Source organism: Pollicipes pollicipes, unplaced genomic scaffold, assembly GCF_011947565.3.
Source record: "Pollicipes pollicipes isolate AB1234 unplaced genomic scaffold, Ppol_2.1 Scaffold_6138;HRSCAF=7277_pilon_pilon_pilon, whole genome shotgun sequence".
Lineage (NCBI taxonomy): Eukaryota > Metazoa > Arthropoda > Thecostraca > Pollicipedomorpha > Pollicipedidae > Pollicipes > Pollicipes pollicipes.
Genome location: NW_023596818.1, coordinates 32,831,180 through 32,901,511, shown reverse-complemented (window position 1 = coordinate 32,901,511; position 70,332 = coordinate 32,831,180). Strand labels below are relative to the sequence as shown.

The 70,332-nt window shown below is 52.6% G+C and overlaps 4 protein-coding genes across 4 annotated transcripts; 3 read left to right on the top strand and 1 right to left on the bottom strand.

Moving 5' to 3' along the window:
* Positions 1-34,668: 34,668 nt before the first annotated feature.
* Positions 34,669-48,839, top strand: PIG-N (Phosphatidylinositol glycan anchor biosynthesis class N). Its single transcript, XM_037229052.1, has 17 exons — positions 34,669-34,723; positions 36,459-36,694; positions 37,320-37,540; positions 38,010-38,241; positions 39,144-39,271; positions 39,661-39,884; positions 40,620-40,847; positions 41,239-41,379; positions 42,078-42,180; positions 42,662-42,777; positions 43,347-43,501; positions 43,989-44,039; positions 44,298-44,482; positions 44,715-44,899; positions 45,331-45,420; positions 46,292-46,483; positions 47,196-48,839. The coding sequence occupies exons 1-17, from the start codon at positions 34,676-34,678 to the stop codon at positions 47,514-47,516; spliced, it is 2,856 nt and encodes a 951-aa protein (XP_037084947.1). The 5' UTR covers positions 34,669-34,675; the 3' UTR covers positions 47,517-48,839.
* A 4,386-nt stretch (positions 48,840-53,225) lies between these two features.
* Positions 53,226-55,846, top strand: LOC119105591 (uncharacterized). Its single transcript, XM_037229051.1, has 4 exons — positions 53,226-53,416; positions 54,308-54,594; positions 55,038-55,253; positions 55,823-55,846. The coding sequence occupies exons 2-4, from the start codon at positions 54,316-54,318 to the stop codon at positions 55,844-55,846; spliced, it is 519 nt and encodes a 172-aa protein (XP_037084946.1). The 5' UTR covers positions 53,226-53,416; positions 54,308-54,315.
* A 94-nt stretch (positions 55,847-55,940) lies between these two features.
* On the top strand, positions 55,941-58,706 carry LOC119105958 (uncharacterized). Its single transcript, XM_037229541.1, has 3 exons — positions 55,941-56,102; positions 57,136-57,295; positions 58,483-58,706. Exons 1-3 carry the CDS (start codon positions 55,966-55,968, stop codon positions 58,561-58,563), a joined length of 378 nt encoding a protein of 125 aa, XP_037085436.1. The 5' UTR covers positions 55,941-55,965; the 3' UTR covers positions 58,564-58,706.
* An 8,315-nt stretch (positions 58,707-67,021) lies between these two features.
* On the bottom strand, positions 67,022-69,979 carry LOC119105589 (sulfotransferase 1C4). Its single transcript, XM_037229050.1, has 3 exons — positions 69,971-69,979; positions 69,303-69,466; positions 67,022-68,564 (listed from the first exon to the last, which is right to left on the bottom strand). Exons 1-3 carry the CDS (start codon positions 69,977-69,979, stop codon positions 67,556-67,558), a joined length of 1,182 nt encoding a protein of 393 aa, XP_037084945.1. The 3' UTR covers positions 67,022-67,555.
* Positions 69,980-70,332: the final 353 nt, after the last annotated feature.

Genomic DNA, 70,332 nt, shown 5'->3' with positions numbered 1-70,332 from the left:
CCAGGGAAGATAGAGCGATTTCGCAGAAAAGGTCACATATTGCGCATCGCGTCGGGCATCGTCTGCCAAACAATAAGCAAGCTCAACGCTATATGACCATATGGCTCCAAGCTATGTGGTCATATAGCTCAACGCTATATGATCATACAGCTTAACGTTATATGATCATATAGCTTAACGCTATGTGGCCATATAGCTCAACGCTATATGACCATATAGCTCAACGCTATATGACCATATAGCTCAACGCGATATGATCATACAGTTAACGCTATATTATCATATAGCTCAACACTATTTGACCACATAGTTCAACGCTATATGACCGTATAGTTCAACGCTATATGCCCGTATAGCTCAACGCTTTATGACCGTGTAGCTTAACGCTATATGACTGTATAGCTCAGCACTATACGACCATATAGCTCAACGTTATATGACCATATAGCTCAACGCCATATGGCCATATAGCTCAGCGCTATATGACCGTATAGCTCAACGCTATATGCCTACTTAGCTCAACGCTGTATGATACCGACGCCAGCGGTCGACCGGCAAACGGCCAAAGTCGCCTTTTCAAGGTCCAGTCTCGAGCAGAACACCATGGGATCCACGTAACCTGAAAATATTGTATGAGAGTGATTGCGCGATAGCATTTCGCTGCATATAACACTCAGCCAAATTAGTCGCGTTTCGCAATAATTTGGTCACGTCACCGAACCTGTAAATGATTACGTAGTCACCTTTTTCGTCGGCTGCAACAGTTTCGTCGGCTGCGAATGCAAAATTAGATCGATTTATATGATGTCCCGTGAGTGATCATGGCTCCATTCGCTCCGGGCCGCGTTGGATTTTTTTGCAGAATGTTATGCAAAAATTTCAATCTAACAGCATGCCACGTCATGTCTTGAGCAGCAACTTGAACAAGACAGTACAATTGACTTTCCATTTGTTTTCTTTCACGTTTTCATATGCCTGTAATACTCGCGTACGTGAGAAAACTTCAGCAATTTACACAACGCCGGTGGCCTGCACCAATCTCAATCCAGATTCACCCAACGATTCTGCCTGATATATGAGATCTTCCAGGATCATCTTATGTTTAAAGATTATACTTACAAAACTGACAGAGTTCACTTCTAGATTGCACATAATGTGATGTTCTTTCCATTCAAACTCTTCTGTTCGCCTATTGTTTTGGATATTTGCCTGTTTGTATGGGTATACTTGATGGAGGCTTACATCCAGGTAAGACCTCCATTGGACAACAATAAGGACAAGTAACTGTGAAACCAATGCACTAAACGTATTTGATCTCTCGGTCAAATTTAGCAATCTGACAATTAGAAATAAACTGTCAATGCTCACCATTCCACATTTTCACCGCGGAGGATGTATTTGATTAAGCATGGCCGACACGTGTGACGTTTAGTGGTGGTCCCGTTTCCGACACGGGCTGGGTCCGTTTGTGCAGCTGATCACCACGTGCGTAAGCGCTCTTAAGTGCTGGTCAACAGATACGAGATGTTCCATTATCGTACCTCACAAAAGATAAGCACGGCCTCGACGGGCGTTCTGAGTGGACCTGTCACCGAGGCGCTGCCGGGCCGGGCATGGTGAGCGCGTAACTGGAAGGAGCGGAGCACGCCGCCTGGCCAGTGATTCCGCGCAGTGATCCAGACAGCAGATTGCCCAGCCATTTTTGTTTTGTCGGTCAATGTGCGAAGGCGAGGTGATGTTGCCGCCCAGGGGATTTCCGTGTAAAGCAGAACAGGATTTTCCCGTTCTGATGCCGCGTCGGCGTCGGAAGCTGTCTTTAGTAACGCTGAAAGAGGGCGGGTTGTCAGTGCCAGTAGCACCTCAGACACAGAAATTGCGGCATTGAGATGGTCAAATCCTTCAAAGAGAAAAAAGAGCAAATTCAAAGTATCGGCAAACGTTGGATAACGCATTAGTGTTGAAGCCTTTAAGAAGCTGATTGAGTCTGCGGTGGAAAAACTTCACTAAGCTATGTGGAAAGCTGGATAAGTTCGACACGCTGCACGACTGCGTTGAAAAACTAGATGGTGAGTTTCTCGAAAACAGCAGCCTGAGGTGCCCTGCAAGGAAGCGTGAACGAGCATCTAAAACATCTCCAGTGACTTGCATGAGGGGTTTGATAAATAGGGAGATACTCAATAAACAGTGATTCGACTTTCTGTAGCGCAAAGCTTGGAAAGAGAGAGCAAAATAACGTACATCAAAGCGATCTCGCTACATGTGAAGAATGCAAACTTTCAACGCGAAACACTGAAGAAAGCAGATACCACAAAGGATTGCCGTGTTCGGCGTCAAACAATACAATCTCATTGAACTGCAAAAGCATTCGAAACAGGATCTACCGTGACAAACTGAAGCTGAAATCGAAGGAAGAAGACCACAAGGACCGCCCTTTACTTGGATGACTGGACGTATACTCACAGCATACAGCTTTTTCTGTTTGTCCTTGCGTATCAATAATGTGCTGGTGACTTAAGCATATTAATTATGAGCTTTGCGATCGTCAATACTGCGGGTTTTTGTCATGTGCTATTGTTTTTTACTGACCGTCATTTGCTTGTTCACCAACCTGATCAGAATAAGTAAGTGAGCGTGGCTCGGGGCGGGGCCCGTCCAGTTGCGGTCGAGCTACGCATCTCTGGCGGTTGTTTGTCCGTATCAATTTTTGTCTTAACCTTTTGTTCTCGCCTGTTTAGCCACATGATTGACGTATTAAGATGCTGCATTGCCCTTGTGTCACACTGAGTTGTTCCGCGAAGCTATTTATAATAACTGAGAAACGCGAACTTTTGCGTGGGAAGATTATAGAGTGTCCATGAAAAGTATGACCGCAGTGTCGCACTCAGTGTTCCAGACAAGGGGTGTGAGCCGCACTCAGTGTTCCAGACAAGGGGTGTGAGCCGCACTCAATGTTCCAGACAAGCGGTGTGACCCGCACTCAGTGTCCCAGATAAGGGGTGTGAGCCGCACTTAGTGTTCCAGACAAAGGGTATGCGCATTCGCTCTGCAAGTTATGGAGCTCGGGATACTGTAGAAAGAGAGAGTATCGTCTCAGATTTAACCTACAATGGAGGAATCACCCTATAATGTTATAAGATATTCACTGTACACAAGAATATTAGCATACACTTAAGTAGTTGTGACTGTAACATATTTATAGTACTGTGCTCAAGCAGCGCGAGGGGTGCTGCTGCAAGTGTGTAGACGTCATATTTGATACAGCCAGTAGCGATATAAAGGTCAATTTTATTATTGCAGGCATGAAAATTGCTCATTCAGATAAGAAGGTAATGGCCAACATATATGTGTTCGATACAGATTCCCTGTTGTTATTTCCCGTGTGACGTGAAAAAAACAGATGAAGAATACGCAGCAGCACTACCTGCTTTGATTGCCAGAGACTAGAATGTTAAGTTAAATGTAAATAAGAGGTTTTTTAAATAACAGAAACATGAACAATCCTCAGGCTGAAACGAAATACAGAGAATAAAGGCGTGCTGCTGATCTAGCCTTTACCTGAAATTTTTTTAGGGAGAGGTATTTCAGACAGCACACTTTCAAAACCACTTTGCACATACGCACAGTTGGAGAACTAGAAACCCGGTCATGAATAATTACAAGATTGGACTGATTTTTAGCATTGGCAGATTTGTGCTCTGTGGTTGTTTGATGAGCAATGAGCAAGGTAATTTGCGCACGCGGCCGTGTATGCCACTAGTATTGATTCACGAAACCAATGCTCGCCGAGATGAGCCTTCACATTTACAATCATATCACATGATCACATATATCACATCACATATATCACATGTCACATGATGCTCACACCATGCTTCAGCCTGCGCCCTGCCGAAGCATCCTGACTACCTGGACTTACGCGGGGAGGGTCAAAATATCGGTCTCAGTCTCATGCAACTAAGCAACGCAGAAACCAACTTGCTGCTCACTATGGGAACTCTCCAGTGATATCCAGTTCCTTGTTGTTGTGAATGGATATCCTCCCGGGTCACGAAAGTGGCCAGAGGACGGGTGACCACGTGACAAATCACGGCTTCCCTAGCCACTGTGCCGGACCTGAGCCATGCATCGCTACGAAATGACGCCATAGCACTCCTTTGTGTCTTGGGCATAAAATCACGATTCGGTAGACTGTGTCAGGTCAACAGTGCCACCGTTTCAGGCGTCAGGTGTCAGGTGTCAGGTGTAACCTTGCAGAGCGCAGTCACTTTTTGCGTGGCGAATGCCAATAATTATTTTAGTGCGTGCTTCGGCAGAATATGCTAGATTTTGGTTTAAATGAAGCAAAAACATGGCGTCTCGAATCCGCTTAGCACAGAGACTGATAGGGTATCGAATGGCGGTCTCAAAATGCCATCTGAGGCTATTAACATGACTTGACCGCTGAGCCCTGGAGTTGACTTATTTGATCCCTCGGAACCCATCGGGGACCTCACTTGATCCATATATATATATATATATATATATATATATATATATATATATATATACATATATATATATATATATATATATATATATATATATACGGTGTGTGTGTATGTGTGTGTTGGTGATGATGTTCCGTTCGCATACTGTTATCCTTCTGATCCCATTTATCCCTGTTTTGTGCTACACGACCGTAACCTGGTACGACCTGATTGTAACTTTGGCACATTAAAAGCACCAAAGGCAAAAGAAATAGTTTTCAGTGACTACGGTCGAAGCATCGAATAACGTATAAATTCTCCAGGTGCATACTCGTAATGAACTGAGATAAAAGTCCGCGCGGTTTTCCTAGTCCTAAGCTTGAAATGGAACCCAAGTTAAGGCCCAGCATGTGACATTCTTGATCTGATCCAAACAAGCGACATCGGCGGCTTTCCGGTCGGTTTGCGCTGTCGCCATGTGCCGGACACCGTGGAGCTCAATCGGTGGTCTGTGGATGGCACACCTACCTTCGCCGCGTTGGTGGCTGTATGCCGTTGTCTTCCACGCCGTCGCCGACAACTGGCAACAGTTCCAAACAGCGACCAAAACTGACGGCTCAATAGTTTGCTGTCAGTGTGTGTGAACCGCTCGACTATTAACGCGCGCTCGGATGGGGGTCAAATAGACCTCCGCGAAGGTTTTTTTCCGGAATGGTTTCCGAACGACGCTGTGTATCCGCGCCAAATGTTGCATAGCTGTCGGGAATCAAATAGCGGATCGTCTGACATCAAAAATTTACACGTATCTTGCAAGGTCACTGACCTTGCGACTGACTGACCAAAGGTCACTGACCTTGACCTTTGACCTTGGCAGGTCAAAGCCAAACCATAGTTTCAGCGAAGGCAATCTCTAGGGACTCGTTCAATCTCATCCAACAACGGAGTGATAGACAAAGCCATACACTTTTGAGATAATTTATTAGGCGACACAACAAGTGAATGCACAAATTACACTGGCCTTAAGTCGGTGCGAAGGTAAGACCTGGGTACAAACCAACCTGTTATATTACTCAAGCGCTTGCTGTATGGGGTAGATCCTGGTGCTCATTTCGAATTTATTGATAACAGTAACTGCATTATACACCTTCCATGTACTTTTTAAAGGTCAGAATAGGCCACTTACCTATAATGACCCTGGTCAACATCTTGTTCTCGGGAACACACTGTCTAGCGTAATCTTTGTCGCTTATCCAAATGTAAAACTTAAAGCGGTTTGTATAATTTTGGTCACCATAGCCTTCAAAATGTCGAACAAGATCACTAACTTTAGATGAGTGTGACTGGAATTTGGTCTTGTTTGACCTTATTTGACCCCAAGGTCATGACCTAGGAACCTCAAACGTTGACCTAAAGGATTTCACGTACAGATCAATACACCCTATTAATTTAGTGTCTCTAGCTCTCTGAGTTCCTGAGATCTCAGAAGCGTCAAATTGACCCCCACCCGAAGGAAAGGCATCTAACCGGTCAGCCGGTCGCGTGTTAACTCACGTTCTTGTCAATACGTGTTTTCCTTTTCTCTCCCGTCATGGGTCGTTGGGGTTCGGTCGCTGTGATCACACAAATCGTGATCAGGTTTTTGCCCGTATCCTATAGCACATTCGAAAGTTGATCATGCCGCCTGTTACTGCAAACTTCATGCCGGTGCGGTGGGTAGTTGCCCGTCAAAAGTGCGCTGTGCTCCGAGCCCTTGAGTCCACCCTCTACAATCCACACCTGGCTGCTGCCGTTCAGACAGGCTGGATTTGCCTCTGTGCTCATAACACTTCCGTCAGATATGCACTGCGCACAAGCTACTGGCACCTCTGCAATACGTCTCATGCAAAAATATTGCCTGCTGATATAAGCAACACCGTCCGAGTGATAACAGGCAGTGCCCCAGGGCCGCATTAATGAGGAAGTAGCGGCAGGAGAAATATTGACAGTAGACCATGTGATTGCTCCATCTGGCTGTCGCGTAGGCAGCCCGATGGAACATTTATTTTCCTGGACATGCAGAAGAAAGACTTTGAAGCTATGGGCGGCGCACCATAGTCGATGCGAATGTGATGGCGCCATGCCAAGTCGCGTTGGTTACCACTATTTTACACATTTTTGGAAAACTTGAAGACTTCCGACCTCGGTGGCTCATGGTCAATGACTTTTTCCTCGACGTCAGGTTGGCGATCGTTTGCTCAAAGCGATAAATGGCGTATATTTATGGCAAACATACATTTCAAAGAGGTTTTTGGCCTCCCTTTTGCATTGATATAACTATAAAGCGCATATCTATCGTTCGCGTGGCTTTTGCAGGGACGCCTCATCCAATGTTTAAGCTAGACCTATCTCTTACATTTGTGGCCAAATTTCACCGTTTGAATGGCAAACGATTGAAGCCTTACTGGCCTCCATCTTACAGTTTTGAACGCGTTTCTGGCCCTGTTCTTACCATCTGCACTGATGTAGCTTGTGAGGTTTTTGATGAAGTCGGACGGGCCAATGAAGCAATAGCTTTCATCTCCTTGACCTGACATGGCATATGACAGGTGGCATGCATCGATGCCCACTAGCCCCTATCTGATAAAGCCTTCCAAGAGCTTTCCAGCGGCGCATTTCTGCGTTGCTGCAGTATGTCAGTATGTCTACTTCAGTACAGTATGTCTACAGTATGTCTACAGTATGTCTACGGTATGTCTACAGTATGTCTAGTTCCTGAGGAAACAGAAGGACCAGTAAAGCACAAGTTTGACGCCATAGTTTATTCGACTGTCCAAGGCCACATACACCATTGTTCATTAACGCCCAGGGGTGCAGGCAGGGAGTGGGGCAAGGAACACGTGCCTCCCTACCGTAAGTCAAAGACTGGCTGCGCCCCTGTTTGCACCCATCTGACGCACTTTGTCATGAGTTTTCCACTGTTGAGCTCTGTCCATTTCCTCCGAATGTGCCACATGGTTATGATGTCGATGTGGCCATCAGTTATATGTCTTGCTTATCTTTCTGAGTATTCACATATCACTACCGGCATGTCACAACAGCAGACATGCGCCTCCTTCTAAGATCGCTTCCCGGAAACCAGCTCCTCGTTCCTGATTCTGGACCAGGAAAAATTCGGAAACCAGTGTGGAATCAAGCCGGGGATTTATCAAAAGTCAGGATCCAGTGATGAGTTGTGCTGAGGGAATAAAAGCCGGTATCATGCGTGACACTAAGCCGAGAGATACAGTAATAGCCACTAAGCAACCTGGAATCAGGTCAGAGATCCGAATCCAGTCTGACATTATCAGCAATATCGCATTTGGATCTTACCTGAAATTCCTGTGAGAACAATAGTATTTCCGCACGCGGTGTGATACAGCTACGTCATGCATGTTGCACAAGCCAATAGCGCAGGACATATTCAACATTCTTTGCATATTTCATGCTAGATGTCTTCATTTGTTGATAATTTCCAATTGCACTTCGGGCTTGTTTTTATGGATGAGCAGAGGCATTAACAGGGTCTGAAGTTTCGTGGGCAAACCATTAAGAACCAGAAATCAAAGACTTATGTTTGTGAAGATGAGTTATTGTGAAAATAAAGAACCCAGAACCAGGCTCTGGTCGTTGTGAAGGAGCCGGTCAGAAACAGAAACCTTAGCCTGGTTTTTGGTGAAACAATCAATGGAGACCAGGAATCAAGGCATGGGTTTCGAAGAAAGTCAGTGAGAATCAGGAACTAAGGCATGGTGTTTGAGAACGAGCCAGTTGGATTCAGGAACTCGTATCTTGGGTTTGCTACAACAAAAAATCCGTAATCAGGGTCCGGCGTTTACAGAACAACTAAAGAGATTCAGAAACGAGGGGCAAATGTTTATAAACTAACTAAACGAAACTGCATTTTCATGAGGGAGAAATGGGAACCAGGAGGCTATATTGTCTGAACCAGGCAGTTGTTTGTGCACCAGGACAGCGATGAACTCAACCCCGTGTCAATTGCTTGCGATTGGTTACAGCGCGAACGCAAACAAATCCTCGATCGATGCCCATACTAAGCAGTGCTTTCTGCATGGGCGCTGGCACCACAATTCAGTCGTGAAATTTCAGGTCTACGGCAGAATTTAGCGGTGGAAGCTTAGCGAGCCGCAAAGCTTAGCACTATTCGTCCTGCCCTCTGACGTCACCCGATCTTTAGCGCGACCGTTGCCAACGTCCACAGGTGATCCCACTCAGGGAAAAATAGTGTTTAGAGTGACTCAGTCACTTTGCCATTTGGGGTGACTTGGAAGGCAGGTGCTCGAACCAGTTGAGCTATCGGGACGCACATGTGTTTGAACGTTTTGCCGTGCGTAAACCTTGCTCATTAGAAAGTGGATCTGGCAGTAACAGGGCGGTTCTAAAAATAGTGATAGCTCACACAGCAAAAGACGACAGTATGATAACACCTATAATATTATCACCTATATGATAATATTAGACACCTCCCAGCCGATCTATCCAGGTGATTCGTGTCGACCATCGTTGCACTTTAAAGAGGTCACACAGATTTTGTTCATGAAATACAGTACAGTCCCATGCATCTACACCATCTGCACATTTGCTGAAGCGCTATTCAAATGACGGCACTGCTCTTAAAATCCACTGTGTTGGCGATTGTGAACGTTGCAACGCATGCAGTTTTCAATACTTGTCGAGAAAATGAGTACCTTACCAAGCCTATTGTCCAATGCTATTGGCACCCCACATGACAATGCATTGTACGATTGTTGAGCCATAGGATTTTATCAACAATTTTAGCGCAAATCGTGTGTTCCCGCCCAAGACGACCTCGAGTAACAACAGCATTCCTCAGTGATAAGATAACCAAATGAGCCTTCCTTTTTAGGTCAAATGTTACGGATGAGCTATTTTTTCTTCACAAGGCTCCGGCAGCCGGCGAGACATTAAGCTGCGGTTAATCATTTTTGTAAGACATCTCAACAATTGGCAGCGTTGCGTCAGCTGATACTGCAAGGAAGTACGCGACGGTATGACGTACCTGTTTCTAAAAACAACCTTCTTACAAAAAAACGTGCAGTTCTTTCAAGGTCGTACTGCTGAATGCTGGTGATTTTCACAATGCACCATGCGTGGCGTTTCAGTGGCATGAGACTTTATATATCGGACGTGATACACTATGAAATTTGTTGTGGAAGTAGATTTGGCGCACATGAAATTTATGTGTTGCCTCACTGTGGCTTACCAGATTTATCACTCCAGCACCTCCTAAAAACGAGACATTTTTAAAATGTCAGTAACACCCTCATTCGTCAGATGCTAAGCTGTACTCATCACGCCAACAGCACACCAATAGGCAGAGGCTGAGACGTGGGCTTGAGTGGACAACATATTCGATTGGACGGCAAATCCATAAACTGTAACTCTTCCACAAACCTCTACCATGAACATCGCAATGACCCAAGTGTTGCCCGACTACATGCGATCCACATTACCCAACACTGAGTTGCGACTACATGCGACCCATACTATCATACTATCCTCACTGCGTGGAAATATGCTCGGGCAGATCATTCAGAAACGCGTGCACTCGTCTCTTCCCCACAATCGAACATCCTACTAAAGATTTTGCATTCCTAGCGTAGTACACCTTGAGAATAGGCGCCCAGAACGTAGTCGATCTCTCGCAAGGAACCAAAGAACAAAAAAATTGTTAGCAGCAGGGTCCCCTCGCTCAGCCTCATATTATCAGTTCGGTGCAATCTTTGCAGGGGATCTTTGTACACAGTGTTTGTGATGTAAAGTAGTATTTCAATGAGTGCGCGTCCTTTAGTTTACCACAAAATGCAAGGGCGTGTGGAACGCAACTTTTCATTTGATATTTCCATCGCACGGCAGACTGTCTACCAAAAACAAAGGCACGAAACCGCTTCTGTGCCACAGATTTCTTCGAAATTTTGACACAATGCATGTAAACGAACCTCATTCCAAATTTCAAAATGGCATGGGAAGAATGATGGAATGCATGAACAACGTAAACTAGACGGAATTTCATGGCATCTATGGTTTCCCCTCACTGCGCGCATGACACACGGCAAACATCCCCCAAAAAGTGTGTCGATGCTATTCTTCGTTCTCCGTTTAACGTTATCATTCGCACGCTCCTGTGACCACGGGGCTGGTTTTGTCACGCGTTAGACGGTTTTTCGCAGGTGGCTAACCTTGTACTGTACTTCGTGTCACGAACGAGGCACATTTCCATGCGCCACGTGCTCCTCATGGCCCGCACCGGCACGCAAATTTAGCATGGCTGATCGATGTACTCTTCTTAAGTCAAACAAAATGTTGGTACTGTATGACTCAAACGGTGCCGTCACAGCAGTCGCTACAAAGCGTTATGGGGAAGACGGCGGCAGCAGGGTCGCGTTTTCTGTATGTAAATATATAAATGGCTCAATTTCTAGCAGAGCACGTAAAAAATTTTAAGGTTATCCTTCCACAAAGTTGATCGTAAAAATTATCGTCCCATGCAACTCTGCAGTCATCAAACTACCGCATGGTACAGCCTGTCTTCGCATCTCAAACGACTATCAGTGCTATTTACGCCGTTCTGTGAATGTTGCGCATCACGCCGATTACGCGAACAAATAGCCCAGCCACACGACATCATCCACCTGTCATGCGGGGTGACGCTGTCTCTCACAGCCGGAATGTCCTCGAGCTGTGAAGGAACGCTCGCACGGTTGCAGCGGTCGGGCTCTGTTCGTCTTGTTCGGCCAGCTGGGGGGGGGGGGGGGGGGGGGGGGAACGCGTCGCGCGCTGCCCGGCCGGCGCCACGCGGCGTCTGGTCTGATCACGGCTCGACGCCCACGGCGGTTAGGCGGGCTCGATGCCCACGTAACCGCCGTGGAAGTCAAGCCCACGTAACCGCCGTGGGCGCCAAGCCCGCGTCCATGGGCCACCGCCCGGCGACCTCTCAACCCGATGACGTAAACCTTGTTCAATGAAAATGTCTGTCACCCGGTTCCAGTTCTTCATTAGCGAAGCACTTACCTGAGGTTGCTACTTACGACGCCACAGTTGATTACGTTACACACAAGCGACTGCGCTCCAAGGCGTAGGTACTGTTGGGACGCGCTTACCTAGGGTGTCATAGGTTGCAACTTGTGGACGACGTTTGGTGCTGCGCAGCGGGGTTTCGGCCGCACTCGGTGGGCCCTCTGCAGGATTTCCGACCCTCTGCGGCAGCACGCAGCGCCATGCGGGGTCCCACGTACACCACGCGGGATGACTTTCAAAGGAAACTGCACATGCTAACGATACAGGATTAGAACATGGTAAAAGTTCATACATAGCTGGGTCTGCCGCTGTACCACCATATTCAAACAGTTTACCGTTCTCGGCTCTTAACCAAGCTGTGCTCTGCTGCATTCCGCTCATTATGTATAGTTGCAACCATCGTTACTGGCCCTCATAATGCGTATTGTACGGGTCCGGGTGACCCAGATGGGCCTTCTCTTCTAACATCAGACAGTGTCGCACTGTTGGGCTACGCGGCATCCGGCGTACCGACTGGATCTTACTCGGACTTCAAAAGCTGCTGCGACATCCCTGGTCCGGCCCATTACCGCTAAACTGCTGCCGGTGTCTGACCCGCTCTTGTCTTCCAGCTGGATGAGTCGGCATTGCTGAACTGGGTTCTTCGACACTGGAGGACGTCGCAGCGCTCGCCTCAGGACAGGCCACAGGAGCTGGCACAGGGCGTGCCCCAGGATTTGGCACATGAGCTGCAGCAGGACCTACTACAGAGCGTGCCGCAGGAAATGCCACAAGACCTGTCGGAGAGCATGCCGGGGGACCTGCTGGTCCTGCCGTCTCCTCCTCACTTCGGCCCGCCGCTGAAGAAGAGACAAATCCGCTATCACCAGTGCTACTTCAACCCTATTGCGTGCTTTAGGAGGCGCAAATAACGTTCGCGGTGAGACTCGTGCCTGCCCTTCCTAGAGACCACAGGTCCGCGAACCCGCAGGTGTGTGAAGTAGCGGAGTGACGAGCCGCCATAGAGTTTGAATAGGCATATTGGTGCTGATGGAGCGGCTTCAACTGGCTGCCTACTCAGAAATGTGAGGATTGTTTGTGCTTTCCCCAGATGTAGCCTGCTTTTTATTGAGAAAGCGTCTTCGTTGTCGCTGCTCTCCTACCAAAAACCGAGTTGTTTTGAGGTTAGGCTTACTTGGCCGGGGTAAGTTATAATCAGCAGTTTTAGATGGCATTCCGAGCCGCAGCCGCCGACCCATTGCTCACCTGATTCAAGTTTGTTCCCCAACAGCACCCACGTACCTCGGGTTGGACGCGTCGTCTATAGCCATAAATGGTCATTGGGCCCGCTAAGACGACCCATCAAATCCTTGATGGACTGTACGTTCAAACCTCAAATTGTACTTAGACATCGGCATACAGCACACACTACTTCAAAGGCTGCTTACCAAGTCTTGCCCGTTTTGTGCAGGCCTCTGATGGTGGCATGAGGATGATGATGATGGCAGACCACGCTGATGACATGCTCGTGTGTCCTTTCGAAGGATAAAACTTGTGTGCGTTTAGAGTGCTCTGTCGGAGGACAAACCCTAAAAGAGGCTCTTTGCTAATTAGCCGGCCTATTGTTGTCTAAAGGATCCCGGGAAGCCTCACTTTCATGCGGAGAGAGCTGACCGCAATTCTCCGTTCAGCACGCGTAAGATATACCTTCCACAAAACACTTACAGAAACTTCATGGGGTCTTAGCTGTATTTAGCCTATATTGCAAAAAAACTGGCGCTCAGAGAGTTGTCACGGTCACCAGTGAATCACTTGCCCGAAAGAAATCAGTGCCAGAGAAAAGAAAAGGGAATCAGAATGCCCGAAAGAGCGCATAAGAACCCGAAAATGATCCCATCGTGTGCGGAATTTGCCAATCAAAAGATTCTGAAATAATTATTCATTCCAGCTTTCATATACCACCACTCGCTAAACGTTAATATGATAAGGGCTGGGTGCGATACAAAAGTCTAAGGAAACAGGTCTCGATTACCCTAACCGGGTATGAGCTCAGAGATATACTTCTCAGTGCCATCATCTGTATATCCGGCCTCAACCCGGCCTCAGCCCCTGATGTCCGACACATGCTACCGGAAGATATTTGTTGCAGTTCATTAGTGTTCAAGACAATAGCTAGGTCACTTTTAGACGTACCCTACCTGAAAAAGCACTGTTCATCGGCGTCTGAAGCCAACGTTTCCGCGTGTTCAGCTTCGGACGAGGATTACAGATGTGCAGCGGTTGCAATATTCTGAGTTCGGCGTTGTCTTGTGCCGTTCCTCACACTTCTGCCCAAATTGTTGTATCCGCTGCGCTACGCTCCATCGCAGCGTATCTACCCACTATGCAACCTGTGGTGGTTTGTACGGTCACTGTAAACGGGCGCTTCGCATTAAATGTTCATTTAACCCGTCTCAAAAGCTGAGTGTCGTTCCTCCCACCTATAATATCTCTGACCAAAGGTTGCAAGAGATCTTCCCAGCCGCGCTCTTCCGAGTGCACTTGCCTTTTAGTCCATAAACGCACGAAGTCAAATTTTACTCGCGGCTGAACGCACTGAACGCATGTTTTTTAGGTGGGTAAAATACAAATGAACTCTTAAATTGGATCTCTTAGTCCCGGCCACCCATAGGTCGCCCAAATTGCTGGATCGTTCGGCGACATTCACCTACATTGCATTGTTCGTCATCCGTCAAAGAGAGCTTCACATAGACGAAAAAATTTTATTTACTTTTTTACGACCTCTCTATGGACCTCATGTTACGAGGACGAGCAGCTCAAGTGACGGACTATACTCGATTTTCCTGTCACCCCTCCTCATGGAAAAGGAAGAGCGTTTGGCGGGACTATGCTCACACCATTGCAGATCAGAATTCAGAAGAAAAAACGTGCCGCCAACCATTTTTGCGACATATGGACCGTTTATATGTAGCCATAGGTTGTGCTGCACTGTTGCACAATATGACTGGGCGGCCATGAGATACTATGGGGTTTTATGGTATGCCTTTGTTTTGGGATATTTTATGCAGAAGAAACAAAGGTAGTATTCGAAAGCGATTTAACGAACGTCTTGAAAACGCACGCTTACGGAGAACGTGCACATCACTACAGTAAAGCATCGTAAAGAGCTACATATCAGCAAAGCATAGTGAAACAAACACCAACTTAAACACGATTTTTTCAAACAATGCCAGTCGGCAACACGGCTTTTCAAATATCATAATCGTGTCACATCCTGATACTCGTCCGACTTTAACACACAAACCTAGCCCTGGGATGTCGTTTTATGCGGTGATTTTCAGGCAAGAGACGTCTAAAAACAATGCTATAGTTATGAATTTGAACACCGCTGCCCTGTAACAAACCACGTTATAACTCTGCACTGGTGTGGTATGATGGATCGGTTGTAAGGATGTGGGAGTTTGGGTGACTGAAACATTCCTTACCTTTTCAATGCCTGAGGTTTTTTAGCACCGGTGTTTCTTTAACCTTCTTCGCGCATGACCACGACCATAATCGCGTGAAGTCAAGCTTTTCAGCATATGCGTATGTCATCGTTGGCTTAAAAACGCCTCGTAGCTAATGTCACATGATGCAGTGAAGGTCTGTCATTTACAACAGCCAATAGAACAAATAACAAGAACCAATAATGTCGGCACAATGCGCTGAAGGCCTTTCTTGCTCGTATCAAAGAGCTTATCAAAGCAGACAGCGATGTCATTGCAGTTTTAAGCATATTTTGGTTACACTGGCCGTAGGAAGGCATGATACGACATGATGGGGCTGGGCGTCGTTTTTCCAGGTCGTCTTTGCAGTGTCGGAGGTTATTATTTATGGTTAGGTCTGTCTGACTTTATTTTATTCCTGACGTAAAAGCAGACAAATGTTAGCGACAACTGACCGATGCGACATGTCGGGTCACTTGTGTGCCGTTCGTGCGAGTGCTGCTTTCGGCGCTTTTTGGCATTTCCCTTAACCCAGGCCCTTTTCGTCCACGCTTTCTATCAGCCTCGAATGTTGCGCCGGAGAGAACGATTATCAATTCTGGCCCTCCCTCTGATGGGGCGTCGATTTTGAGTTGAAGCCCTTTGGCAGCAGGCACCCAGCGACGCTCTCGTACTGCATGGAGAGGCTGAGCCATCTTACGAGGCAGAGGCACCGTTTGTGACCACGCACGAGCCGGCTCTGTTCCCACGTCCGGTCTCGGCGAACGTCCCTGAGCGTGCAGCCGTTGTCCACGATGATCCACTGTGACTGTGGGCTCCCGGTGGTCCACAGTGGTCGTGAGCATGCAGGTGGAGTAGCGACGCGCTCAGGCTCCGTGGAGGAGGTGAGGCCAGGTGGCGCCCTGTCGTGAGCGCGAAGGCGAGGTGTGTACTCACAGCTGGCGAAAGGTGTGTGCCGTGGTGCAGACACCCACTTCTCATCGGGATTGCTGGTGGGCAAGTGGTGACACAGCTGTCGCGCGGTGACTGTATAGAAGCTTCCTGTATCGTGATGTGACAATACATGGACTAAAGGGCACGGACTAAATGGTCCTTAGTTTAGCCAGCGTGTGTGGTGTGACTACGTGACGTCACTCGTTAAGACGTTTTATGCTGAGTGCAAATGGTGCCGGCACTGCAATGTACCCTTCCAAGTAATGAGATCAATGGGTTGTGGTCATTGTTTGCTAAGAAACGGAGGACGGAGGACGGAGGACGTTCGCTAAGAAACAGAGGTCGGAGGCCGTCAGGCGACGGTTTGACACGCTTGCAAGAGTGCGGAGAAGCAAGGGACGCAAACACTTAACTCATAAGTAGTCACACCAGCCTCTTTGATGTTCTGGCGTTCCCCCACCCCGCAAACATCGTCTGTGGTCAAATGCAGCTTGCAGTGCCCTCTCTAGCTGTGCGCCTGCCCTCCACGGGCTGCAAGCATTTTAGCATATTATTTCTTTGCCCCTGAGTCTATGTTCATCTCATCGGCTCTGCATGGGGAGTAATAGTGGCGGCAGCCAGGTCACTTCACAGTGCGCAGCCGTGCTTCTAAGCAGTGACAATGTCAAACAAAGGCCAACATAAAATGGCGCTCAGTGGCTGACAGCGGTATGACCTGTTGTGGCTGGTTGTTTTGTGTGCGCCATGTTTGCAATTGTCACGTCCTAGCGCAAATGGATGCGAAGGTCGGGTTCGGCATGCCCACAACTGCAGACATCCTTATCCGCCGCAGAATCGAGACTTGGAGCCCCAGCTAGAGCAGTTGCAACAGTGGACTTGGGCAGGACCGCACAGTGACTTGGCAGGACGGACAAGACTTGGCGGGACGGATAGTGACTTGGCGGGATGGACAGTGACTTGGCAGGACGGACATTGACTGGCGGGACGCACAGTGACTTGGCGGACGGGGCAGTGACTTTGCGGGACGGATATGACCATTGCAGGATGGACGGTGACTTGGCGTGACGGATATTGACTTGGCGGGACGGACAGTGACTTGGCAGGACGCACAGTGACTTGGCAGGACGGACAGTGACTTGGCGGGATGAACATCCGTGAGCTCAAAGTTGAGACCAGCTTCGATCAACGATCGGATCAGCGGCCCTGTATTCTGCTTCGGTCATCCTCTGGACAGTTCCAGAGCCGGCCAGGGCTGCAGAAGCGCAAGTCATGTCGGCCATCGGTGCCTAACAGAATTTGCCTACCTAGAAGACGTCATTTTGCTGTAACAATAGGGGAAGCGCTGTTAGAGGAAGATTCTGGTGTGTCTAAATGTATCTAGTTGTGACGGTAATCCGATGTTTGCAATAGTCGTTAGGAATATATTCTCCACGCACAGGAAGACAACGCTTGCCCACATAACGATGCATTTTGCAATACACTGAAATACAAATAAAGCAGCCAAAGGTGTTTAAAGATGTAAATCACTGAAGATCATCAAACACCATCAAGTTATGAATCAGTCAAAACTATTTGTTGAGCAAAGTACGTAATAACTGGCGCCATACTTTCCCGATTCGGTTGTATGTTTAGCGAAGGTTCCGTCCCTTACTACGGTAATATCACTCAATTATTAGAACCATCATAGTTCTGGATTTTTCCATGGATGCACTCATGTTACCCAGTCAAGTCATTGACTCATTACCACATGGAAATTTTGTGCGCATTCGGCGAGTTCGGCGAGGGGAACTAAGGATTAGGGGAAGTGGGGGAAAGGTAAGAATAGGGAGAAGAGAAAGGAAAGAAGGTGGCGTAGGTGACAGAGCAATTTCCAAGCACCAAATTGATATGTGTTCCAGTCCACAAAGTCATCTGCATCACCTTGGTTTTGCTATTTGAAATCGCGTATATGACTGGCAGGTATCAGGCCTTGTCGCGGCTGGCGATTTCAGCTGAACTCCCCGGCACAGGCCACTAACCGAATTCGAGCTTGTTTCTTGTTCGCGGTTAGGCACGGGGGCGGGTTTTCGTAGTTGCCGACGGCGGCAGGCATGTGATACTGCGCCGGCAACAGAGCAACTCGGCCGCGGGGCGAGTCCTGCGGCGACACAATCCATGTACAAGCGAGACGACGCTGGCGGTCCCGCCCTTTGACAATTGCAACGAACGCTCTTCCCGTTGCAGGAGTTGCATACACGACCACACATCAATCCTGCGCACGATTCATCTACAGGATAGGCATTTAGCCATAGCTCCCAACGTAACTTGTAATCGAAGCTGACTTGGCGTTATGGCATGACTTTGATCTAGACTGACTTTAGTAACCGGCCAGGATCTTTACATTACGTTTAAACTGTTATGTAGAAGGCATGCTGCCATCATTATCGACATGATCGCAGCGCTTCGCAAGTTGCAAAGTGCACTTGAGAGGAACATTATGTATAGATGAAACGGTATTAATGGCTTTGTTTCTCAAAGAACAAAGAGGAAAACGGAGGGATAAATGTGGGGTTTCGGCTACATACCTTTGTCGAAAAGAATATCGGTGGCAAATTTAAAGTCGCCTGCCGATCCTACTCAACTTTTCAGGGTTTTTTTTTCAAAAACCGCGAGCCACAGTTTTTACAGATCACTAACAAGCAGCGGATTAAACAAGAAGCAATTGCCAGCTATTTCTGTGATACAGTGCACATCTAACTGGGAATTAAAATACGCGAAAAATACGTGTACATGCAAATGATTTCAAGTTAAAAGGCATCACTAATAACACATCATTCACTCCCGCAAGCGATTTCAGGTAAACAGGCGTCTCGCATCACGCATCGCTTTTAAATGTAAACGATTTCAATTAAACAGACGTCATGTGTCGAGTGTCCGGCAACATTGATGCATGAAAGCGATATTAGGCCAGCACGCATGACGCATCAAGATACTAGCCACATTCACATAATCGTTTACGATGAGTTCTGTACATTAAAGACTGGCCGCCAACTTCTCATAAAAAACATTCACCATTTCTCCTGTCTGGTTGGTCCCGCGCTTTAATGATAGCTTTGAGCCCGAAAATGGTTAAAGGGTCCGTACTTTCCTGGATTTTAGCCTCAGCGTGTTCTCTCAAAAGATGGTCGCCGAAAAGGTTTGTTGTTATTCTCTGTTTCGTTTTGAGCATCTGGCAGGTGTACATTGGAACTGAAACGAATAGGGCGCATAGACTTCCCGACATAGATAAGTACCTCCCATGTTTTTCGCACAGTTCACACTTAATTTCTTAAACCAAATGTCTTCGCGTGCAAACCTCCTAAAACCCAGGCGTGTATATATGACACCTATAGCACCCCGGGCACTGAGGCTTCGAGATAAGATAGTTAACTGGAAAGTTATTTAGCTCCTTACCGTTATAAGCTGTGTATACGCGCAGTTTTGATTTTCTAAAGATATGTTTAATTTTCTAAAGCAAGTGTCCATCGATGTCAAGTAGCGTTAAGCCAATTTAATTACCCAATATAGCCTCTGCAATGGAGCATGCAGAAAGGAGGTCGGCAATCACATACACTAGTGATGGTAGAAAAGCGGAACAACCGCACAGAGTTAGAAACGGAGCTGTGACCAAGCCCACCAACTCTAGCATAATTCTGCTAAGCGAATATGCGCATCCGACTTCTACTTAGCACAATATAACGGCTCATCAAGCAGTAAAAAAGACAGGAGCATGAACAAAATATGGACATTGCTGTTGGGCAATGGATATTCTCCACGAACTTAAGGTTGAATGTTGGAAGAGGTCAAACATTTAGAGCACGTAGGAGGATGTGTGGTAGGAAACGGGAACACGCTCTGTCAATCGACAGATCCTTAACACTTCCTTACATACATGGCACTTGCTTTTGAAACTCAAACAAATCGTTAGGAAATTCAAACTGCGCGTAGACATAGCTTGGGAGAACAAGAAGCTAAAAAAGTCTAAGGTGCAATATCTTATCTCGAAGCCTAAGTACCCGAGGGGAAATAAATGTCACTTATGCAAGTCTAGGGTTCAAGGGATTTGCACGAACAACGCCGGGGTTTAAGAAATTAACACGCGCCCGGGTGGCCGGTTGGACACCCTTTGCTCGGGTGGGGTGAGGGTCGATTTGACCCGCTGAGATCTCAAGAACTAAGAGAGCTAGAGACACCAAATTCACAGGGTGTGTTGACCTGTACGACCGTATCCCAAGAAAGTATTTCAGAGACGTATGGCTTCGTTTAACACTCCGTTGTTGGATCAGATTGAACGATTCCCTAGAAACCTGCCTTCGATAAGACCATGACCTGAGTTTGACCTGCCATAGATCAACGACCTTACAAGCTGCATCTAAATTTTTGACGCCAGGCAATGCGCTATTCAGTTGGCTATAGCTGTGCAAAATTTGGCGCGGCTTCGCCGCGGCATTCCTAAACCATCCCTGAAAAATCTTCGGGGGGGTCAGTTTGACCCCCACCCGAGCGCGTGTTAAATCTTGACTTTGTGAAAATAGGAGAGGGATATCGTTGATATCGGGGAGTCCTTGCGCTCTACTGGTTGAAGATATAATGCACATTTGGAAGATACCGAAATTAAAACAGAAAATACCATTTTCGGCGACCATTTTTGGACAAAACACGCTCAGCTGAAATCCAGGGAGATACGGACCATTTACCCGTTTAAGAGCTTAATGTCACAACATACAGAATGCGGCCTCCATCCGGCCTTTCGGACCCTTCGAGCCCGACCCAGTGTGGGAGGACCCAAAAGGTGGAGTGAGCGGGTTATCACATGGCCCCCGACAGGACCGTAAGGCCCAGACAGGAGCGAGCAGCGCTCGCATCTGGGCGTGGCGGCGCGCTCAGTTGAACTGAGATGGTCCAATAAATGCCACATTGACCCCAGTTCGGCGTAATAGGTCCATTCTCGAACTGGAACGGAGGGCTCACCGTTCGGTACTGGGTACCCTGACTGGCACAGCAACCTTTCATTGCCTCAATGTGAACAATCGTCATAACCTCTCATTCACAGTTTAAAGTTGGGGCTCAATCCTGGGGCGGATCCAGGATTTCGTCAGTGGGGCACGAAACACTGTGGGACCCCCTAGAGTTTTGGGCCCCCTCTAAAAATATGCTGGCATTTCAGCCATTCAATTTGTAGATAAAGAGTAAAAAATTATTTGGTTATATACAAAAATACACACAAACATACAAAAAAACACACATTAATATATATATATATATATATATATATATATATAATATATAATATATATACAAAACACCGTGTGTGTGTGTGTGTGTGCGTGCGTGCGTGGTGGCGGTGGCGTGCTTGTGTGCGTGTGCTGTGGTTGCGTGTGCGCGTGGCGTGTTGCGTGGTGCGCGTGGGTGCCGTGTGCCGCGTGGTGTGCGTGCGTGCGTGCGTTGTGTGTGTGTGTGTGTGTGTGTTGTTGTGTGTGTGTGTGTGGTGTGTGTGGTGTGTGTTGGTGGTTGTGTGCGTTGCGTGGCGTGTGCGTGCGTGCGTGCGTGCGTGCGTGCGTGCGTGCGTGCGTGCGTGCGTGCGTGCGTGCGTGCGTGCGTGCGTGCGTGCGTGCGTGCGTGCGTGCGTGCGTGCGTGCGTGCGTGCGTGCGTGCGTGCGTGCGTGCGTGCGTGCGTGCGTGCGTGCGTGCGTGCGTGCGTGCGTGCGTGCGTGCGTGCGTGCGTGCGTGCGTGCGTGCGTGCGTGCGTGCGTGCGTGCGTGCGTGCGTGCGTGCGTGCGTGCGTGCGTGCGTGCGTGCGTGCGTGCGTGCGTGCGTGCGTGCGTGCGTGCGTGCGTGCGTGCGTGCGTGCGTGCGTGCGTGCGTGCGTGCGTGCGTGCGTGCGTGCGTGCGTGCGTGCGTGCGTGCGTGCGTGCGTGCGTGCGTGCGTGCGTGCGTGCGTGCGTGCGTGCGTGCGTGCGTGCGTGCGTGCGTGCGTGCGTGCGTGCGTGCGTGCGTGCGTGCGTGCGTGCGTGTGGTGTGTGTGTGTGTGTGTGTGTGTGTGTGTGTGTGTGTGTGTGTGTGTGTGTGTGTTAGCCAAACGACTGTGAAGTGTGAATACGCACCCGCCTGGCAGTACCGAATTGCTTGGTAGTGCCGAAATTCCGTTATTGCTAAGCTTTTTCGCGAAAAAGTGTTCGAAACGCTCCAAAGCGGCTTCAAATCGTTTTTGAGGTCGGTACTAGTAGGATGGTTTTTCGACGGTGTGTTGACTAGTTGTGTTAACGAGCCAGAAGACCACCTTCTCCATACGCACACTTCTTCACGGTGGCGGCGCCTGGCGGCCGCAGCCGCTCCCCGCCACCCCGCTGTGTAATCGCAGCGGCGGTCAAGAGGGGATTGGTCACCATTGTGAGATCTGATCCTTTGGCAAAAGTCGCCGGGCCTTGGAGGTGGGCGCGATATCGCTGCCCGTGGCCGAGGAATGCTTGTAACTGAGCAGTCCGCCATCGAATACTTTTCAGACTGCCAATAGCCTACTCAAGGTGCATGCACCTTGAGTGCGTGTTGCGGGATGCGTCGCGGGATACACACAACTTATGGCAATGGGTGTACTTTGCAGTCTTGTTTGACTTTGGACCTCAGAAATTGAGTTGGCTTCAGCAAGCCAGGTGTTTGCAGCATTGCGTGCGGCTGGTCGTGTCCTGCATATGCTTTGCCGAAGCTGCCGCTCTATTTCGCATAGATCTTCCTACGCTCTTTTTATTTGAAAAGGTGCCTTTCCAAGAGCTGGAATTTTAGTATCATATTAGTGTCATATTTTTGTGTTATTTCTATTGTTTTAGTGTCATACCCGAATTCATTATCTCTGCAGCATTATCAAACCGTTAACTTAGTTAACGTCCAGAAATCGAGTGCGTTATCAGGCGCATCCAAACTGGTATGAATGAAACTACTAGCAAAGCTGCCCTCGCACGCCAGAAATAGTTGCGCTCCAACGCGGTCGGCGTCAATGGTATGCACACAGGGGGACGCGGCCCCGGCCGCGTCGCGGCACACCCGCGGCACGCCGTGCACAAAAGACCTCGCGTGGCGGGCAGAGGCGGCCCGACCCCGACCGGCGAGTCGGACGGCTCCCAGGAGCAGGACCTCACGGTACCTTTAGCGTTTGCACTTGAGGAACGAACTGCTTGCTAGTTCGGACAGCTGGCTTTACAATGTTGAACAATGTTCCGGTGGCTCAGTTGGAAAGAGCGCCTCAACTCCGATCCACCCATCCGTGTTCGAGTCGCTTTAGGGCGTTCGCTATTTGCCCTTGACAGGTATGGCCTGCGGCCGGTGGCAGCGGTCGCGCTTAAGGTCAGTTCACGTCAGAGGGCAGGACGGACCGTGCCGAGCATTGTGGCACGTTAAGTTTTCGCCACCAAATTCCGCCGTTGCCTGGAATTGCGCGATCGGATGGTGGGCGTCAGGGCTCACACAACAAGCACGGCTTAACGTGAGCTCTAATCCCAGAAATCCATCCATTCAAAGGGTTCGGATATTTTCTTTTTTAAATGTACGCAGCTGCACTTGTGTTGAGCATAGAACGCTAGAGTCATGGACATGTGGGCTCTCCTATGCAGATTGCATGTCTATTACCTGCGTGAATTTTTATTACCTGCGTTTTCACGATAAGTAAGATCACTGAAAAGTTTTGAAAAGTTCAAAATGTTTCTAGGAGGTTCTAATACACACTAAACACGCTGACAACAAACGGTTTTCATGCAATCTTATTGGTATGCATAAGCAAACATTTTGTACCCAACTAAGATTATTTGCATGTTAAACGGGCCTCTTAATCATGTCAGAGACCCTATTCTTATTAGTAGCATTTGCAGTTTGAGAGGTGTTGCACGACAACTGTCATTAATTATTCGCAAATCCCTTGAAGCTGTGTGTGTGTTATGAATGATTACACGACATTAAACTCATTAAGACGTGGTTTGTCTGCATTTCCAAGCCCGACAACAACCAACAGCATTGGCGTCTTACGCTGGTGCAAGTCAGGCCTTGCTAATAATTTCATTGTGGAGGCATAATGCTTCGGTATGCAGTCAATCATCTGAAATCTTCCCTTTTCACCCTGATGTTTGTATTATTTTACAGGCTAGCATTTGCATGAATCGGAGCTGAAAGCTCCTCTTTTTCCGGTGAGTTAGCATTTTATGAATGCCGGTTTCTACCTACAGGATTTGGATTGGTCTCGGGCAGCGCGATGTATCCGGCCCGGGTATAACGTATAAGTTGCGGTACGTTGGGAGGTACGTATCAAGGGTACGTTTCGATGCCTTAAAGTCGTGTTCCTTGGAAAGATTCTAAGCAAGCAACTGTCTTCGTCTTCTGGCTAACTCTTTTTGATGGATCAGAAGGCCAGTTCGCATTCGCAGTCACATTCTTATCTATATTCAAACACAGACGCCCTCCATTTTGCTTGAGGCCATTGGAACTTTATGACGCACCAACGATGTGTGTGATCCACTATTTTTTTGTGAAAATCAGTGAATGTTAATGCTTGACACGCTGACTACGGTGGCACAGCTCATTTTCAGCCGCAATTAATTTTGAGACTTCTGGAGGTCACCAGTGTTTGGCTGTTAGCCCGGACCCTTACGATGTTATTTAAATCAATACCACTGGTAGTTTTTAGCGTACTGATTTCCCTTTACGCCACATTGAAAAATTAAGTTGAATTAAGTTAATTAAGTTAAAAAACTAAAACAAGGGACCAGGGGCTCAGCCAGAGCCTTGGCCAGGGGAGGGGGGACACGGGGTTAACAAGGGGCCTTGGGATTATCAAGGATTAACAAGTTAACAAGTTAACAATGGTTGCATTCTGCAAACAATCACCGGATATGACCCATCTTTTGATGAGGGTACATTTTCTAAGATATTATATATGCATACGTACATTTATATATATATATATATATATATATATATATATATACATATATATCAATATTACAATACGTATATATATATATATATATATATATATATATATATATATTCCAGCACCGCCTCGCGGTGCTGGAATCTGGTGGTGCGATTGGAGCAGTAAAGGTAAAATCTCTATTTTTCGTGTTCCTGCAACTGTTAATCTGTCCAGAGGACAACCCCAAAGCTGTAAGAAAAGATTCGGCCGGTGCTATATTGGAACAGTACGAGTTAATTTTGAAAACAAAATCAAAAACATAATTTTACCTGGTTGTTGTTCCGCGCACGGCTCCCCCTGGCGTTATTTGTAGTGGCCAGCGCCGTTAGGTTTTACGCAAACCTAAACCGTCGCTTTCCTTGCTCCCCGAGATAACGGGCGTGTCATCGGGGCTTTATGATGCACTCAGCGGCTGGGGCTACACGGCGTCGCCAGCTTCTCACCCTGGCGAGAAGGACGAGCACCGCGAGGAATCGAATCCCGTACCTGAAGTCCCCTAGATGCGCTGCGGTTAACGCAGGCGCCACTACACTGTCGGCACCCGGCGCGCAGACTCAAACCTTTTGATGTTATTTGTTTCACCAGTCGATACTGCAAAACATGAACGTTCTCAGGCAAACATGGGATGGCTTGGCGCGTTTCGAACTTATTTCGACCGACTCCATTCAACGCTAATGAGACCTTTCATTTCCGGTGAAACGGCCCCCTTGAGTAGAACACTACGGGGCACAATTTTGTTCCCGGTGAAGAGTTGAAGGACCATTCTGTCCCACCGCGCTGTGTCCTCCGGCCGTCACGCTGGCGACACGGGGCGGCATCCCTTGGCCGATGGGAGGCCTTAAAGTGATACACCATATCATAATGGTCCGTTCCCTGACGCGGGAGGCCTTCTGACCCGCGCATTTGACCCCTGACCGACACAGGGGCCATTGTGTCAGTGACCCCGAACATTGCAAATCGCGGGCGTCGGCCTCACTCCTGCTTGTGAAATGGATCCCAAGGGCTCCGACGGACATGGAGCCGACTCTTTGGCCCAGTGTCGAGACCCTATATAGTAGGGACACAGAACCAAAGCAAAAGGGACCTAATAGAAGCCCCCCGACTGACGTTTCATGTCATGACACTGCGGGTGGGGGCCGGGTCCGAGTCCAATCGTGCCGTTGATCTTTGGTCCCGCGGGGTCCTCCGGTCCCTCTTCGAACCTCATCAAACAAAGTCCGTGACCGACTGGGGGCCACTAGCCGAGACATGTCCTCCTGTCATGCGCTGTGGGCCCCTGACCGACAAAGGGGCCCAACCACTATTTCAGAGACCCAGACCAACGCCAATCGTGATCCCCGATCTTGCTCGTGCTTGGAAAATGGTCCCCCAGGGTCCAGGCTGACAGGGAGCCCTCTGTTCGGTGTTCGCGGTCTCTGGCCGAGTTAGACACCTGCATTATCTCAGGGGGTCCTTAAGGTACAAGAGGGCCTCTGACCGAGATTTCAGGTCACCACCGTACGGACTGCGGTTCTTTATGTGACCTATAGCCAATCTTGCGGGCCCTTATGCCCTTCAGCTGGGAATTTGATAATATGTTCTGCTGGGCCGCCCGGGTCCCTCTTCGGGCCTCATTAGGCACTGGGTGCTACTGATAGATACAGGTGCACCGACCAATGTAAATCATTGGTCCCAGCTTTGTGGCTGATTGGGAAGTGGGCCCTCAGGCCTACTTCCCACAGTCCGCTCCAATACCAATACGGAGCGGACTGAGCAGCACTGGTGACGCCTGACCGACATATAGACAATATCGACTCAAGGTGTCCCTGATCGGTACAAAGGGCTCTCTGAATGTAATTTGAGGGTCAGTCTCCGCAGGCTGGCACCCACGAATGACACACCGACCAGTCGTTCGTAGTCTTAGACCTTCCAATCAAGCCATTGATCATCGGACCCGGTGGATCCTCCAGGCTCTTCGGGCCTCCTCCAACATTGCCCTTGACCGACTTGGGGCTCTTTGCCAGCACGGGGTCCCCGTTAGGCGCTGTGGGGCCGCCACCAATGTAAATTGCCGGCTCCGCTTTTTTCCCCGCTTGAGAAATGTTCACTCAGGCCCATGCAACCACGAAGCCAACTGTGCGTTTCTGATGGTGTTTGATCCGACATACAGCCTGTTACCTGCTCAGGGGCCCCTGATCCGTGCAGGGCCTTCTGGCTGGCATTTAAGTGCCCCGACCTCCGGCTGGCCTTTTGAACCCTTCGGGCCCTGAAGTCGGACCCCTAATCGTAAGTCCCAGGGGCCCAAAGGGCCCCTCGGATACGGAGTGGAGGCACATAGCCCAGTACCCTGCTCCCACCCCCCCCCCCCCCTCCCCCTTTGCCTGCACTACTGTTTCAGAAGCAGAAACATTAGCCGGCTATAGAGCTTCCAAATTCTATCAAATAATGAAAATATTGGTGACAGATAAAAACTCTGGCTACGCTACCAATGTGTCCTGCTGGTGTGTGTACCAACATGGGTCCTCTCCCGGTAATGGGAATGGGGAGAGACCCAGAATGGATAGCTCATTCTGGGCCTATCATCTGGGCTCATCTCCGTCCCCATTATGGGCCTACGATAGGAACATCCTCTCCCAGGTCTTTGCAGGCCATGTTCTCAGGTCTAAGAGCAAAAAAAGATATTTCCGGACTTGACCGGTGGCATGTCTGGGCATGAAAAAATGACACTTCCCAGACCTAGCACGTGCTATTTTTTAGTTTAACCAGACGTGGGCTCAACCCGAGCCTAAAAGATGAGGGGTGCTTTTTCGGCACATGGGATGTTTACCTTATCAGCCTAATAACCTAATCATGGGGCACTGGGGCATACGTCTCCACTTTGGTCCAGACGGGCCACTGGAGCTCTTCGGGGCCGACGATGAACGGCCCGACTAGGGGTCCCGAAGAATTGGCCAGAGACAGTATCAAGGGATTCTGGCTCGCGAACGTCCATCAGTGGGCCCCTTGCGCCGATTGGTGGCCCCCGCGGGCCATGAGGGCCCATCAGTCGATTCGCGACCACTAATTTTGAACAATCTTTCCCGTGGCGACCCAAAGCCCATTTCTAAATCCGGGACCATTTTGGGGCCTACGAATGCGGGTCAGAGAATCTTTTGCATTGGTCGGGATCCCTTAGGCAATGGCGAACCGCTGTACTGGTCAGGGGGGGGGGAGGAGTGGGAAGCGGTCAGTACGCCTTACAGGAGACCCCGTGTCGGCAAGGGCCCCGGGTCAGCAATGGTTCCGTTTTCTGAGTAGGGACAGGGATGTTACCCCGAATGTCAGAGAGCCTCTTAAATTGACCGGCCCCCTGGTAATGAAAGGAGAAAGGATAAATAGTACTGATTCAAGATGATACAGTGAAGGAACACTGTCGGAATGGGCCCAAGAATGAACTTTGCTCTGGGCCTCCACCCCATTTCGTTTCAGGGGCCGAATGAGCTGAACTGGAACCATCTGCCAATTATTGGATCCCTGCCGGTAAGCGATCCTTTGGCATCAGTGAGGCCCCCTGTGTCATCCGAAATCAACTGCTCCGGACTGAGGGCCTCCCGCGCCAGGCAGGGGACCAATGCAATGCGCATCCCTCTGTGGCCCTCGTGATCGACCAGGGGGCCCCAGCCACCGTGTCTCCCGAATAGTAGCCGGCAAGTACCCCGGTTGACGAGTTTGGACGCAAATCCCCTTCAGTCTCTGACCAGGAAAGGCAATGGGGCTGCCTAGTGTTCTACTTACGGGGCTCCATGTCCACAAAAGGCAAGGGGACTCCTTAGTATTGAATCCACTGAGTCCATGAGCGAACAGTGATGACAAGTGACGGAAGCTGGACGCAGCGAAATAGAATGGGTAAATCTGGTGGTTCATCTGGGTGCCTTTTCATCGGGAGCCTGTATCCAGCTGTGCGCCGCCCCCACCCTCCCTTACCAATGCTTTGGCCTTCCCTCTGTTATAAGATATACCTTGTGGGATCTCAGACAGGCTCCTCTCGGGATTAAGCGTTGAGATGGACCATTAGATGTCATTTCATGATGTAGGAAAAGCCCTACGAAGTCTAAATCATACTGGTAACGCTTTGTCACGGCGCCATGTTTTTCTCTGCAATTTTCGATAGCACCGTCATCTTAACAAGCGCCATGGTACCTCTACTGTTGCGAATGAAAGCACGTTTGTGATTGACCCAGCAGGAGGTAAGGACCTCTTACCGAGAAGCGCACTGGTTCAAATTTGAGCCATTGCGTCACTACGGACCCTGTGATAATCCCATATCCAAAGCCAATGTGCGCCTTGGAGAGCCACTATGGCAAACGCCATAGGGGAGAAATTAAAGCTATGGTGTAACATGTCGTTGGGCTTGCGGGATAATAAATTCGTGTTTGCATACATTTTTGCCTGAACAGAGTGTTTCAAGCCTTCGTAGCAGTTATTACACTGACAAATTAGTGCGCTCCAAACATAGCAGAACAGATTCGTTCGAAATGCAGGACCAATGACATGTGCTTATTTCATAATGGTGTGAGAGAGGTCAAGCAAGATTCCCACCGCAGGACCCGCTACAGGGGTGGTAAAAGTGTACTGCTTGTTGCCGACCAAAGTTTTGGGGGAAAAATTGTCGCCAATAGCGTAATGCGATGTCATATGACAAAATGGACATTGGGTTCATCCTCAGTAGCGTCATCAGTAATCAGCCTATCACCGAAAGTCACTTTCATCACTGCAATTTTCAATATCATCTACATAACTGAGACGTCCAGTCATGCACTGCCCTTGAACAAATGTCAGGATATGTGCCGCTGCTAGGAAAGCAGGGGTACGTGCCTTAGACTGACGAGGTAGCCCAATCCCAACAGGAGTTTTCTTCCACCTTCGGAACTAAGAGGCCTCACGTTTAAACTCGATCTACGGCTGGATTTGCTTTTCTCGACCCCTCCCCCTCCCAAAAAAACGAGGGACCTCGATAGCCAGGGCAGCAAAATGCATTGCAGATTCCGAAACAGCAGCAAGCGGCGTATGGAATGACGTCGAATATGGGGGGTCTCCACGAAGCCATGCCCCGTCATGCAAATATAAGGAGCGCCTCGAACCCCATTTCAACCGTCACCAAACTATCCACCATACTTTAGGCATGCTCCAAGCCTGGCGCGACATGTTTTGACTGGTGGGCGCCTTCCGCCATGCCCCAAGAAGTAAATTGCACGGACTTCTTCCAAAACTTCACATTAGGCTGATAGCTCTTTCTGAACAAGTTACTCGCCATGACGGGGGGGGGAGGGGGCGATACAACTCCCCTTCGGTTTTCTGAGGATACCAATCCGGCATATTGTGCAGTCTCGCTAAAATCTTTGGTGGCCTCTGGGCGTCCATTGTGCGCGTGTTGACAACAAAAAAGTGCCCCTAGCAACTCTGGTTTTAGGGTAGCGATGTTTTTTGCAATCATTGCAAGACGATTTAAGGCCGGCGGGTGCGGCAGGGGGCAAGCGACGATTCGCGAACAGCGCGCGGAGGGCTGGCACTGTTACATGAAAGAAACCCTACCTCATGAATATAGGCTCCAGACAAATAAAACTACAAGCCATTGTGCTCATGATTAAACAAGGGACACACCTCCTTATGTTCCATGTCACATCATTGCATGCTTTTAGGTATATGAACATGCAGAGCTGATGTTTGGTTTTCAGGAATCTTGACCTTCGACTTGGTCTAGTGGGGTCAGTTAACAGCAGGAAACTTCTTACCAATCACGATATCTCACTTAAGACAGTTCACGGTTTGTTTGTTTTTTTGCGAGGCTTTCCCTTTCTTAGTTTGCCAACGTCAAGGAAAACACCCGCCCCATCATCTGCATTTCAGATCATGAAAACGTCAGCCGCTACTGGAAAATGGCACGTTTCATTATCAACATCAAAACATTGGTAGAAATTCAATAAGGAAGCCAAAAATTGCCATATGCATGCAAGTAACATGCAAATATAAAATAATTATCTGGTTAACAGCAATGTTTGGCATGCATAATGCAGGAGCATCAATTCGAATATTGATTTCTGGAGCACTACCAAATATCTATGTTGGGTTGGGCCCCCTTCAGTGCTGACTCCCCTTCCAGCCAGCATTTCTAGCTCGAAAATTACAAAAAGATGAGATACAAGCTCACGATAACACAGGACCACCTCATCTGGACTTAGTTATTTTCCATGATCCATGGGCTGCTATCTACCTCTCATCACGCGTAAAAATTAGCACTGCTGTCATTATACCATCACCACACAACTTATATTGATTTCTGCTATCAATGTAAGCGGTATATATGGTAGACTGTCCGCCTTTACAACCTGTACTTAAATGTGTGCAGTGATTATGCTAATGGTTCTATCATGATAACTTTACAATTCAATGTTGGCAAAAATAGCAATGAAACATACCACATTTGTCTCCATGCAATGCCATGCCCACAAGTGCAAAGAAAATATGCAAATGAATGAGCGCTGCAGAATGAATCGTTTCCAGAGCTTTCCTGTTACAGTACGGGTGCCATCATCATGAAATAGCCAACAATATCCTCACAGACAACTAAATGCCAACCTTTCACTGACCTCATACGAGAGTTGGGCCACAATACCATAAAACCACCTGCTGTAGGAAGTAAAACTCTTGGTAAAGGGGGGGATGGCAATGCAGTTTGTATCCAGGGACGGATCCAGATGGGGGGATGGGGCCATGGCCTCCCCCCTTGGGCCCTGAAGGGGCTCATTGGCTCCGAGCAGGCCCATAGCCGGGCGAACAGGAGTAGTTTTTTCGAACACAAAACGCAACAAAACTGGGGATCTCTGGACTTCTAGGCGGCCTAAAACAGTTGTGAGCGAAAGTGAACGGCCTATGACAACTCAAAAAATTATGTAATGATTAAAAAAGCTGTGAACTAGGAATTTTGAGCCCCATTACATTGTCTAGGGCCCCATGCTGTTTCCGGGGGACTATACGTCCACTTGCAGGATCATTTCAAGGTTAAGGAGCATTCCACGTTGCTCTTCATTTCTTTGCATTTGCTCAAAGGGTCGTTGTGAGGTTGTTGAGGCCCTTCATGTTAGCATGTCGGGGCATTCTTGTCCATCACGGGCCATTCCACGGATTGTTTCCAGTCGCCAGAAAGGCTCTGTGAGCCAAAGCCGGGGTATTTTCGGCTTCTTAATGTCCTTTTACGCGGGCCTCGGTCAACCTACCGACACGTGATTTGCTCATGGCCCTCTACATTGGTCTAGAGTATTTCCTATTGTCTGCCACTTGCTTAAGGCCCTACACTCTTGTTGGGGGCCCATCTGGTGGCCTGCTTGGGCACACTGAGTCGTTCGGGGACCCTCCACACTGGGTGTTGGGTACTTAGTTTCTGGATGGGAGGGGGCCCTTTGCTCTTGTGGGGAGGGGGGGGGGGGGTATCTGATAACCTGCTCGGCTACATTCGATCGTTCGGGGTCCTCTACATTGGGCCTTGGGCACTTGCTATTTGAATGGGGCCCTACACATCGACCACACCGGATTGTTCGGGGGCCCTGTATATTGGGTCTTGGCGTTTGAATTTAGGGCCCTACACCCCTGTTGGGGCCATATGCTAAGCTGGTCGGGTACCCTTCATTTTTCGGGGGCCCTCCGCACTGGGTTTTGGCACTTCTTATTTGAATGGAAGGCCCTACGCTCTTGTCGGGCCCCTTTTGATAACCTGCTCGGGCACATTCCATCGTTCGAGTCGACATTCCCAAAGCATCTTGGGTGCTTTCTGTTTGAGTGGAGGGCCTTACCCTCTTGTTGGGAGCCCTATCTGTTAACCTGTTCTGGCACACTCGATCATTCGGGGGATCTCCACTTGGGATCCTGGGTACTTCCTATTTAAATGGAGAGCCCTACGCTATTGAAGGGGCCCTATATTTTAAACTGCTTGGGCACACTCGATCGTTGGTAGTCGTACATATTTCGTTGTCAGTATTTCCTCTTTGAATGGATGGCCCCATGTTCTTGGCGGGCCCCATCTATTAAGCTGCTCGGGCCGGTGACGGAAGCCAAGGGGGTGGGAGCATGGGGTCATGTCCCGTGTCCTATACCGAGAGGACCTAAAGGCTCCGAAGAGACCCACAACCGGCCGAAAAGACGTATTTTCTCACAGCAAAATTGGACGTCTTTGGAGCTATGGACGCCTAAGAACAATGGCTAGCAAAAGTAGAGAGCTTATGAGCAGACGAAGTTACCCGATTGAAAAGGTGTTACTTGAGAGGGGGAATTTGGGGGCTCATTACGCTGTCCAGAGGTCTTACGCCGCTGCCCGGGCCCTATGTGTCCACTTGCCGGGTCAATCTGATCGCTAAGGAGCTTTCCACGCTACCTTTGATCTCTTTGCATTTCCTCGTAAGGCCCAACGCTGCTGTTGGGACGCTATCTGTTTCCACTCCTGGGTGCTCTTGATCGGTCGGGTTTTCCTCCATGGATTGCTCCCATTCGCCCAAAATGCTTTATACGCTTTTCTGGGGCCCCATATGCCAGGGCACACTGAATTGCTCAGGGGCCCTTCATATTAGTCTCCTGTTCTTTCCACTTACTTGGAGGGCGCTGCATGACCTACAGCAGTCGATGCGCCCTAAAACCCCAAATCATCATTATCATCATCATCATCCATTTACTTGGAGGGACTCGTGCTGTTGCTGGGGCCCTTATAACGTAAGGCGTCGAGACACTCGATGTTGAAGGGTTCTCTACCTCCATCAAAGGATCTTTCCCTTTTATCTCATTTGCAGAGGACTCTTCACGCCTATCGAGGTTCTTTCTGTTAACGTTCTCGCACACTCGAACTGGGCGCATGGTGTGACGGATATTTTCTTAATTAACGCCACGCGCCACGACTTCGGAGGCTTCGGGTCATGGTTGATACAATGTGCAATGCCCACAATTTTCTTTGTTCTACCAGGCAGCACACCACTTCCGACGCCTCAAACTGCCTCCATCACACGCCAGTGCAGCCCGGTGCGTCATGATGTGTGGCGCTGAGGCTCAGCGCGACAGTTCGTATAATGATCCTGGTGCCGGTCAGTTCCTCCTTTGGCAGTGGATTAACCTTGGGCAGGCTCGCCAACGTGCATTTAAGCAGCTGTAGGCTGGCCAACTTCAATACATCACCATGGACTCAAAATTTGGCATCCTCAGCAAGAGGAGTGCCATGGCACACAGGCTCCCGGTTCCCAAGCCTATGCTCGCTGTTATGCACCCAGCGTGGCAAAAAATCCCCCTTTCATATTTCCTCATTGTACTTCTTGAAGCGCCCTGTGGCGATCAGCAGATGCATTTGTTAGTAGATGCACCGGTGAAGCAGACGCGAAGATAATGCAGGCGGAGTTGTGATGCCAGGCTGTGACTTTGTGACGTCACGGTAATAGTGAAGGAAAAGTGCCGGAAAAATCCCCGGATAATCATACCTTATTACATGGCCTTGGCTGACCCTTGGGTTACTGGGCGTGTTGCTTCGTATGCATGCATACTAAACCTCGCCAATTTTTGAACGAATTGGCACTAAACACGGTCCCCCTCCTAGCAAGAATACGTACTAAATATTCTTCAGGATATGGCGTCCGTGTTTTCCTATTTGGTAGCTTTTTTAGTATACAAATATAACGCAGCTTCGACAACAACAGGGGATCATCTCAACGATAAGCTACAAGTGATACCCGGCACAGGCGGCTGGTAAAACCCGTGTGGCGGTTTTCTTTTGGTTGATGTCGAAACTGTCGCTTTGTTTATTGGTTAGGTATATGAACAACGTAGTGAGTAACTAAGCACTTCTGTAGATACGTCAGTCTTGCTCTTGTAATCCTGGTCACGCCGGCAAGGGCTCTCAAGTGTGTCGTGTTTCTGCAATGAACGTCGCATCTTGATCTGCTGGCCTTCTGCAGCTTACGAAAATATACGGTTAGCTTCCATCGAAACCACAAAAAATTCAAAATTGAATAGATACAGTGTGATGAATGACCATGTCCTTGGGAACTGTTGTAAGTGGGGCTCCATTTTCCCTGTGCTGTGGATTTCATTGGTTTGTATGAACCATGTCCACCTGGACATGTAAAAGAAACACCAGCAGCAACAAGAAGGGTACATTCCTTGAAGCTGTCCTTCAGTCCTCCTGGTATGAGGCAATGGTGTTGAATGATGACATGTTCCAGGATGATATCCCTTAACTATTAAATATTTTAAGTACAATATTTAGCAAAGTTTAGTACATCTATTGCATGGCCATTGTGCACAGTTGATATTTTTGCAGACAGGATTGCATGCATCATGCTTGGATTGTTGAGTCATGGACCTTCTGAAGTTAATCTGAAGTTTGCTTTCAGATTAAAAAACTATTGCTTTATCAAGGGTCAGATGGTTGGTGTGTCCCTATTCAAGCAACCCATATACCTACTATGCAAATTGTTAGGTATATTTGCAAGGAGCATTAGTCACATAGATAAGACAGTAGTAATAGCCTTATTCTTTGGAAAAAACAGGAGAATGGAGAAATAGATGGGTTGATATTTCAGCAGCATCCCCTTATTGAAACAATGGCTGAAGTGAATTCCTCAACCATTTGTGATGGGCTCATAGGTCTAGGTTCCAGCTGCTGTTGAGTTGTTGTTGAATTCACATGAAGTTTATTTTCCTATGCTTCAATCTTGACCAGTAATCAGAATTGCTCATAGTAGACTCCATATTTTTATAGACATGCTAAAATAGTTATGTGTAAAAACAGAAGATTTTAAAACAGGGTTGTTTGTAAATATTGATATGTTTGATTCCTAATTAGATGAATTGTTTTATAAGCTTGTGCAGTTTTGATGTATTTTGATGCTTTCACCAATGGAGCAAAAGTTACAATTGTTTAAGTGTTGAATAGCACAATTGCTGCATGTGGGAATGTGCAGGTGTTTATGGATGGATTTTTACAGGTTCATGTTATTCTCACAGGTAACTTCTGCAACAGATACAATAAAGATGCACAATCACATGCAAAACACATCAGGATTTAAGTGTCTCCATTTTTATGGGCACATAAGTTTTGTGTGATCTAGCCAATTTTATGTCAGTGATCCTCAGCCACATGGTCTTCATATCTAAGCTGCAAACCCCAAGCAAGTCACACCATTTAGCACCTGTGCCTGAGACCATTCCACTGTAAGTCAGGTGCAGCCATGTCACAAGCAAGTCACACCATCTAACACCTGTGCCTGAGACCATGCCGCTGTTAGGTGTAGCCATGTCACAAGCAAGTCACACCATTTGGCACTTGTGCCTGAGACCATGCCAATGCTACTGTTAGTCAGGGGCAGCCATGTCACAAGCAAGTCACACCATTTAACACCTGTGCCTGAGACCATGCCACTGTTAGGTGCAGCCATGTCACAAGCAAGTCACACCATCCAGCACCTGTGCCTGAGACCATGCTTCTGTTAGTCAGGTGTAGCCATGTCACAAGCAAGTCACACCATTTAGCACCTGTGCCTGAGACCATGCCATTGTTAGGCAGGTGCAGCCATGTCTGGTCTGCTGCTGGTGCTGGGTCTGCTGACACACCTGGTGTTCCTGGCCTCCGTGTTCGACATCTACTTCACGTCGCCACTAGTGCACGGCATGACGCCCCAGCAGCCGCTGCAGCCGCCACCTGCCCGCCGCCTGGTGCTCATCTCTGCCGATGGACTGCGCGCCGACCGCTTCTACGCGCGCGCCGCGGACGGCCGGCCTATGGCGCCCTTCCTCAGGTCGGAGCAGGCGATTGTAGGCCTATAGCACATTTCCTCAGGTCGGAGCTCTGATGGCAGGCCCATGGCGCCTTTCCTCAGGTCAGGGCTGCTATGGGCTGCTATGGCCAGGTGGTTCAGCTCCGTCTCTGGTAGTGAACCATCAGGTGCGGCACAGCTTGTCACCTCATTTACAGCATGTCAACATTTACCTCAATTACCCTTCTTGTGAACAGATGCTATTTGTGCGCACATTACGTGCTATATATCCGCTGTATATCGGGTGTGTCAACATTTGCCTCAGTTACCCTTCTTGTGAACAGATGCTATTTGTGCGCACATTACGTGCTATATATCCGCTGTTATATCCACATGAACATCCAAGGGGCATGCCGTCCCTTTGTCGCCTTGTCCACAGCTATGGTGACAGACGTTCCAACATGGCGCGTGGCCTGTATGTCGCCAGGACGTCACACAATTCCACGGTTGTTGGTGGTCCGTCACACCCCCCGCCTGTTACCGTGGCGTCATACCTCCCCGTCTGTTGCTGTGTCGCCGTACATCCACGGCCCCGTTACTGTGACGTCACACCTGCCGGTCGCCGGCTCCCCTGACGCCCCCCCCCCCCCCCCCCCCCCCACCGCAGCTCGGTGGCGCGCGAACGCGGCGTCTGGGGCGTGTCCCACACGCGCGTGCCGACTGAGTCTCGGCCGGGCCACGTGGCGCTGGTGGCCGGCGTGTACGAGGACCCGAGCGCTGTGACGCGCGGCTGGCGCGAGAACCCCGTGCCGTTCGACACGGTGTTCAACCAGAGCTCGCATACGTGGGCCTGGGGCAGCCCCGACATCGTGCCCATGTTGGCCCGGGGTGAGTCGGTTCGGGTCGGGTCGGGTCGGGTCGGGTCGGGTCGGATCGGATCGGGTCGGATCGGATCGGATCGGATCGGATCGGATCGGATCGGATCGGGTCGGGTCGGGCCGAGTCGAGTCGAGTCGAGTCGAGTCGAGTTGAGTCGAGTCGAGTCGAGTCGAGTTCGAGTTCAGTTCAGGTCAGTTGCGTTGGGCGCTGACCGTCACGACTGATGCGAAGTGAAACTGCAGATAGTTTATCCGGCAAATTATCTGTATTTGTGATTCATTTGCAGCATTGCCATTGTCGATCGGTCTGTCGTATTCTATTGGAGTCAGTTGCATTACACAAGTTGTTAACCTTGCCAAACGCATTACGCTTACAATCGTGTGGACAGTCGTGGCTTGGCAGGTGGACAATGCAGCTGCTGCCCGCATGTGGCACTGTATTTCATTTCTCCGCTTGACCTCGGACGTTGTTGCATCAGGGGCTACTCCCGGCAAGGTGGACACGTTCACGTACGCGGCCGAGGAGCAGGACTTCGCCCGCGGCCGTGCCTCCGACCTGGACGCTTGGGTGTTCGACCGCGTGTCGGCGTTCCTGGCGGCGGCGGCTCGTGACCCGACCTCGGACGCCCGGCTGCGCCAGCAGGGTGTGGTGTTGTTCCTGCACCTGCTGGGCCTGGACACCACCGGCCACGGCCACAAGCCCCAGTCCAGGTACGGCCTGGCGTGGTGCGGACAGACGACCGCCTGGAGTTTGGACGCAGACTCTTGTTCAGGTGCCGGTCGGTTGGACAGACACGCGTTATGGACATAGCGCGAGGCCAGGTACAAACTGGCCCTGCACCGGCCGACTTCCTCCCACGACATGGACACGGACCCCGAGTCCAGGTACAAACTGGCCCGGTACAGGCCGACTTCCGCCCACGACATGGACACGGACCTGAGTCTAGGTACAAACTGGCCCGGTACAGGCCGACTTCCGCCCACGACATGGACACGGACCCCGAGTCCAGGTACAAACTGGCCCGGTACAGGCCGACTTCCGCCCACGACATGGACACGGATCCCGAGTCCAGGTACAGGCTGACGTGGTACAAGTCGACTACCGCCCACGACATGAACACGGATCCCGAGTCCGTCCCGCATGTGCTGATATAGTAAAGACGGACTGTCGCTCTGGATGCGGCCGCGACTCAAGATGCAGGTGCGGGGCAAACGGGCCAGGTGGCATGATTGAAAACCCAAGATCGCTTATGATAGTTATTAAGTGCCGTTGCGAGGAACTTGATGCATGCGGATTGTGTCATGTGCTACGACATGTAAGACATTATGTGCGCCTCGTCGCAGCTCGTTTTGAAGCGTGTGTTTCTGTGAGAGCCCCGGCGTTTGGGCGAGACGATGTCCATCGCGGCGCTTAGAAACGGCGGCGCGACAACCCCTGAATCTACATAGGACGACACCGCGGCGTATTGCCTTATCTGTGAGCTCGGTCCTCAACACGCCGGATGGTATCAGGTATCGCAATGATGAAGGGGTTCACTTGAACAGCTCTCCGGCCACGAAATCGGCTTTAGATACGTATGCAGGGACCACCCAGTGAGTGTCGTCTGCCGCAGCCAATACGCTGACAACATCCGGTTCGTGGACGAAGGGGTGGAGAAGATCGTGAGCCAGATCTCGGAGTACTACAACGACAGCCGCACCCTGTTTGTCTTCACGTCCGACCACGGCATGACTGACTGGGGTCAGTGAACTCCAGACGTCGACGAGTCGGGCTGCGCAAGTGAACGGGGTGCAGCCTCCTCTCTGGTTCAGTTTCACAGCGCCGTAAAAATAAGCTAGACTGGAGCGGCAGCTGTATCGTCAGCAGTGCATCTGTGGCGTACTGTTTTGGATTCTGTGCAGCCTTCCTTGCGCTAGTTGAGCTGAAGACATAATGTCTTCGGCAGTGTCTCACAACGTCGATGCCGTGGACACTTGAGATAAGACGGGGTAATGTGCCGCGGAGTGCTTCCCCCTTTTTACGTGACTCGAGTCACCGTCTCGCCCTTGTGGCCACCCCTGCTGAGGTCCGACTGAAGCCGCTCATGGACGCCCCTCGGATCGGCAGCTGGAGTCGCCTTTGCCGGGCAGGCTCTCACGGCGCCGGCGACCCGTCCGAGACAGAGACGCCGCTGGTGGCCTGGGGCGCTGGCGTACGCGGCCCGCGGCCTGCCGCCGCTGACGCCGCCGCCGCCGCCGCCGCCGCCGCCGCCGGCCTGCCGCTGCACGAGCTGCGCAGGACGGACGTGGCGCAGGCAGACCTGGCGCCGCTCATGGCCAGCCTGACCGGCCTCAGCATCCCCGTCAACTCTGTGGTGGGTGTAGGCGCCGCCGCCGCGCCGGCCCGCTCGCAGTGGCGTGGTGGGTCAGGCTGTGAGGCGTCAGTTCGAGGAAGGCCTCTCACCCGGGCTTTCAGTGGGACGGGGGGGGGGGGGGGCACACCGTTTGCCGTCTGGCCGCGCTCACATGTGATGTAACGCTTGCCGTGTGTTCTCTTGTTGAGGATGGGACGGGGGCATGCAAAGTATGACTGAACAAGTGCATTTGGACATGTGGTAGGGTAAGTCAGTTTGTCAAGGAAGTCTAAGAACAGTCTGACTTCCATTTGGGCAGGGATTTGCGGCTGAGGACCCCAGGTCCTTGCCTTCTTGTGCCGCCACTGCCTGACCACGCTGCCTGCTGACCGGCCACGCTTTGCCGTCACTGCCGCTGACGGTGCTCTCCGCTGGCCTGGTCTGCCGCTGTCGACGTTACGCGCTGTCCCGCTGGCCTGGTCTGCCGCGGTCGGCATTACCCGCTGTCCCGCTGGCCTGGTCTGCCGCTGTCGGCGTTACCCGCTGTCAGCTGGCCTGGTCTGCCGCGGTCGGCGTTACCCGCTGTCCCGCTGGCCTGGTCTGCCGCTGTCGGCGTTACCCGCTGTCAGCTGGCCTGGTCTGCCGCGGTCGGCGTAACCCGCTGTCAGCCGGCCTGGTCTGCCGCGGTCGGCGTTACCCGCTGTCAGCTGGCCTGGTCTGCTGCGGTCGGCGTTACCCGCTGTCCGTGCGGCGCAGGGCCGGATGCCGGCGGACGTGCTGGGAGTGCGGCCCGAACAGAGCGCCGACCTGCTGTTCACCAACGCCCGCCAGCTGCTGTGTCAGTACGAGGTGCGCCGGCAGCAGCGGCGCGCCGCCACGCTCGGCCCCCTGTACTGGCCGCACACCACGCTGGCGCCGCACGTGCAGACCCAGATGGTGGACAAGGCGCTGGACTACATGCAGCGACAGGACTGGGACAACGCGGTACGTCGTAGGGGCCGCACCGGGGCGGGATCGAACGCCCCTTGCGCTCGCGAACGTGGGCAGTGGATGGTGTTAGAACGCTTCGGATAACGGCTCATTTTGGAATGCAGCACCTTTTCTGGGTGTTTACGAAAAGTGGCACGGAGTGGCTATGTATGAGTGGTCTGTATGCTTGTTGTTCTTGTTGTTGTTCATTGGAGTTTTCGGGCGCGTCGACTGCAGTGGTCATTTTGCGCCCAAGTGGTCTGTATGCAGTTCCTTGTGCGTGTGTGTGTGTGTGCCATTTTTTATTTGCGTGACCAGGCTTTTGTGGACGGTCAGATGTCTGCCGACGCAAGACTAAGTCTGTGTCGTCAGGCATATTCACACGGCGTGTGGTGCACGTGCTCAGATGTTCTTGATTGGTGAGCTGATGGACCTGGCGCTGGAGGGCATGCAGTACTACCACACCTACGACCGGCCCATGCTGCAGGCGGCCATCACGCTCTGCTACATCGGCTGGATCTTGCTGCTCACCTCCCACCTGGTCAAGGTCAGAGGACTTTGTCCGCCACGATGGCTCAGTTGGTTAGAACGACTGCCTTCCGATCCACCCGCCCGTGGCGGGGGTCGAATCGCTTTAGGCGCTCGCCATTTGCCCTTGACCGGCTATGAATTGTGGTCGGTGGCAGCGGCCCCGCGGAAGGTCAGGTGACGTTAGAGGGCAGGCGACTGGATCGAGCATTGCAACAGAAAGTTTCGCCATCGAATGCTGTCATTGATCTGGAATTGCACGATCGGGTGGTAGCGGCCGGGGCTGGCACAACAAGCGCAGCTTAGCATGTGCTCTGATCCCAGAAACCCAGCCATTCCAAAAGACTCAGATTAAATGCAAAAAAAGACGTTATTACCGCTGCGAATGCCATAAACGGGACTGGAAATGGTGGTAGCTGGGGTAGCGCGTGGTTGAGAGGTCCTGCCAATGCGCGCTGCATGGAACAACCTGCCCCAAAAGAGTCGCGACAAGCGCGTCGGGTGGAAACGCCATCGCCGTTGGAGGGGTTGAGGGCGTACGGAGAGTTGGCTTGACCGCGTCAGTGGCGGCACTGGTGGAGCGCGGTGGACGGCTAGAACCACAACCAGAGCGGTACGCTGGACTCGGCTTCGCTGTGGCAGCCGGCTTGTGAGGGTCGGCGGGGGGCAGCTCGAGCCGTGTGCGCGGCGGCTGAGCTCGGCTCGTTTGCTCTGCAGACGAGCGGACGCTCGGTGGCGCCGGACGAGCCGGCGGCCGGCGGCGCTGCCACCCTTCTTCTGGCCGTCTCCGGCACCAGTCTGGCCGTGTTCCTGATCGTCGGTGAGTGCGGCAGCGTGCGGCGGCGTCGCGAGAGACCCGGGCTGCGGAGAGTGGGTCAGGCTGGCGGAGCGCGTCTACGGCCTCCGCTGCACCGAGTGCGCCGGGACCAGGGGACAGGCGCCGGGACGACAGACTGCCCGGAGCTTAGATGTGGTAGCACCGTAGGACAACTATGACATGGGGGAGGTGACAGGATCTTGCATCCATTGACGGGCCCTAGCTCGTATTCTTTTTTGGATGAGAAAGAGAACGGGGAAAATTGTCCTGCCTTCTCGCAACCTACTTTGGGTCCTTCAGTAATATATCAAAGGTAGGTACAGGCAATATGTATAGCTTCAAGTAGTCCTGTCAAGTTTTTTTCAGCGCGCAAATGACCTAATGAAATGTCCATGATAGTTATCTCATGTTGGGCGCCCTACCATTCATTATGTTGGTCGTACGGCGCCAGTGCGATGATGACCCGAAACCTGATGAACCACAGCCAAGTCTCTGCCGGCCCACTATGCCGTGTACCTGCTGCTGCCGGTGCTGATCTGGTCGGTGCTGGCGTACGACGGCCGGGGCCTGGGGGCGGCGCGCGCGGCGGCCGCCGACAGCCGCACCCTGCTGCAGCACGCCGCCGTCCTGCTCGGCATTGAGCTCCTGGTAACCGGGACACGCTGCCGGGCTGCCCTCACCGCCGCGCCGCTGACGCCACGGTCGGGCCGCTGACGTCACAGCCGGACCTCTGACAGGCTTAAGTCGGAGCTGGGCCGCTGTCGTTGACGCCGCTATCATATCTGTCAGGCCGTATTATGTCCCAGCTTGATCACTACGCTGCGCGTCTCACAACTGGGCCACTGGGCCGCTAACGTTACCGCTGTGTTATCGTTACACAGCGTTACGAAGGGTTTGGTGTCGATTTAATGCTTTATCAAGTGCGTTTTTCATGGGTTCCGCGTTTGAGGGTAACCAAGGCAGAGTTATAATGCATTAATGCTTATTCGAGTGCGGTGAAATGGTTTGCTCATTTATCTGCGACCCACGAACGCATCATGCGTGTTTTGCCCAGTTTCTGCTGATATTTCCAGCCTGCCTTCTGTCATCGTGAGCGCCTTGCCAGCGAGGAGATGCTTGACGCTGCTATCGCTGGCGGCCGCCAGGTGGTGTCGTTCTTCCGGCGCTGGGTGCTGTCGGTGCTGCTGGCGGCGCTGCTGCCGTGGCCGCTGACGCTGCCCCGCTACAGGAAGCGGCTGACGCTGCTCTGGACCGCCTCTTCCCTGTTGCTGGCCGCCTTCCCTCTCAGTCCGGTCATCACGCACCAGGCCAACTACACGCTGGTGTGAGTCCACGCGTCTGACGACGGCCTCTGAGCGCGCGCCGGCCGATTGGGGCGCGTTTCAGCACAGTTTTAACCACTGAAGTCAGCAGGCAACGGTGTTAATGTACGCGTTGCCGAACCATCGTTGCGGATGCAGTTAAGTTTTTGGCACAGAGTCACAACTTCCGTGCGTTTGGCAGTTTAAGTGCTGGATGTCTTACGTTGACAAAGTACAGTCTGCAGTGAAGTGGCCGGCCATCTCCGACTAGCTGCAAATACTTACTACTTTCAGCTTCGGCCCATATTTAAACGTTATATTCTTCCAGCTGCTGTATGATGCCAATTTAGTTGCCGGGCTTCAAGCATAGCTAATTATGCCGTGATGTCATTACAACGCATCAGCGGGGTCGGCTGTGGGGCTACGCCGGTGGGATCTGCATGTGGGTCTGACTGGGTTTGTGACGTTTGCCTGGGTCCGACATGACGCCGCCTTCTCTCTGGTTTTCAGGAAGGCGGCGGCCCTGCTGTCCTGCGCGGCGGTGTCGCTCGCGGCCCTCTCGTGAGTCAGAGATGTTGGGAGAACTGCACCTGTTCCCCTTTGGGAGGTCTGTACCGTCCCAGTGGTGTGTCCGGCAGGGGAGAGCTGCGCCTGTTCCCCTGTGTGAGATCTGTACCGTCTCTGTGGTGTGTCCGGCGGGGGAGAGCTGTGCCTGTTCCCCTGTGTGAGGTCTGTACCGTCTCTGTAGTGTGTGTGGCAGGGAAGAGCTGCACCTGTTCCCTTGTGTGAGGTCTGTGCCGTCTCTGGTGTGTCCGGCAGGGGAGAGCTGCGCCTGTTCCGGCCGGCGGACCGGCTGCGCGAGCCGCTCCACTCGCGGCTGATCCTGCTGCTGCAGGTGGCGCTCTTGGCGGCGGTTGCCGGAGTGACCCACGCGGTGGAGGCAGCCGTGCAGGGTGGCGCCACCGTGCCACAGTACATCCACTGGGCCGCCTGGGCTATGCTGGGTACGTACTCATAACCCCTCTGCTCTACTGGCTGCCTTTTGACTGTGACATGCATTGCTTTGCTTTTAATTTCCTGGGAATATCAAGTTGCCGCGCTGTACGGTGTTTGTTACGTACGCTGAATGTTCTGAAGTGAGCACTGCCTCGTCCCGTGTCTCCCGAGCACTCCCTCATCCCACGTGCTCCCGACACTGTACCGGGTTTGAAGTGACGGCTCGGCCCTGACTGGCAGTCGTCTCCTGGCTGTTGCCCTGCCTGACGTCCACGTGGCTGCTGGCGCGCATGCTGCACGTCACTGCCGCGCTGCTGGTGCCCTTCCTGCTGCTCAGCCTCGGGCAGGAGGCCTTCTTCCTGCCGCTGCTGGCGCTCCACCTGTACTCATGGACCAGACTGGAGCACACGGCCGAGCAGAAACAGGTCAGCCCCAGCCTCCCAGCCCCTGAACTCATGGGATTGGACTGGTACGCATTGCCGAGCCAGAACCCGGGCGGCGTTCGATAGCGATGGTGGACGAGTGCTGTGTGAGTGGGGATCGCAACGAACTATCTCGCAATGTCACGACACGTGCATCATCAGTGCAGCCTGGCTGGTGACGACTTGAGTATCAGCGCCCCCTGCCCACCCTGCCTGTTGTGGTCTCATGTGATGGGTTCATGGGCGCATGGGTTCCGCTGGTTTGTCTGTATTCCCCCTCCCCTCTCGCCGCCGCGGTCGCCCCGTGTCTCCATCCAGACATGACGGTCTGGTGCTGTAGCCGCCCTCCCTGGACCGGGTCCAGCGCCACCCTGGCTGGGCGGCTCGCTCGCCTCAGCAGCGGCCCCGGACTACCGGCGCTGTCGTCTTTCCAGCTGGCAAAGCTGTCCTTCGACGACCCGCTGCGGAAGAACGAGGCGCGCCGGCCGGCTCACTTTGGCGACACGCGCCGGGCCTTCTTCTACGTATCCTTTCTCTCTGTGGGCGCAACATGACCTTAGCATCGATGCGCCCTAAGATCCCAACAACATGATCACCTTTCTCTCCGTCCCGGCACGGACTGGTTGTGCAGGTTGTGGCTGCTGAGTGGCGGTGTAGCTGGCGAAAACGGGCTAAATCAGGGTGAAACTGTACGGTTTTGATGCAGAAACAAGGACGCTATCAACGGTGGCTGCAGGAAGCGGTGTCAACGAACCAGAAGATAGGCAATTACATCGCATGGCAGTTAGTGTTCAGAAGAACCCCGAGAGCGCCTGACATAGCAGCAATTGAGCAGGAACCCTTCACCACTTAGGTCAACAAACGAATTCTAATATTGAAGGAGTGACCTGCTGGATTGAACAAGCCTTTTTGAAAACGTTACGAGTGGGGTATGGGTCTGATCAAAAACTTCCGAAATGGTGGGTACACGCTTCAAGAAATGAAAAGGCTAGCAGAGCAGATGGTCTTGCGTAAAGATATCAAGCGTTCTTAATGTTCTCCAGGATTTTTAAACAAAGCTAGGAAACATGTTAAGAGGTGGACAACATATAGGTGCGACTAGCAAGGAATACACAAGGGGCGGATTTGGCCAAGACCCGATCAGCAAGCGGGTGGTTTGGATGAAGAGATCATATTCGTGGCTTGGTACCATGTACGGATTTAAATGCACTCGCAGTCTGAATTGTATGGACATCCATTGTGCTCTATTTGTTTGACGTCTCCACTCATTCTTCCACTCATGTTGTCAAGGATGTTCTCGTCACATGGCGGTGTGGTGGTTGGACGTCAGCCATTACTTAACCCGCCGAAATCACTGTTCTCACCCTGATGCTTCCTTGACTGCGTCGCGTGCAGTTGTTGTTCGTCTTTCTGGCTTTCTTCGGCATCGGCAACATGGCCAGCGTCAACTCGTTCGACCCGACCTGCGTATACGCATTTGTCACCGTGTTCAGTCCATGGCTGATGGGCGCCCTTCTGCTGACCAAGATTCTCATGCCGTTCCTGCTGGTCTGCTGCTTTGCCCGGGCCGTGGCTACCGTTACCAGGGTCAGTCAGGGTCGGATGTGTCGGACGACATCAGCCGGGATAATCTGAATCTGGATCTGAATCGGGATCCGACTCACAGAGGACGGCCTGTAGGAGGCCCTTGCCTGTAGGAGGCCTTTGCCTGAAGGAGGCCCTTGCCTGTAGGAGGCCTTTGCCTGAGGGGGGGCCTTGCCTGTAGGAGGCCTTTGCCTGAAGGAGGCCCTTGCATGTAGGAGGCCTTTGCCTGAAGAAGGCCCTTGCCTGTAGTAGACCCTTGCCTGTAGGAGGCCCTTGCCTGAAGGAGGCCCTTGCCTGAAGGAGGCCCTTGCCTGTAGGAGGCCCTTGCCTGTAGGAGGCCTTTGCCTGAAGGAGGCCCTTGCCTGTAGGAGGCCCTTGCCTGTAGCAGGCCCTTGCCTGAAGGAGGCCCTTGACCGTCTCGCCGGTCATTCGTTTGTCAGGCGACGCACAGAGTTGTGCCTCCTTAAAGTACAACACCGTTTGTTGCCGATTGTCTGTTGTACAGTGTGTCGGGAAGTGAATTGTGCTGATTTGATCGTGTGACAAGCTGTCGGTTGTCTCCGAGAATGTGGAGGGAATCTCAGCTGATCGCCGGCTCACGCGCCGACCGTTGGGTATTCGGGGGTGCGCAGCCTCGTGCTGCCCGGCGCCCGGCTGTGGCAGGCCGACGCAGCCCTACCAGACGCCTGACGCGCTCGCCCCGCCCCTGCGGCAGATGTCGACGGAGCGCCTGTTCCTGACGGTGCTGCTCATGTCCGACATCATGTCCATCCATTTCTTCTTCCTGGTGACGGACACCGGCTCGTGGCAGGACATCGGCTTCTCGATCTCGCACCACGTGATCGCCACCGGCACCTCCTGCTTCCTGCTGCTGCTGCACGGCGTGGCGCGGCAGCTGACCAGTGCCACCTGGTGGGCACTGGTCGAACCTGTGCTTACCGAGCGGCGCCGCAGTCACGTCGACAAGTTCGGCACCGATCACCTGGAGGTCTCCGTGGTCGGCGGGGACGGGTCTCTGGGAACCAAGCTGGAGTAGGGCCGCGTCTGTGATAACAATGGAAGACGGGTGCCTTTGGCATGCAACCTCGGCTTCCCGACGAGATTATAAGTGAAATGTTTGCTTCGTGCACGGTATTAAGCTCGCGTCAACTAGGGGTTTGGGGAAGATTTGTAGGAAACGGCTCTGAAATAAGCATGTTGCACATATTGGCTGCTGCAGTTCATGTCTGCCTCGGTGACTGGCAAAACGTGTGTTTTTGTAGCAAATACTCTGGAGAGTGCCCCTCTTTGTTTAATTTCTTACATTGACGTTAGGGTTTCGTGTAATCAGCACTGCGACTTCTGCATTTCCCAGCTGCGCTTTGTTTGGGCGCCTTGTCCTTGTATGACGCCGTGCGAGACAGTGCCTTGGTGTATCCGCGTCGGATGAAGCCAGCCATCTCGTCTGCCGGCGCCCTGCCAGATCTCACCTCGCCAAAAAGCCTCGAGTTTGCGTTGCTCGTCTGATGCTGTTTTGACCAGGCTCCAGGCTCACCCCTTCTGTCGATCATGACTTTTGCGCTGTATCCACAGTATTGACTGCTTTTTTTGTAGGAAGGGCATGAGCAGGGTACCGACGCTGGGGTATGAACCGCTGTCGGCTGGGCGTTACGCCCTTTGACGGGCATCCTCGACGCTGTCCTGTGCAGGATACCTCCGGCGCCTAGCGCCACCAGCCGCTCTCGCGTCCTAGTCGCTCGGTAGCGCCTCTGAAGAGACGCGGCTGCCGGGGCGCCCCGCCGCCCGCCGCTGTGAACTCTGATCCTGGTCGGAGTACGCCCGTCACCGCGAGCTGACGGTGCGGTGACATCGCGCTGGTGGCAGACGTCTGCACGTGGTCGTCACAGATCACGTCACAGGGACGTCACAGATCCGCGGCGTACGATGCGCAGCTACAACGGCGGCGGCCGTGGAGGGAGGTCGCCTGCAGGTTGTGCGGTACGGGACGCCGCTGTGTCGGCGCGCGCAGACCGGGCGCTGGTCGGCGGTGAGCTGGAGCGAAGCCGCCCGCCGGCGTCTGTGTGTGCGCGGCGCGGAGTCGTGGCGCGGCCTGTGCGACGGCCTGGGGCAGTGGCAGCGCGTTTTGTCTGCCGTGCATTCTCTGTTTCGTGATTAGTGTTGCGTCGCGTGCCGTGGTGTACTATTCAGGCCTTTGTAGCTGCTCGTTTACCATGGGTGATAGCCCGCCTGGAGTGCGTTCAACGGGAGCTCTACGTGTTACCTATTGGCTGTTTAAAGATTTCATTATCTTGCCTGTTGCGCCAAACCGCGTTGTGCGTTTGTCCACATTTTAATACAGGTTGGGCGGGTAATTGCAACTGCTCAGTGCTCTGCCAGGGGCGCATCCAGGATTGCGTCAAGGGGTGGCCGCGCAACATTGTGGGCCCCCTGGAGTTTGGGACCCTCTCCAAAAAATATCCTTGTATTTTGTTCTTACATTTTAAGAGAAGTCGTATGCAACGTATATATATATATATATATATATATATATATATATATATATATATATATATGGAGAGAGAGAGACTTACGTATATATGTGTATATATATATATATGCATGTATGTGTACTTATCCATTTGTTTCATGAATACCGAAGTCCATCCTACTGTGCACGGCCTCATAAAGCTAGGCGTGCTACGCATACATACACACAGAAGTGACGCAGTTTCTACAAATCATGTGAAATGCTACCATTTTGAGGCTGACTGTTTGGGAACAACGGGCAAAATAAATTTGAGCTAGCTGCTAACAACCATCAAAGCCAAGCATGGGCTTGATTCCTAGCTTATGTTTCTGCGGCTAGCCGGCTGGGCGATGTAATCAGTCGATGGTTGATGACTAGTGCAGATTTTTTCGTCTGCTGTAAAGGAGTACAGGATATCCTAGCATCCGACATATGTTACGAACGTGATACACCAGTAGAGGTGTCACACACTCAATAGATAATGAAAATGACATATGCGACGTCGATGGCATGTCAAATTTCGTTCGGAAATTGCGCGTAAAAATTCATCGGCGCATGTTCGGCCGCTGCTCTGAGGCGAAGGCACCAAGGCCAATAAGGATGTGACCTAGCCATCATGGGTGCCCGCAGAAGTCCAACAAAGTGGCTCCCGTCAACAAGTATAGGGTCCACAGAGCAAGCAAAAAGAACCCAAGACCAACTTGGCGGGCCCATGAACGACCGGCAGGCTGACAAAGCCCCGGCCAGAGCACAGAACTCCCGAGTGAAGGGGAATTATCCAGGACCATGAATTTAAAACCCCTGCGCGATCAAGAGTACGCGGGCGGGCTAACAACACGGGCCTCGGTAGGAGTGGCGAGTCCGCAAATGAGACCAAAGGGAGGGAGCCCTCGATTAAAGTAGGTGGCCCCTGGGCATCGAGTGTCTCCGTGCCTTACCTTATAAAAGCCCTAGCAACAGCACAGGGCCCTCCAAGCAAGTGGGAAGAGCCCGAGGCTTAAATGAAGGGCCCCTGAGCAACTGAGTGCACCCTGGCATATGGGGCCTGGAAAAGGCGTAAATAGCCTTTCGGGCAAATTGGGACAATCCGCGGAGGAAAACCTGACCGATCAACAGTGTTCAGGCATGGAGGCAGATAGCATCCCAGCAGCACATTGGACCCTACGAGAAAATGCAAAGAGATCAAGGGTAACGTGGAAAGCTTCTTAGCGATCAGATTGACCCGGCAAGTGGACATGTAGGGCCAGGCAATCAACAGCGTAATGAGCTCCAAAATTTCCTTGAGCAGCATTTTCTCAATCAGCAAAAAATGAGGTTGGTCTGCTCATGAACTCTTCTTTTGCTAAGTGTTCTTGGTCGTCTGTAGGCGCACAGGCTTCCAATTTTGTTGTTTTTTGTTGTAAGAAAACTGCGTCCGTTCGGCCAGTTATGAGCCCCTTTGGAGCCTTTAGGTCCCCTCGGCATGGTCCATGGGGCATGGTCCCGTGCCTCCCCCTCCTCCCTCTGCGTCGGCCACCGGCCCGAGCAGCTTAAGGGATGGCGCCCGCCAAGAACATGGGGCCATCCGTTCGAAAATAAATACTCACGACACAATGTGCAGGGCTCTGGATGATCGACTGCGCCCGAGCAGGTTAATATATAGGGACCCCCATCAAGAGCCTAGAGCCCTCCATTCAAATAGGAAGCACCGAAAACCCAAGAAGAGCGCCTCCGGATGATAGAGTGTGCTCGAGCAGGTTAACAAATAGGGCCCCCGACAAAAGCGTAGGGCTCTCCATTCGAATGGAAAGAACTTATGTGAACGCGCCCAGAACGACAGAATGTGCCCGAGCAGCTCATAAGAAGGGGCCCAAGAAGCACGTAGAACCCCCCATTCAAATAAAAAGTACCCAAAACCCAGTGGGGAAGGGTCCCCGGACAATGCAATGTGGCCGAAGCGGCGAACAGATGGTGTCCCCGATAAGTACATAGGGCCCTCCATTCAGACAGGAAGTGCTCAGGAAACTATGTGGAGGGCCCCCGGATATTCGAGTGCGCCCGAGCAGGTCACCAGATGTAGCCCCGGCAAGAACGTACGGCCTTTCATCCAAATATGAAATACCCACGACACAATGTAGAGGGCCCAGAATAATCGAGTGCGCCAGAGCAGATAGGATAGGGTCCAGATAGGGTCCCTAAAAGCGCAGAGGGCCCTCCATTAAAAAAGAAAGTACTCAAAACCACATGTAGAGGTCCCCCACGATCGAATGGGCCCGAACGTCTTTTTAGAAGGCCCCCGACAGGAGCGTGAGGATCTCCATTCAAATAAGATGTACCCAAAATCCGGTGCGGAGGGCCTCCGAAAGATGGAGTGTACCCGAACAGGTTATCAGATGACACCGATAGGAGCAGAGGGCCCTAAATTTAAATACCAAAACCCAATGTGCGGGGGCCACCGAGCAATCCAGTGTGGCCGAAGAGGCGAACAGAGGGGCCCCCGATAAGTGCGTAGGGCCCCATCAAAATAGCACATGCCCAAGACCCAATGTAGTGGGCCCCCGAACGATTGAATGTGCCCAAGCAGGCCATCAGATGGGCCACCGACAAGAGTGCAGGGCCCTAAGCAAGTGACAGAGAATTGGGAACGCCCTGGACCAATGAAAAAGGCGCATGAGCATATCGCAAGTGTGTCGATAGGTTAAGTGAGACCCACGTAAAGGGCTCCTGAGCGGCCGAGAATACCCCGCCAAGTTGAAAAATAGGACCCCGGCTATAGCCCACGGAGCCTTTCTGGCGAATGGAAAGAACACGTGGAAGGGCCCGTGATTGACATGAGTGCCCCGGCACGCTAGCAGGAAGAGCCCCAACAACAGCGCAGGGCCCCCCGAGCAAATGCAAAAAATAAAGGGCAACGTGGAATGCTCCTTAACTATCGATATGATCCTGCAAATGGGCTTATGGGTCTTCCAGAAACAGCATAGGCCCCCTATACAGTGTAATGAGGCTTAAAATCTCCAGTTCACAACTTTCCAATCATTGATTTTTTTACTTCGCGTAGGCCCTTGACTTTCGCTTACACCTGTTCTTGGTCGTCTGGAAGGCCAGAGACATCCAGTTTTGTTGCGTCTTGTGTTAAAAGACTGCATCTACTCGGGCGGCGACGGGCCCTCTCGCAGCCAATGGGCTCCTTCGGGGCACAATTGGCTGCAAACAGCATAGCCCCCCCCCCCCCCCCCCCCCCACCTCCGGATCCATCCCTGCGTTCTGCTACTTCGTACACGAAGAAATCTCCAGGCGGATCTGTCGCTGACTGACGTTCGTGTAAATGAGAGGTTCGGGACAGCACGAATCCCATTATTTGTAGCAGCTGCGTGGCAGAACGCGGCTTATGTAATCCGGCAGATCCAACCAGAGTTCTCAGGCTTCCCCCCCCCCCCTCGAGGCGAGAAGATAGCATTTGGTTTTAGTTTTGGCATACGTTGGGATAAAAAGAATCTGGTTTGGACCAAGGGCTGTTGGCTGGTCCACGGTTGCTTACGTTGTGAAGCCAGGAGTGGATAACATAGCACTTTTGGATGCGACGCTGGGTTGTCTAAATGGAGGTCTGCTGATGGCTGATTAGGTGGAGAGGACCAGAGTTCCATAAAGTTACGGAAAATTCGACGAGCCTATGATAATGCATCGACTGAAGGTTATGCAGGGTCATCAGCAGTAGGCTAGGTTTTCCAAGTAATCTTACTGGAAGTGCAGTTTCATTACAGCAAAACACGTGCATTTTGATGCTTGTTTCAGCTATGTAACTATGGTATATATTTTCGCCATTCCTGAGTCGGGTGCATCCTTATCCAACAGCCCCGTTTGCTTAGGTCCTTGGTGTTCCTGGCCATGGATAGTTATTGTCATGTGGAATGGCTTAAATCACATGCTCAGCCAGTGGCTGGGGAGGGGATTTTATGGGACTTAACTCCCCCATGGGGACCCTAGTTTAGCGACAAGGAAAATAATTTTGGCTTCGCATCTCTAAACTGCGGTCGGCATTGGTATGCCGCAACCAAAACCACTCATTTATGGGCAAGACCACTTGTCGCAAATCGTAGCTGGGCCCCTAGTTTTAACACAATCATGTGAACGGTAAGCTACACCGAACTATGAAGTAATACGGTTAAATTCCTTGGCCGCGTAAAGTAAACCTTTTCTAACCACCTGCCGTTGCAGCTGCCATATTTTGTGGCGTTTATTTCAACCAGCTTTGACTTAAGGCCGATTTCGAGATTTGACGTTGTGGTGGTTGCGTGAGGGCACTGTTCATTACCGGGTTTTCATTACGATCGTTGAAACTGGTTTGTGTGGGCTTACATTCGCAGTCATAACTGTTGGCTGCCGGTACGGGCAAGCCTGTTCACAGCTGTCTGTATGGTGGTGGCGCCAGTTGTTCTCAACTGCAAAGCCAGGTACGTGCCGTATGTTAAAGGGTCAAAACCAGAAGTATTAACTTCTTCGCTTTTAGGTGGTGCAGACCTTGATAATTTCATGGACAGGATGTGAAACAGGATTTAGAAAGATGAGAATATACTGGAAGAATGTCTTATGGAAGCCCCATGTTACTGTTAAACCTGTGGACCTTGAATTTAACCAGTCATTTTTTGAGAGCTATTCCCCAGTTAAGACTACTGTCCTGTGGGTCTAGAGCTTCAATAAAATAATTATAGAATGTTAGGGTGTCAAAAACAAGTTTGAAAACAAGTCATGACTTTCGAACCTGTTTTAAAAACTGAGTTCTGGTCAATTTCTCTTTGCATCACCACATGGTTAATGTTTGGCATCCTTGGAATGGAGCTGTGATAGTATGGTCTTGTGTGTATTGTCCAGAGTTTTCAAGTAATGAGTACACCTCATTTGGTAAGGGGCATAGTCAACTCTTTTTGGGGTGGAGTTAACTTACATACCAGTGCGCTAGCAATATGGTCAAACTCAGTGTTAGGAACTGGTTGGGGTGAGCCTTATTTATCTTTGTTGTTATGCAACTATGTACAAGTTGTTGGAATACTATCCAGTGAGTTACCCTCTGGCAGTCAATAAATGTGATGTTCAAAACTCCCTATGCACTCATTTCTTGTAAGCTTTTTAGTTTTATGTTTGTATTCTGTAATCATTTTTGTTATGACCCTGGACACACCTCATGCTCATCCCAGGCTAATCCTTAAGATATAGAATTAGCATTTTTTTATTTTCTATAAGAGGACTTTTTTAATCATACCACATATTGCAGTGTATCAGGTGACAGTTGCATTGTCCATGAGATGGCACCCATGTCATGCCTCAGCTGACAGCAGTGATGTCAGTGCAGGTGATGGCTGCTGCGACGCCGGAGCCGCGCCGGCGCTCCTCCTACCTGGCCGCCTTCAGTACGGTGCGCTCGCGCCGCCTGGCACCGGCGCGCACCCACATGACGGCGGCGTCGCGCAACCAGCTGGATCAGCTGGCGGCGCACACCTGGCGCGTCATGTTCGTGGGGCCTCTCTGGGGCGTGCGGATGACGAACAAGCGCGAGCTGACGACCGTGCTGCGTCGGCTGGAGCGGTTGGTCCGGCTGGAGCTCGATCAGACCACTGAGTACAAAGGCATGACGGTGAGGAGGCGTTGGCCAGCGCCGGCCCAGACGCTCCTCTCGGAGGGCGGGGAGGCGGCGGCAGGCTGCGCTGGGCGCTGTCGACTCAGGAGTGGCGACAGGCCGAGCCGGTCCTCTCGTAGAATGGTGTCAGGTTCAGCTGGAATTGTAACTGCCTTTAGGCCCTGTTGACTGGCCTGGCTGTCCACACTACCGTATTCATCCGGGCCATGTTGGGCTGACCAGGGCCATGCACGTGGACTGAACTGTTTGGACTGACCTGATTCATGTGGGAAGACCAGCTGTATGGATTGACCTGATTCATGTGGAACGACCAGCTGTGTGGACTGGCCTGCCGCGTCATGTGGACAGGCTGACCGTGTGGTCGGACTCACGTCGTGTGGACGGACTAGGGGGGGGGGGGGGAGGCGGTTGACTGAGTCGCCTCGTTTTGTGCGCGGCAGGTGGAGGCGGCGGTGGTGGACGCGCTGCTGGACGGACACTCGTCTGTGCCGTGCCTCCGCCTGACTGTGCGTGCGCCGGAGCGCCCCGCGTCGCTGGCGGAGCTCCTCCTCTGCAATGACGAGGCCGTCGGCCGCTCGCTGCCCGCCAGCTGCGAGGGCCAGTGCGTCTGGCTGCCGCTGGCGTTCTGCCGCGGCGCCGCCGCCGTCCTGGACGCCGTGTGCGCCCGGCTGCGCGCCGTCTACGGCACCAGCAGCCTGGCGGCCGGCTTCACACAGGTGCGAGGCGCGCTCGGCGCCATCTGTCGAGAGACGTCGGCACCAGAGTCTGGATGCAGTGCCACCACGCAATGCTGCAAGCGATGACTTGCTGACCGCACGACGACAGCTGGATGTGTTTGTGGGGCGCAGCAGCGTTGTGGGTGACTTCCAAGTAACTCATCTGTGAGATGAAAGGGATTCTGGTCCTGGAGAATTGGTGCCAGGTGCCGTTTTCCCGGTCAACTGTTACGCATGATGGACTCACCAAATGGCCATACCGTTACAGAGACGTTGTTCCCTAGCTCGGAGCTCCGTCGCTGCTCGCCTGCCTCGTTCTTTCTCGTTAAAGCGCATGATCCCACTACTCGCCTAAATCCCACAACTCGGAAAGGGAGTCGAAATGCCGGGGATGCTCTTACCAAGCCATACCAAACCGATCGCATCGCGTGGCCGAAATTACGAAATAGGGAGCCTCAGCGTCTGTTTTGACCATCTGTGAGTGTCTTACGGCACTTCTCATCCGCTAGCGAGCTCCTGGCGCTCTGCGCTAGGCCAGGCGACCGTTCTACCAGCCCCTGGGCCTCTTGTGCTCTCCTCGGGCCGCACTCCGTCCGGTGGCGTGCTGACCTGACCTGACGTGGCCGGCCTCCTCCAGGACGACCTGCGCTGGATGGCGGCTATGTGGGCGGGCCAGGCGGGCGCGTCGCGCGGCGTGGCCCTCGAGTACCGCACGCCCGAGACGGTGGCCGCCCCGCTGACAGTTACCCTCGAGCTGCCCTGCGACCAAATGCGGCTTATCTGGGCCAGGTCAGTACACAGCCGGGCCGCAGCTCATCTGGGCCAGGTCAGTACGCAGCCGGGCCGCCACATGCGCCGGCCACCGGCGACTGGTGAGGAGCCCCCCCCCCCCCCCCCCCCCCCACTGACGAGAGTGCTGCTGTCCTCGTCTTGTGACTAAGTATGCGAGCATTGGACATCGTGGTCTTCTGTTGATAATTTGTTGCCGAGTACTCTTTAGTTTGTTTCAGTGCAGTAATATTTACTACCGTTCATTAGCCTTTCCAACGGGTCGCGCAGTTCTGCTGCTCAAACTGCTTCTGAACACTTGGCTGGGAGACGGCACAGTAATGACGCAAGTGATGAATGCTGCGCATTTCTCAGCATGGTTTCCTTTTTTATTCGGTTGAATGCTGGGCAGGGTATGCTGTGTCCACGTTGTGCTCACAATGTTTGCTGGGCTTAGCTTGTAGCGAGCAGTCTACGCCCGTAAGCGATAAAGTGATCTCAGTTCAGCGGATCAGTTTGCTCAGCAGGACCTCAGTGAGCTTTGTATTGTCACGGCTCGGCCGTTCTGCGCTAGCCGGACCATCTTAGCCCGCTGCCATTTGGCCGAGGTGAATCACGTGAGCCCTGTGTCGGGAACGCGAAACCCTGCCTTTTGCGCGGCGTTCATGAAGCACTTACGGCTGAGCCACGTGGACGGTCAGGTTCGGATAACCCGGAGCCCCCCCCCCCCCCCCCACAGTGCCTCAATCGAGCTGCAGTCTCCCCCCCCCCCCAGCGCAGCGCCTGACGGGAGCCCTAGCCCCCCCCCCCCCACAGTGCCTCAATCGAGCCCCAGTCTCCCCCAGCGCAGCGCCTGACGGGAGCCCTAGCCTCCCCCAGCACAGTGCCTGACGGGAGCCCAAGCCTCCCCCAGCGCAGTGCCTGACGGGAGCCCTAGCCTCCCCCCCAACGCAGCGCCTGGCGGGAGCCCTAGCCTCCCCCCAGCGCAGCGCCTGACGGGGGCCCTAGCCTCCCCCCAGCGCAGTGCCTGACGGAGTCCCTGCCCTCCCGACAGTGTCCATGACGCGACGCTGCCCGAAATGTCGCGGGAGGAGATGGACCGTTTCCACCGCGTGCTGGCGGCCGAGGCCAACAGTGCCGTGGGTCTGCCGCTGGGCGCGCTCGACCTCAGCCGCCTGGTCACGCCACTGGCCACCGTGTACGCCGACGGACGCGTGAGTGGACGGCGGCCACCCTCTGACCGGGACGGGTGCTGAGGGACGGCGGCCACCCTCCGACCGGGGCGGGTGCCAAGGGACGGCGGCCACCTTCTGACCGGGGCGGGTACCAAGGGACGGCGGCCACCCTCTGACTGGGGCGGGTACCAAGGGACGGCGGCCACCCTCTGACCGGGGCGGGTACCAAGGGACGGCGACCACCCTCTGACCGGGACGGGTGCTGAGGGACGGCGGCCACCCTCTGACTGGTGCGGGTGCCAAGGGACGGCGGCCACCCTCTGACCGGGGCGGGTACCAAGGGACGGCGGCCACCTTCTGACCGGGGCGGGTACCAAGGGACGGCGGCCACCCTCTGACCGGGGCGGGTACCAAGGGACGGCGGCCACCCTCTGACCGGGACGGGTGCTGAGGGACGGCGGCCACCCTCTGACCGGGGCGGGTACCAAGGGACGGCGGCCACCCTCTGACTGGGGCGGGTACCAAGGGACGGCGGCCACCCTCTGACTGGGGCGGGTACCAAGGGACGGCGGCCACCCTCTGACCGGGGTGGGTGCTGAGGGTCGGTCACGGCAGCGGTCATGGTTACGGCAACGGTCATGGTCACGGCAGCGGTCATGGTCACGGTAACGGTCACGGTCACGGCAGCGGTCATGGTCACGGCAACGGTCATGGTCACGGCAGCGGTCATGGTCACGGCAACGGTCATGGTCACGGCAGCGGTCACGGTCACGGCAACGGTCATGGTCACGGCAACGGTCATGGTCACGGCAGCGGTCATGGTCACGGCAGCGGTCGTGGTCACGGCAGCGGTCATGGTCACGGCAACGGTCAGCGGTTAACGGTCATGGCCACTCCTAACCATGAGCTCGACGTCGAAACGTCGAATTTGCCTGCGTAATGAAAGCTTGTTTGCTAGTACCGTTTAACCAGTACCTCCTGGTATTTTGAGGGCCCATTGTCTTCAGTATATGACTCCCTAGCTCGGTGTATTTTGTCACGAGGTGACCTCATTGCCGATTACGGGTCGGCACGGCGCGGAAGGGGGGGGGGGGTCCGCTGGGAAATGCCTTACTGTGCGATCCACTGTTATAACTGAGGACCCCCCCCCCCCCCCGTCTGTCCGCCGCGGCAGTTGGCAGGTCGCCAGACTCGTGACTCCCCCTGTCCCCCCCCTCGCTCCGCAGATCCGGTTCAGCTCGGGAGAAGCCATGGATCGCTGTCTGAGCTTCCTCCGACAGCTGGCCCGCGAGTTTTTCGACGCGTGAACTCGCCGGCCGAGCCCTGCTCTGCCGGCGCCGGCGGTCGTGATGTGTCATTGATGCTCCGGACTAAAGAGCCGATGCTGAGTCTGGACGCTCGTGTCTTCGCTGTTTGCTGCTGTGTTCCCAAATACATCTCAATGAATGTGGATGCACGTATCGAAGCGGCTTACGCGCAATCCGTCACGTTCTTTCGCCGGGTTGCCGAGTTGCGTGCACTTTTATGTACTGTGCTTCGCGTGCGTACCTTGCCCTCATTTTCCAACTCGTCACCACCGCGACGCATTCTACTACACGAGTTTGCGCAAGCCACGCCTGAGGTGGATGTCGCGCGGTGCGATCTGACCAGGACGGGTGTAAAGGTCGCGGGGCGAGTGCAGAGGGAGACGGCCAGCAACGACTGGGGCCCAGAGACTAGTTGCGATACCAGCGCCTCATTCGGCGAGTTTGGTAACTAAGTACTTTGGTGATTGCGCGAAACGCGTAATGGACTGGCACTGTTCAGTGCGGTACGAGAGGGGTTTCTATCACTGAAGGACTCCTCTCCGTGGGCTGACTTCTGTAGCGATTTGTAAGGCATGAGTCGGAGGGGGCCAACTGGTCCTTTACGCGTCCGGCTTTCGCTTATCAGCTGTCATGAACTGTTGCTGATAATGATAATGTTGATAACTGTCAATGGATAGGTAGACTGCAGACACCTTAGAGGACATCAGAACCTTGCAAGGGGTATGGTGCGCTGTAGTGCAACTTTTGTACGCGCAGATAAGCGTTCGATGTAGTGTGTTGAAGCGACGCTGTGACTAGTGGTAGTCGCTTGGTAAGGTGTGTAATTAGTATCCACATTCCACACTCAAACATCCACACGGAATGCTTTTTTCGGTGGAAGTAGTTTGGACTGCCCTACTGATTTATGTGGTTTTGACACGGCCTTGACATGGAAGTCAGAGTCATCCGGTTCTTTCTAAATATCGCGTAGCGGTGCAGCCCACCTGCCTGACCAGTGACGTTTGGACTGGTCTATTGGCATTCTGATTTCCGCAACTACCGATCGCGCCGTCATTCAATCATTGCTAGCACCTTGCGCAGTTCTTTAAAAGTTGTGCTGCAACAGCTCCGATTCGTCTAAATGCATTTCTTTCCGTTAGGCGGCGTATTTTCGCAGCCTTGCAATGTCGCCGTTACTTATCTCCCCTGTGTTTTCTGAGCTTGGTTGTCTGCCTTTTTGTAAATGGTATAAATAAAATAGAATGATGTGCGGCAGATTCGTCGTCGCTGCGGCCTGTTTTAATGCTTCTTCATTTGAAAACTTACTGGGGCGGCATTTAGCCGGCTTGGTGTCAGTTCGAAAATATATTTGAAATCGACACCACCCACTTTTGCTATCTGTTTAGCGCGGATCACGACGATGTAACTTTTAAGTGGTCATTCTTGGCTAATATCTGCCAGTTGTAAACTAGAATTGCTGCAGGACCTGGCGCCGGTGTGCGGCGGCCAAAATATTACAAATAGTCATTGTCGAAGGGAAGGAGGCGATTTGCCGGAGCATCACTGGGGTCACAGGTCAACCAGAGATCGGCGCGCAGTTTCCCCGTCCGGAGGCCCAGTTCTCGGCGTTGCAGTGGTGGCACGGGGCGCTGGCGGTGGTGGCTCGGAGCGGCGGTGGTGGTGGCTCGGAGCGCCGGTGGTGGTGGCTCGAGGTGCCGGCGGTGGTGGCTCGGAGCGCCGGCGGTGGTGGCTCGGAGCGCCGGCGGTAGTGGCTCGAGGCGTCGGCGGTGGTGGCTCGGGATGCCGGCGGTGGTGGCTTGGAGCGCCGGCGGTAGTGGCACGAGGTGCCGTTGCGCCTGCTGACGCGACCACAGTTCAATAGTTGAGCCATGTATGGACAACACGGGAGAACATGGCGGGCTGACCGACGGCCGAGGTACTCTTGGAATGTGTGTTCCATTTCCATGATGTGCTCAAAAGTGGAAGCGCATGCTGGCACCCTGAAAATGTGTGAGAAGGACGAATGTCAAAAGAACATGACTATATGTCTGCCCTGTTGATTGTTTCAAGCAAGTTTTTAAATGAGATCTTATCCCTAGATTGACGTCAGTGTTTCGTTTCAAAAAAATCAAATCTCAACTACTGCACGTTGTACACAACAGCAACAAAGAAATGAATGGTATGTGCGCTTGTTTTTGAATCGCGAGTGACATCAGCTCGTACACTGGTACGATAAAAGTCGGGCATGTATCACAAGTTAAGTTGCATTTTCAGCATTTGGATTCCCATGTTCTTCAACGTTGCGTTACCAATATCGAATTTTGCAGGCATGTTCCCGACCTATCGATTGGATGAATTACTGGGATCGGTATTCACACCAACTCGCGCTTGTTGCGTAAGCCGCGGCCGTAGCATCCGATCGTTAAGCTTTAGGTCATCGGCAGAATACTGTGAGGAAATGTTAACGTGCCGTAATACGCGGCACGGTCCGTCCTACCCTGTAATGTTATTTGAACTTTCTGCTATCTATCTATCTATCTACTATCTTTCTAGCTCCTACTTTCTATTTTCTATCTAACTATGGCTACCGCTGCTACAGACCACAAGGCTATTCCATCGGGGGCAGATATAGAGCTCTTGAAGTGACTCGGGTCCATCTTGCCACAGGCGGGCGAATCCGAAAACAGCCCATCTAACTGAGCACAGTGACGGACGGCGTTGATTGCGGTCACCTTCAGCTCGAGGGCGCTGTTCCGCCACCCCAATAGCTAGCGATAGCAGTCGGATTTGCGTTTGGTGGCTCCGTTGTCGAAGCCGTCGGCAGGCTGACCCGGACGTGTTCGGGCCCGCGTCGAGAGCAGCGGCTGACTGGCAGTGCGTTGACCCGCCCTCCACACGGTGTCGCCTGACGCAACGGCAGGGCGGGGCCGTCGGCCGCCGAGACGCATGTCACGCACCTCCCCGGCTCGGCATGCTGCCCAGCACGCACAAATCCAGCTCCGACCCCCATCCCCCCCCCCCCGTTCCGAATGATAAAGGTTTTTGGTTGGGAGGCGCGCGTGAAATGTGCTGATCGGGATGTCCGGTTGGTGGTTGCGGCGCGTTCAAAACTTTGGCACGTTTCAAGAGTCGTGCCGTTTTTAACACGCACCCGGGTGACCGCTTGGGTACCCTTCCCTCGGGTGAGGGGTCACTTTAGCCCCCGAGATCTCAGAAACTAAAAAGCTAGAGACACGAAATTCACAGGGTGTGTTTGTTTGTACATAAACTCATTTCGGTCAAGGTTTACGGCTCCTAGGTCATGACCTTTGTATAAAATAAGGTAAACGAAGTCGAACTCCAGGTCGGTGCCCAAAGTGCTCCCAGAACCTAGACACCTATTCTAAGCAGCAAAAGGTCACACGTTCATTTAAGGTAAGTGACCTTGTTTGACCTTTCGAAGGTCATGGTGACCAAAATTACGCAAGACTGCTTTAAGTTTCGCATTTGAATAAGCAGCAAAGATTACGATGGGCAGTATGCTCCGAAAACAAAATATTGGCCAAAACGATTTTAGGTCAGTGACCTATTGTGACATTTTAAAAGTCCATGGAAGGTGCATGATGTGATTCCTGTTATCCATAAGTTCGAAACAAGCACCAGGAACTACCTCATGCAGCAAGCCCTGGCGTAATCAAATAGGCTGGTTTTGCCCTTGGTCTTACTTTTATACCTGACCCAAAGGCAATGGAATATGTTCATTTAATTGTTGCGTTGCCTAAGAAAATATCTCAGTGGCGTATGGTCTCGTCTAACACTCCGTCATTGTATCCGATTGAAGGATTCCCTAGAAATTAGCTTCGCCAAATTCATGGCCTTTGACCTATAGGTCAGCGAACTTGCAATGTATATCTAAATTCTGGATACCATATATTCCGATATTCAATTGTCTACAGCTTAGCAAAATTGGTGCGGCTACGCCGTGCCGTTCGGAAACCATTCCGAAAAACCTTTGGAGGGATCAAAATCAACCCCCCAATCAAGCGCGTGTTGACAATATTACTGTAGTCTTATAAGGGGACGCGACGCACGTCGTCACGCCCTCTTTTACGGAGCGCCAGCGACTGCATTGCCATATTTGTGCTCTGGGGCCATGGCTAGGATTTTGATATGATCTCCCCCCCCCCCCCCCGCTTATGTGGAAGTCCAAGGCGCTAATTACTCTGCCGTCACGACCCATACTGCTGCAGTTGCGTCCAATGATCACAGGCAAGGAGCCTGCACGAGTGAGCACAGGGCTTCCGCCGAATGCAGCAAACACTGTCTTGCCTAGCGCAACCCATCCACAATTCCCACAATCACTCAGATCAGCCAAATCAAATATAGTGATACGTTGCTCAAACTCCGCCATGCGAGACTTCAAGCGATCTGCCGCTGCTGTGACAGCGAGCCCGCCCATGTGTGGATAACTTCGAGCCGATTGCGGGCGTGTGGTTTCGGGTCGGGCTCTGCCGTGACCCTTGGTCCCGGTAAAGGACGCGCCGACCGCGACACCCAGCTCCCCTCACCCGGCCACGGTAGCCCTGCTCCCGGCCATGTAACGCCAGCCAGGCTCCATTCGCTGGATCTCGGTGATTTGCACTGCCTTGGTTGATGAACATGAAATGTTCGCGGCATCGATAGGATCCAAATATTTGGTTAGAAACGAGCAAAGATGCATGTGGGGCAGGCCCAAATGTCTCTTCAAAAGAGTCCGGGGGTCGCGATGCGATGATCTAACCGAGCCTATTAAAATTGGAACTTGAGCAGCAAACATTCGGGTATGTCTAACCACGCCGGGATTGTTTAAGGTGCGTTTGTAAACACGTCATTTTGGTGTCATTGCCAGCCATTTCAGGCTACCTTAGCGGGCGCGACACATGCCATTCAATCGCGTTTGTAGCTGCCACTGACTGGTGAAGAATTGGGTACGGATAATGGCACGGCATGCTAATTGCCGTCACGGTCTGACCACCACAGTCACCAGTCCACGCTAATGACCGTCACTATCACGATAATGGCCGTCACAGCCACCCCAGTTACTGTCGCCATCACATCTATAACTCACTGTCACACTAATGACCGCTAACATCCCGTTGATAACAGTCGCTGTCACGCTAGTAGCCGTCACTGTCATGGTAATAACCTCACTCTGGCGTTAATGACACACCATCACGCTGATGGCCGTCACCGTTACGCTAATGGTCGTCACATTTACCCTGATTACCGTCACCGTCACGTTGATGGCTCACCACCACGCTAATGATCGTCACCATCACGCTTATAAGCGTCACTACCACGCTCACGACCGCCGCCGTCACGTTAATCACTCAAAATCGCGCTAATTTCCGCCAACGTCACGCTAATAACCGTCACAGTCACTCTGGTTACAGTCACCGTCACATTAATAACTCACAATCGCGCTAATAATCGTCACTGTTATGGCTGTCACGGCCACCGTGATGTCCGTTACTGCCGCGTTATGACACACCATCATGCTAATAAATGACCGTCACCGTCACGCTAATGACTGTCACAGTCACCCTGGTGACTGTCGCCGTCGCGTTAATAGCTCACCATCACGCGTATGACCTTCACTGCCACGCTGGCGCCAGTTACCGTCATGTTAATGACTCATCATCGCGCTCATGACGGCCACCGTCACGCTGGTGACGGTAGGTGGCCCAGTGAAGTCGACCATCAGTCAGCGCCGCTGTCGCAGAGCCGTCACCTGGGAACCTGCACGCTCCACGAGAAAGCGACGGCTCGATAGATGAATGGGCGGTGGAGAACACACTTTTATTACTAGCGCAATATACGCGGACGACTGGTGGGAGCGTCTCCAGGAAGCAGTTTCGAATACCGTTCGCGATTTGACGCGTGGATGAACTTAGGCCGGATCACAAATGCATGCCTACAAACAGGCTTTTATAAGAATACAGCAATGGTAATCGCGTATTTACACCAGTCACCTTCATCACGGCCAATCTACCGGGGCTTGCTGACGTGCAGTGTTAACGCATATCTGTGCTACATCGATCAAGCCTTATTCATAAATGATGCAGGACTGCCCGACAGTTCAACGATTTTGGCGAGCAATGCGAACGTGGTTACTAGAAAACAATACTATTAGCGACATAATTGAATTCAATGAGCAATCATTCAGAGCAATTCTGGAAATAGCTATGGATTAAATGATGAATCATGTGGCTGTGTGCGTCAAAAGCATGATCAGGAAGGGGGGGGGGGGGGGTAGGCTTGCATCTCAGTCGTGCTATCTGCTTGAAAAGGTTAAAGAAGTGGAAAGGTTTATTGCAACATTTAAGAAAACCTTGGCCCAGATGAGAAGAACTGGACAAACCTGAGACGGGAACGTGATGTCTAAGGAGGCTGTTGACTTTTTTGTATGTTTTTAAAACAACGTAAAACGCCCGGATAAAATAATTGCAGCTGATTGCCGTTGAACTCCATTATTGCCGCGCCCATTTATAACGATTGTATAGTGTGTGCATTTGTATTTGTCAGATGTATGTGTTATGTGCTACATGTAAAGTAAATGACGTAAAGCTTAAAAATCTCTTATCCAGGACGGAGCACAGCCCCGAATGTACCACGCCAGCTATCAGGGAGTCTGATCTGTGTGGTGGCCAGGGTCGATAGGGGCACCCCGGGGGCCCTCGAGATTGGCAGCGGGAACAGCCGGCACTTCATGACGAGCCGGTGGGCCCCTCGGCTGCAGCGACGCTGCCCCGTTGCTGTCCACACTCGGAGGCTCAATGCGGGGCTCGAAACGCGGCCAGACATCCGGATAAGCCGCGGGGTCAACGAACCCGGCGCGGGAGCAACGACCTCGGCGGCGGCCGGGCGGCGGCGGTTCTCCGGCGCGGCGAGACGGCGGCGCCGCGGTCCGGCCGCGGGCCCGTGCCCTGCAGGAGAGCCCGCTGCACCCCTGCAGCGCCCCGGCCGGCGCCGCCCCCGCACGCGTACTGCGTGCCGCGGGGCCCGCGAGACCGGCAGCGTCACGTGCCCCGCTGTCTCTGGCACGGCAGATTGGGATGGCGCCGTCAGTCACGAACCATACCCGCTGTTTTCTCTATGGTAATGAGCTACTGGTCTATCCTACTTGGGCTGATAAAGGGCGCTGGCGTAAATCGAAGAAAAATGTGCCTCACCGCCTGTCTAATCTCAGCTCTCAATGCGACTTGGCTGCAAAGTGTGTTTTTTGGTAAAAACTGACGCCATGAAACGTGTATGGCCAACATAAGCAGACCTACCTGCAGTAACTAAACTGACTTTCGGAGAAACATTGGAATAAAAACATTTCTTCTTGCAGAACATCTTATGCCAACATTACTGCGCACACACCGCATATGATGTCCGTCGCCCTTGGGTAGGCCTGCATGGAGTGTTTGTGTATTCGGTAAGGATGCACGCTTGTCAGGCGCACCAATCGCGACCTATCTTATCATGCCCACAGCGAGAAAATTTTCCTTAGAGTGCTGAAGAGCCCTAAAGCATGTCCCTATCCTTCAGATATCGCTTGGTTCCAGCTGCTCCCGACGGCGGCGCAGCAAATGCCAAGTTCCCCCAGTCGTGGCTGGTGGCTCGCGTGATCACCTGTCAACTCGTCTGACCGAGGCACAGTGACACGCGCGTAGCCCCCGCCAGTGGATGTTCCGCAGCGAATCTTGACCTTAAACTACGTGCTTCTTTTAAAATGCCGAGACGGGATTTTTAGACCAGAGCGTTTAATGTAAGCTGTCACTCTGCTCACTAGAACTAGAGATCCTACGAGGGTAAACGTGCTAACAATGACGCATCATTAAATTCCAAGTAATGACATGCGACAATCACGAATACCGTGTGGCACATTTTGTTTAGGTAGCTCAGTGAGCGCCACATCGACAGTCTGCCCTAAAAGTGGAATATCGTTGCACGTCTCTGCTGACCTGGCTGGTTCGTGTTCCCAGTTGGGGGGAGGGGGTTGGACGCTAAGCGAGAAGGGATGTCCGCGCCAGCTTTTGAGTGCTGGTCCGAGTGGAGTGGCCTGATACGGCAGGTACCGAAACCAATGGTACTAGAAATGATTCAGGACAGTCGAGTTGTTATTTTTCTCTCCCTGCGCATGACCCATGTACAGATGACAAAGTAATCCCCCCTCCCCCCCTCCCCACCCAGCTGCAGCACCTAAACCGTATTATTAACACACCTTAGGAACCTGATGCTGCAAGGTGAAAGCCGCCAAGTTAACTAAGAATGGAAAGACACCAAGGAGAAAACAACAAAGTGCATTTGCAAGAGCTTTCCTAATCTTTCGTCATGTGTTCAGTGGTCGGTTATTCGAGGTGGAGTTTCTCGCGCCTCATGATCTACCTTTGCGAGCGGTCTGACGCGATGTGCTGCGCGATGAGCTGACACCCCGAAACAAGGCTCACTGGGCACTCTAAAATTGTGACTTGCCACGTGGTCATGTATTGGAGTCTGCGCGCCGATGCGTAATGTGGTCGGACCGACTTTCCCCACATCGCTCTCCAGCAGAACCGCGCGTTGACATCCGACTGGAGCGTGTTTCGCGGTTTGCAGTGTACGGATGGTTGGGCCAGCAGGGAAGCGACGGCATATCTCTATGGTCATGATCTCCAGCATTGGTGACGCGCGCACTGCATCCAGCACAGGCCTCAGTACACTGCTGTTGCAAAACGCATTCCGCGCGTTCGGCGAGCGCAAACTTTGGCCGCGCGCTGAAACGCACTAAATCCCTCACTTAGTACTCATGATACAAAAGTGTTTGCTGCTTATGCTTTAGAACTCGCATACCTCGCAACTACGTGCTGGACCATGGAAACGACCAGCCTAGCAACAACTAGCCTAAACACACCAATACCGAACCGCTAGCGGTGAACTGAATGCTAAGCCAAGTGTTAGCGTCGGTAGATTATCAGCTTGGCTGCACGGAATGGCCCGCGTTCGCCGGCTGCGGACCACACGCAGAGCGTTAGTCCTGCTGCTGAAGCTCCATGGTAAAGCGCAGATCGGTGCCCTTCAGCTGCTCCTCCAGCAAGCGATCGAAGCGTGCGCTCATCTCGGCAGACATGTGATTTTTCCAGTCCCCCGCCTTGCCGGTGCGGATGAAGTCGCCCTCGCCCTCGTTCATCATGCCGGCGCCCTTGCCGAAGTCTTGCGACCGCCACGGGTTCTTCTTGAAGGCGTCGATGTGCAGATACTCGGCGAGCCGGTCGACCTGCGCGTCCGAGTACTGCCGGCCGAGGAAGCCAGCGAGGCGGCGGATCTGGCCGCGCAGGTCGCGCTTCATATCTTCGTAGAACAGGAAGCACATGTTGGGGTGGTGGCGCAGGTTCCAGGCTTCGATCATGTGCGGCACTACTGGCGTCAGCACGACGTTGCCGGCCAGGAAGTGGTCCGCAAACACCTCCAGCTCCTTCTGGAAGTTGACGTTCTTGTAGCGACGCGCGTGCTTGTAGAACGACACGCAGATATCCTTGGGGTTGCGCGCCACGTACACGACCTTGCAGACGTCGAGCAAGCGCGGCGGACAGAGTGACATGGGCAGGTGCGACTTGACGAAGCGCGACCGGCCGGCGCTGGCGGCAGGCGCCGTCCGCTTCGCCGCCAGCTGGGTCCGCTGCTCCAGGTCGATGGCCATACAAGACTCGCTGAAGCGCCACCGCTCGGTCAGCATGACCCGGCAGCCATCAAAGTCAAGGTCGTTCTCGAGCAGCCAGACCAGCTCCTGAGTCCACATGGAGCCGCACTTGGGCGGCGAGCAGACCCAGATGTCGCCCGGCTGCAGCGGGCGGTTGTAGAGTGCTTCCAGGTCGGTCTCCGTGGCCGTTCCCACAACCTTGAAGCCCCAGCTCTGCACGCACTGCAGCCCGTTAGGGTAGCCGGGGAAGTCGGCGATCACGCGACGCTGGGTCTCCGCGTCCAGCGGCAGCAGCTTGAACGGGAAGGGCACGGCGCTACCCTCGGCGGCGCGAGCCGCGCTGCCCGCGGGCCCCGGGCCATCGCCGGCGCCGTGCTCGGCTGCTGAGCTTCTCCCGGGCGGCGTCGCGGCGCCGCCTGCAGAGCTGCTCTTGCCTGGCGATCCGGCGTCCTCCACCGCAGCACCGACCGGTGGCTCCGCCGGAGCCCGCGGGCCGCGGACCTGGCCGACAGGAGCCGGAGCCGCCACCGACTCCATCGCGCAGCCGCGTCCGGGGTGACTCGGCTGCCCTCGCAGCATGCCTCGACTGGACGGCGGCTGACCCTGCTGACGCCGCTGGCGAGGCTTTGGTGAGCTGAGTCAGGTGCGCCGGGACTGTGGGCCGCGGGGGCCGCTCTGCTCGCTCGGCCAGGTGGTGTGTCCCATACCAGTGGCCATCCCCCACTGGTGTCGGGTGGCGGCGCCCCGCTGACGCGTCCGTTCTCGGCCGGCAGAGCGCCACTGTTCTTTATATACTGGTCACACCTGGCGCTGGCCGGTGGCGCGGGCGCCTGCCGTCGGCAGCGCCCCCGCGCGGCCGACCCGGGCGGCGCGGCGGCGGCGCCAGCGGCGGCCGGCGCCGATCATCCTCCGCAGCCCAAGCCGCACCCCAAGGCCGTTGCGCTGGCGCCGCTGCACAGCCGTAGTCTATGGCAGTAGTAGGGGTGAATGACCGCCCTCGTTGGCTCGGCGCCAGGTAGTACAAGTGCATGTGCGCGCTAACGGCGGAGCAGCTGTTTGGACGGTACCAGCTGCTGACGCTCCGACCAGTTGCTGCTGGTCGGTCTGGCCTCTGGCGATGGGGCCAGCTGCTGACGTTTGGACCAGCTGCTGACGGTCGGACCAGCTGTCGGTCCGACGCTCTCCAGTTCCACTTTGCATGTGGCCTATCGTCAGCCAGCGGTCATGCAGGATGGTGAGCGCCTGATGTAGGAGCGCCGTTATCATACGGCTTCCACTGCACCTATGTGGGGGTCTGCCAAAGAGGAGCATCACCTGGTCCAAGGACAAGAGCTTCCATCCCGAAAAAATATATCGATGCATCTCTTTGCAATATATTGAACCGCTGGTGAGCAAATGGAGGGCGAGTTCCTGCCTGATGTCCGGCCTGCTGCTCATCATTGAGGTGCAATGGTGGGACCTCCGCTCGAACGGAAACGCCACGAGCTACTGCCTCGGCCCTGCACAGTGGAGTCACTATAACCAGGCGGGCGTAACGGCACTCGTTGCACGCTCACAGGTGTATGCCTCTTTAATCCAGGCGACGTTTCTATTGTGCAACATTCCTCCCAAGTGTGTGCGTGCATTTATCTTTGTTCCACGACCTCGTCATCATAAGTGACTGGGACGATGAGTGATCGTGCCACCTATGGTGTCGGTGTTGGAGCGCGCATTGAACGAGAAGATTAGAAGCGGCATTGCTCTAACCGACACCATGGCAACCCCCTGTGTCAACGACATACCCCGTGCGCGTCGCAATACGTAAGCGGAGATGTAGCACTGACTAGAATATATATATATATATATATATATATATATATATATATATATATATATATATATATATATATATACATATATATATATATAATACAATGCAATATAATGGTAGCCGCCCTTGAAATTTTACGTGATATGCTCGGACTGTTTGTCGGATGACATATGGTTCAGCCTGCATAGCAGGTGCAGCGGTAATAGGTGGTGCGCGTCGCGCCAGGCGGCCGGGCCTGCCGGAGGTGGCTGGAGCCGAACGCCGCCTGTCCGCCGCCTCCCGACAGGCGCAGCGCCCG

Excerpts from the sequence above, each read along its gene's own strand:
- PIG-N (XM_037229052.1), top strand. The coding sequence starts at position 34,676 with ATGTCGAAACTGTCGCTTTGTTTATTGGTTAGGTATATGAACAACGTA. Across the intron at positions 37,541-38,009 it reads CGTGCCCATGTTGGCCCGGG|GGGCTACTCCCGGCAAGGTG; the intron begins GTGAGTCGGTTC and ends TTGTTGCATCAG. Across the intron at positions 41,380-42,077 it reads TCACCTCCCACCTGGTCAAG|ACGAGCGGACGCTCGGTGGC; the intron begins GTCAGAGGACTT and ends TTTGCTCTGCAG.
- LOC119105958 (XM_037229541.1), top strand. The coding sequence starts at position 55,966 with ATGGCGGCTATGTGGGCGGGCCAGGCGGGCGCGTCGCGCGGCGTGGCC. Across the intron at positions 56,103-57,135 it reads ATGCGGCTTATCTGGGCCAG|TGTCCATGACGCGACGCTGC; the intron begins GTCAGTACACAG and ends CCCTCCCGACAG. Across the intron at positions 57,296-58,482 it reads CCGTGTACGCCGACGGACGC|ATCCGGTTCAGCTCGGGAGA; the intron begins GTGAGTGGACGG and ends CTCGCTCCGCAG.
- LOC119105589 (XM_037229050.1), bottom strand. Across the intron at positions 68,565-69,302 it reads CAGCAGCAACTGGTCGGAGC|CGCGGCTCGCGCCGCCGAGG; the intron begins GTCAGCAGCTGG and ends GCCCGCGGGCAG.
- LOC119105591 (XM_037229051.1), top strand. The coding sequence starts at position 54,316 with ATGGCTGCTGCGACGCCGGAGCCGCGCCGGCGCTCCTCCTACCTGGCC. Across the intron at positions 54,595-55,037 it reads CTGAGTACAAAGGCATGACG|GTGGAGGCGGCGGTGGTGGA; the intron begins GTGAGGAGGCGT and ends TGTGCGCGGCAG. Across the intron at positions 55,254-55,822 it reads CCGCCGCCGTCCTGGACGCC|CGAGCTCCTGGCGCTCTGCG; the intron begins GTGTGCGCCCGG and ends CTCATCCGCTAG.